The following is a 72,089-nucleotide window of genomic DNA, read 5'->3' on the forward strand; positions in this document are numbered from 1 at the left end:
TTCAAAAGTTCATGAACATCTTCAACTAATTTGTCATAGTTGGCCTCCAGTTTATTTTTTTCTTCTGTCAAATTATGAATAGTGAGTGAACTCTCCAGGTTATCCTTCCTCCTATCACTCTTGCTGTCTTGATACATTTCCCATAGCTTCAACAGTGCATTTTGCATTGTAGGAGACCACTCCGGGTCAACCCATTGAACAGAACCACAGTTCTGACCTTCCCGCAATATATCCAGCACCTATGTTTGTTAAAGAATAGAGTAATATGATCTTAAATAAAGAACTAAAGAACAACAGAGCTAACTAATTGTATTTCAATAATATACTACAATAATCAATGACCTAAAGAACAACACAACATGTGCACTGCAATAATCAATGACCTACAATAATCAACTATAAAGCACTCATAAAGCACTAAACTAACAGGATCAAAGCTTAAACAATGCTGTGCACTCGAAACTAAGCTCCTGGCCACATAAAAAATTAACAGATGCCTACTCCAATGATCAGCATCAGTGCATAAGTACTACTAATTGGATAAAGAATGGCAATCACAAGAACAGAATCTTACTTGGGGGGCTACTACTAACTGTGGGGCTACTACTAACTCATTTTAATACAAAGACATAGAAAGTGTAGAATCTTACTTTAAGAGGACAAGCTAAAAACCTCTTGCCCGTCTCAAATCCCTCAAAGGCTACACGCCTCTCACATGGCAGCCCATGCTGCTCGCAGGGAACAATGGTTCCAGTCCAATGCCCATGTAGTCTTGGTCTTCAATGCTGGCAGGGATCTGCGGGAGCAAAATGAACCAAAACCCCCCAAATCAAAGTCAAATCCCCAAAGCAGGAACCCTAACCCTAACCCTAACCCTAACTACACCACTCACCCGGTACAACATGCTGTCGTCATCGGAGGAGTTCATGTACTGCAGGCTGGGGTAGTCGTCGCTGCTCTCATCCTCGTGAACCATGGCGCGGTGGCGGCGGGGGAATGCGCGGCGGTCGGTGGCGAATCGGCGGGTGAGAGCTCGAGCGGGGCTAGGGTTCGTGGGGAGTGAGTGAGTTGGGTTCGAGGGAGTTGGGTTCGACCAGATAGACCGGCCGAGCCGGTTCGGCAGCTTGTGAACTGACTGGTGGGGCCGGGTTGTCAGATACAGCGTCAATACAGAATTATACGCAGTTTAGCCCGTATTGCAACGACCAGCCTCAAACGTGGTACTGACTTGCAAAAAATCTGAATAGTGGTACTGATACGTTACAACTGCCCCAAGTGTGGTACTTCCCTACAATTAACTCATTTTTAACATAGGATTATGTCCTGGTCTCCAATATATTGATAACCAGTCCTGTGCAATGGTGCATTTTTTTGCCAAATGTCAACACATAGATAGATCAACGCTTCATTGCCAAACTTTTTTTTAATGCGTCCCAATCTCACAAAATAGTGGAATGAAAGAATAGACCCCTTCGTTGTAGAAAGAATTGGAGATCAGACACTCAACCTTAACAGTTCTTTTAACCTTAGCGTACATGATATCCATCATTCATTTTCTGTGTGCCACTGATATATGTCTTTACCTTTTAACAGTTCAGTTTTATGGCCATGAGAAAAATGTGGATAACAGTCTGCCCATCAAAACTGATAAGGATACATTGAGAGAAGGATACAGGTCTGAACCACCTCCTATTAACATATGCCTGTGGTTTTAGGAAACTCATAATTTCATAAATGCCTCACTTTTCTTCTTCTATCATTTGATAGGTTCATTCTTTCTGAGGAAGATGACATGGATTCAACTTGGGAGAAGAGGCTGGTCAAGCGTTACTATGACAAGCTTTTTAAAGAGTATCCATTTTTAGTATATTTTATATTGCATTGTTCTTTCTATGAGGACATGTCAGTACATGGCATATTTTTCAGATAATTTTGTGAAATAACTAGTTCATGTATGCTGATGCTAATGTCATTACATATACTTATTTAATAGCTTGGTAATGTAAATAGGCATAAGGCATGTGAATGTATCTTAAACCTATCAAGGGCATATATCTCTTGCTGTCCTCTGTATTGCTATGCTCTTCTGCATAAAGACTTAAGCGCTTCATGGTTTCACCTCAATGCCTCATGAACTTGTGCTTTCTCTCAGCCAGTATTGATCATTGCTTGTATAAATGGGTGTGTGCTGTTATTTGTAATTTTGTAAGACTTAACTATAATGTGCTTAGGGTCCTTAACTCGAGGCAGGTATTGCATTGCTGACATGACCCAGTATAAAAAATGCAAGGTATGGTGCTTTAACCCTATGTCAATGAATACTGTTTCTTGATGTAAACATATAGTTTCTCCTTTAGTATTGAATGATATACAAAAGGAAGAATGCATGGCATGACTTTTGGAGGGACATCTAAAGGCAACAATAGTGTCCTTCCAATTGTGACTCTTGTGACCTTGATGAATTCATATTTCATAAAATTAATGCACAGGCAGGAATAACTAGAAAATTGTTTTTTTGGTTGTGGATTTACATCAATGTGCATATTGCAAGAACCATGTTTGCCAACCTGCCCATTTTTCATATTATGTTCTGGCAGGCACGCACAAACACTGATTATCCTTGTAACACAGAAGTGAACAACTATTAATGATATGGCAGTCGTGCATTTTCAGTGGCAGGATGATGAATGGATGCCCAACCAGTAGTTTTTTTTCCCTTCTAAAATCATCTGTAGTTTTGGATATGAATCCCATCTTACAAGGGTATATTCTCCTGCAGATTGGATTGAGATGGAGAACAGAAAAGGAAGTGATATCTGGCAAAGGTATTCTTAAGCAATCATGTCTATTAATTCCCATCTAAAATCATTTCTCTGAAAAGTATGACTGAACTTAAATTGTACAAGTATTCTGTTGCTAGTAACAGACCATTCAAATGGATGTCTAGAACTTAAAAGGGTATTTAAAGAAATTGTAATTAAAAATTACTGAGCTTAAAACTTTATTTCTTTACACTATTAGGCATACTTTTCTTTTATTTAGCTGTATGTCTGAGTGCAGTTGGGGTGCTTGCACCAAATTACCACCAAACTCAAAAACAAATCATTAACTGAATCTCTAGAATTTGGAAGCCATCATTGTAGTTTTCTTTTCTAATTATACCAAGGTGTTAGACAATACAGAATTTGTTTTTTTTCTTCTGAAAATTGTCTATTCGCTTAAACAGGATCAGATATTTCTTGTTCAGAATCAATACAAAATCTTTAGCAATGGTCAGAATATGCTCTTTTGCAGGGCAATTTATCTGTGGTAATAGGCGTTGTGATGAAAAACATGGGCTAGGCAGTTATGAGGTATGTTCTTGACTAAATCCTATTGCTCATGCTAAAATGTGTAAAACACAAAACACATTTTATAAAGAACTGTTTCAGCTGTATTTGTAGCACTTACATTTCTCTCTTATCATTTTCAGGTGAATTTTTCTTATGTTGAAGCAGGGGAGCAGAAACAAGCACTAGTGCAGCTGGTAGCTTGCAAGAGGTTAGTGAATCCACTGTTCCATAATAGGATTTGTTTGAACCAGATTTGGCACTGCTCTTTCTTACCATGATAGTTATATTTCTTTTGCTTTTCCTTGGACCACTGAATCTTGCTTCGTCTTTTGTGCTTTCATTTTGTTCAAGCAAGTGCCCAATTGATTATTTAGCCTGATTGTAGTACATTATGAAAGATGTGCAGAAAAGCTTGCTTATAAGAGGCTGAAGGAGAAAGAGAAAGAGAAGGAGGGGGATCCCTACGGTGAAAAGGAAATTGAGTTGAAAGACAGGGACAAGAGAAAGAGGTATCTTAAGTTCTTGTTCTTGTCCAACCCCATTATTTTGTTATACACTAGATTCTTTGACTGTTCAAACTGCAGAGAACACGAAGGAAGTGATGATACCTCTGAGGATGAGGCCAAGAAAGATAGAAGAAAGAAAAAAGGTACAGCTGATTGGATACGCCTTTTATATTGGTCATGTACTTTGTTGGGTTGGGGGTCAGGGGTCTAATGCTTAGTTAACGGCTTGCTTGGCTACTGTACTCTTCAGGCGGCCAAATCTCAAACAGGGTTTTTATAACATCCCCATGGCCTATTGGCACCATCCTTTTTCCTGAAATCTGAACAGCACTTTTCAAGATATTTGGCACCTAAATGTTGAGTTCACTTGGTAACTGTGTGTGTGGTTTCCACCTGGGAATGGCCCAGGTCACGGCTGATCTCGGGCCTTGTAAATAAGGTCTATCTAGAACACATATCTTGTGTTTATTCATGTACGGAAATGTCATGGCTCTGCGCTCAGTAGAACGTATGCCTTTATTGGGCTCACCAGAACCTGCGACAGCCTTGGGCTTTGTCGATTATTCTGTGCTCATGCATGCATCTTGTGTTTGTTTATTGGGGATTTAGGGATGCCATAGATTCCAGCGGCATGAAACTTACTCTTGCAAAAATGGTGCAGATCGGAAGGGAGCTTCTTCAAGGAGTTCAGGAAACAACGATGAAGGTTTCGAAGAGTTCCTCGAAGGCATGTTCCCAAGATCTGGTTTTCTTAGGGGCTACAAAAAGTTGTTCCATGCTCTTTCGGGGAAAAAAACGAGCACGGATCTTGTAACAAAGCCATCAGTAGTGGAGTAGCAAATCGTTGCAAATCCGACCCTTGATGTGCTTTGACTACAAGTCAATGTAGGTGCGCTATCTGTAATTATGTGTGCCCGTGCTGTTTCATTTTCGTAGCTGTGAGAGATGCCCGTTACTCTGTTAGTCAAAGAAAAAATAAATGTAACTACTCGTGGGTCTACTTTAGTGTTACACTGAAGGAGTGAAGGACAATTTCAGTAACATTGACTTGTGTATCTATGTCAGTGTTCTGGCTGGAGAGGTTCGGTGATGAACTTGTGTATCTATGTCAGCTAGCCTGCCTAGCTTCAACCCAAAAAACAGTGATGAACTTGATATTACATTTGCATTGTACCTCGACAGTTGAAAATAATCAAATTGCAGCTTCCAGTTACTTATTTCTTCTTAAGCAAAAAAAAAAAAACTGCTTATCTGCACAGAATGTTACAAGCCCAACTCTGTAGAAACAGATGGATGCAAGCGTTGGAGATTGTGGCATATGAAGGGAAGAAGCTTCTTTCCATCTTGGGTAATAAGAACTGAACCATATCTCGAGATGAAGCTAATTGATTTTAGATCATCTGAAAGAGGATTGCCTCCGCTGCCAGTGCAGTCTCATTGCTAATTTCTATGGCCACAGAGGTAAATCTCGTTCATTGGATAAACTGACTCTCAAGTACGCATAACCCTTATTCTGGGAACAGGCGCAGCGGTCACGGATGTTTACACGTCTTGCAGAATTGGAATCATCCAATGCCCAACCAAAACTGAGAGCATTGCACATGTTGCCTACATATGTAGCTCCCATCACTTGACAAATTGATACCATGGACTGGATGAATAACAAGATGCTGGAAGACCAACCTCAAAGGAGTGAAGACCTTGCAGCACATATCGATTTGCTTGAGTGAAGAGCTGCCAGCTTGTTGGGAATGTGAGGGACTGCAGGGTCTTGGTTAGCTCACCAAGCTGGAGATATGCGGGTGCCACTGCAGGGTCTTGGTTAGCTCACCAAGTCATGATGCATGTAAAGTAATCGACCATGCATACAAGCCTAGAGTTGCAGCGCCGCCTACCGGTCAACATCTAGACGCAGCCCGCTCGAACTTGAGAGCTAACCAGGCGAGCTTGTTGTGCTTAGGCAAAGAAATTTTCAAGCATCAGCGAACACGTATGTGGCTCAACACGGAACTTGTTTTTGCATTGTTAGCAAGGGGACGAGAGGAGAATTCAAATGCATGGCATGCATCAGCTGATCCTTCTCTTCCAAGCAATATCACGTCATGTTATGCTCTTTGCTATACCTTGTTGCACTTTTGCTCTTTTTAGTACGTAGGAACTGTTTTCAGCTATATGGGAACGCTGCATGAGATGCTTTTTCTCGGATTAAATTCCCTTTCATTTTGCTCAAGCAGGGGACGAGCCGAGGAGACCAGGAATGGGTTAGAGCTCAAGCTCACACATTAGGGATAACAAAATTCACGTCCTGAAACCGTGTAGCAGTAAAATTTAGCAAGATTGTATGTAGGGATTAAAGAAAGCCCATTACTGGTGGCCAAAATCAAAGAAACTTGTACAACCTTTTCGGTTTTGAAATATTCATCGCTGTTGACTAAGATATTTTTTCTATGTTTGCAATAAATTTCGAATAATATGAATGGTCAAACGTTGCAGGAAAAAGTTAACAGCGACAAATATTTCTATACGGAGTGAATATTAGACTAGCTGTGCTAAAAAAGTCAATGTATATACGTAAAAAGTTAGCAGTAAGAATATAAACTGATATTGATTAGGTATGGCACATGGTGGGATAAAAAAAGAATCTGTAAAAATATTGAGATGGCATGAACAAAAGGAAAGCAGCAGTATGTGAACACTTTGGACTTAGTGGTGAGAATTAAAGGATTGAAATAAAAAAATTTCTTAAAATACAGTTAATATCTTCTATGTCATTGCTTGGTTGGCTCTACAAGATAGAATCTGGACCCACCTATTGTAAAATACAGTTAATAGATAGAACAGTTGATGAATAAACATTGCCTCCTCGACAGTAGCAGAAACACTGGAGTGAACCCACCTATTAATACGATCCCAAAACCAGGCTACAGAGAGGATGATTTGGTTCCCAAGAGAAAGCTTCTTGCCATCTCTACTTCAGTCACATCGCTACATGAAAATAGATGGGGAAAATAAATGGTTCAAATACGAGATACTCCCTCCATTCCTAAATATTTATTTTTCTAGAGATTTCAACAAGTGACTACATACGTAGCAAAATGAGTGAATCTACACTCTAAAATATGATATATACATATGTGGTAGTCCATTTGAAATCTCTAAAAAGACAATTATTTAGGAACGGAGGGCGTATAAGATAATGTAAACCTAATTTTTGTAGTAGATGCACACGAGCTCACATACCAGTCAAACGCTTCTTCTTTGCTACCAAGGAAAACATTCTTGGATGAAATTAAGTTGAACAGCTTCCACTTTCTTCAATCTTTTGTAATACTTTTTTTGCGGGGAAATCTTTTGTAATACAAACGACATGTTACACACACACAACTTAGCAAACATATTTGAAATAACCATGCGGAAGTAGAATTACTCGTAATAAAACATGGGAGCTTCGCTACATCTCAGAACTATACGCCTGAAATAAAATAAAATAAAATAAAATAAAATAGGCATCGGATGTTCAGTTACGTGTAGTATGAAAAAAAAGAATAGCCAAATCAAACTATACCGAGATTGTGCAACAACAAAAGAAAACTTCTGGGCCAACTCAACTACTTCATCGGGATTGGTCTTTTAATAAGTAGGAAAAAGGGATCCGCTGGAGAGAGTCCAGCCCTCGTTCGTTCCCCACCGACCTTCTCTCTCAGAAGCCAAGCGTCGTTGGCCGCCGTCGTGGACCTAACCCAAGGTATGTACTGCTTTCTCGACTCATCACCGATTACTCTCTGCCTGCCAGATCGATGATTTCCTCTCGACTCATCACCCGACCTGATCCTGTCCCTGCATCATACGCTCTCCCGCTTCCGATCCATGGAGAAGGCGGAGACAGGGGAGAACTTCGAGAGGAACACCAAGTCTAGGCTGGAAACCCATCCGGGGTCAACGGCGGAGGCGGCCAGCCTTTTCACCGACGACCTCATCCTGGAGATCCTCTCCCGCCTCCCCGCCAGATCCCTCCACCGCTGCAAGTGCGTCTCCATGCATTGGCGCGACCTCATCGCTGATCCCGCCAACTGCAACATGCTGCTCCTGACCAAGTTCCCGCAGACCGGCTTCTCCCACCACGTGCCTCTAGCGCGCCACCCAACATCTCCATTGGACTAATCCTCCTTGGGGCCGTTTGGTGTACTCCGGGGACACAAATCTGAACTAGTAACAAACATCAAACAAGCTGTTTGGTATGCTAATGAGAAGCTCAGAGGATGATAAGCAAGGAATTTACCATGCCAGAATTCCTGCAGCTAGCATGCCAATTCGCACTCATACTAAAACTGAACAGTGGTGTGTAGACTTGGCAATCTCAGCCTGGTATGCTTGTAAGGGGGCGGTGGCCTTGCTAAATCTCCGGCCGTTAGAAATTCTAGTGCAAAGTGTTGAGTAAATATGCAATTGTCCGATTAATTTAATCCAGGAAATAATCATGAACATGGCATTGACAGAATTAACGATATGCTAATTACGATCTATATAAGAACGTAGTCGCAAGTAGTAGACAAATCTACACATAATGCTAGTACGGCTAACACATAAATAAACAGGAGCGGGATAAACGAGTTATACCTTCCGGTAGGCCAGGAAGAAGCCGTGGCGGCGGTGGCAGCAGCGGCGTCCTCAGCGGCCTTCTTTTCGGCTTCAAGCTTCTAGGCGACGGCACGTTCAGCGTCGGTGGACATGGTGATGACGAGGGCGAAGCGGATGTAGAGGAAGCAGACGAACGGAGGTGTGTAGTCGCCAAAAACCTAATCCCCTCTCTCCCGTACAGGATCCAAAGAAGCGGGCTTTCGGAGGCCTACTCTCCCGTCAACCGTGTACGCGGTGGGGTGGAGTTGCCGGTGGCAGCAGTAGCAAAGGGATGACAAGGGCGGTGCACGTGGAGCAGATGTGATTTGTTCGTGGGGCTAGGGTTTAGCAGACGGCTCACATATATAGGCGCAGCCACGTGGAGAGACGTGGGGTCAGCCCACGTCCGGTTCTGTAATAGCCCACGATCTGACGTCTCAGATCATGGTCCACCTATCAAAGACTCTCCGTTTTTGAGCGGCAAAAATAAGCACATAGATGTGAGCTCGGCTCGTTCAGGCAACCCGCATCATGGCGAGGAGGAGCGCGCGAGGGCCTCTTCCCTTCTCAAGGATGTCCAACTCCTCCCCGAACTAGCAAGATGAGATTAAACTTCCCACCACCCACTGTCTTGATACCTACATGGGCTCTTAGAGATTTTTCTGAAATTGTTGGATGGGCCTGAAGCCCACCACATATTTCGACACAAAGTTAGTCACTTAACTAGCGATAAAATTCACACAGTAAAATCTCTTAGAGCATCTCCAGCCGTTCGGCCCCCCAGGGCGCCGAAAAAGAGCGGCCTGGGGGCGAACCGGCGCTAGATCGGCCCCTGGGGTTCGTTTTTCCCCAGCCACGCCCCCAGGTGCCCCCCCGAGGCACCCCATATTCGAACCCCATCGTTCTCGCTAAAAAAAACCACAAACAGGCGATCATCGCAATAGTTCAGCGATTCGGTGCCACAGTTCGACGATCAAATGAAGGGACACGCAGTAGTTCCGCGTACGAAAAAGGAAGGACGCGGACGGAGTGCATCAAACGCCGAGCTCCACCATGGGCGTCGTCGTCGGCGTACGGGGGCTGGGAGGAGTCGGCGCAGCTTCCGGGCTGGTCGGCGCGGCGTCTGTGCTGCTGGGCGCGGCGGAGGCATCGTCGGTGGGGTTGGGCGTCGCGGAGGCATCATCATCCGTCGGGCGCGGCCGAGGCATCGTCGGTGGGGCTGGGCGTCGCGGAGGCATCATCATCCGTCGGGCTGGGCGGCGGCGGCGACGAAGGCGTCGGCGTCGCCGGTATCTTGTTCAGGATGAGGCCTCGCTCCGCCAAGAACCACGCCTTGAGCTTCTCATCGCCGCTCTGGAGCATGTCAGCGCCGCCCATCAAGACGGCGAGGTCGTTGTTCCTCTTCTTGGTGTCTTGTGCTTTGAGTTTCGCGGCGGCGTTGGTCGTCATCAAAACAGCCCACCTCGCCTCAGTTTTCGCTTCTCGCTGGGCGGCCCTGGCCTTGGCGTCGGTGAGGCAGTACTCGATAGACTCTTGCATGCGCGCGGCAGCCGACTCGGTGTGTTTCGCCTTCTTGGCACCTTTGTTGCTGTTCGGGCGCCCGTCGGACGCGCCCGCGGTCAGCACGTCCGGCTTGTACGTCTCTTTGGCCTTGGCGAGGGTGCGTCGGACGCCTGCCCATTTCTCGCACTTGTCGATCCGCTTGAAGACGTGGAGGTACTTGAACTCTACATCGCTGTTGTCATCGCGGAACATGGCGAACATGCGTAGCAACTGCGCCGAGGAAAAGAACATCAGTCGGCACCAGCGCGCGCCACACGGTGAGAGGGCACGCACACTGCGTGCTATACCTGATCCTCGACACTAGTGCCGCTCTCCGGGCGAGCCGCGACCTCCTCGACGATCCCATGCCATTTGTTGCACGCCGTTTGGATGAGCCCCCAATGGTTCGCCATCGCCTTCGACCCACGCTTCATGTGCACGCCTTTGAAGTAGGGGTCGACGAGTTTCCGCTTGTCGAACTCGGCCTTGATGCGGGCCCAATACGTCTCGATGCTCTGGTTCGTGCCGGTGACTGGGTCGAGGCAGATGACCTTCCACGCTTCGGCGAGGCACTCCTCTTCCTTTGACGCCCACTTGATGCGCGGCTCGTCGGTCTTGGCCGCCTTCTTCTTCTTCTTCTTAGCTTTCCTCGTCGGCACCGGATCCTCCTCCTCTTCTTCCTCCTCCTCCGGCTCTTCCTCGCCGTAGTCGAGCTCGTCGTCCATGTCGCCGATGTCAATCGAGCCATCTTGTGTAGTGAACCCGGGGGAAGCGGCGGCGGCAGCCAAGCCGGCTGTGATGATGTCTTCCATGTCGGCCTATGTCGCGTCGGCGTCGCCGAGATGCGACGAGGAGAAGGCTTGCGAGTAGAGGCCGCGGCGAAGTGGTAGCATCGGTGAGGCTGCGTAGTCGGGCGGCGAGTACGTGTACGGCGGGTACTGCACGCCGGCGAACGCCGGCGAGGGCGTGCGCTGGACTGGGCGCCCATGGGGGGAAGTTGATGTTGGGGTTGAAGCCACCATGGGGGTCGCCATCGGCATAGCCCGGCGACCGCGTGCTCCATGGGTGCGGCGACGACGAGAACCCGACCAGAGAGCCGACGCTTTGCTGGCTCCAAGCCGCGTACGGGTGCCCACCGGGTGGATTCATCATCGCCGCGCGCGCCGCGTTAGCTTGTTCAGCCGCATGCACCGCCGCCGCCGCAGCCGCAGCGTGCGCTGCTCTCTCCCTGGCCTTCTTGGCCCTGTTGCGCCTGTCGGCGGTGACGGCCTCACGGCGCTCCACATCCGCCTTCCACTCGGCGTTGCTCATGCCGGGGGGCTTGGACAGCGGCACCCTCGGCTTCCTTTGCTTCGGCTGGGCGACGGCGGCTGCTGCGGGATCCGTGGCGGCGCGGGGCATCACGTACTTCTTCGGCGGCATGGCTGGCGGAAGGGGGAGGAGGCGGGGATTTGGCGGGAGAAATGGAGAAGAGAGGGAAGAGGAGGGGGAACCGGGAGGAAACGGCGGGAAAAGGGCTTCCTGGCGCCGACAGAGCGGCCCCACGCCGCTTTTCGCTTCTGCTGGCGTGCCCCGGCGACACCCGGCCGCTTGGGTTCGGGGCGGGAGCGCCCGCTCTAGATTTCGCCCAAACCGGCGCTAAACGAGATTCTGAGGACGCGACTGGTCCGATTTTCGGCCACCGGCGCTAAAAATTTGTCTGGGAGGGCGGGGACGCGGCTAGAGATGCTCTTAATCGTAGAGGACACGAACCGGTCGTCGCAGCAGATGATGAAGACCTCCAGCAGCTTGCGAAGACTGGCCTGCTCCTGGAAAAGTTGAGCTGCGTTGTAGTAGCAAGCTGAGGAGATTTCGAAGGCGTAGACATTTCCTGAGGAATCTGTCGCCGACATTGCAGGGTGCGGCCTGCGCATGCGACGGCGAAGGCGGTGCTGGTGGCTATTGCGCCCGCGACCTCCTTAGAAGGAGCGAGCCGAGACCAGCAGGGATGCGCTCCCGTTGCCAGCGCGAAGCCCCGGATGTGTGGCAAGAAGGTGGCCGGCCATCTTTAGGCTAGTCTTTATCCTCCCTTTTTAGAAAAGATTTCGTTAGACTGATGATATTTCATTTTCATCGCTGCTTCAGAGAAGCAAATAAGTGGCACATCAGTTGGCAAAATATTCTTATGGGTCTCATGCTGAATTTAGTTGGGATGGGGATGCACCCAGTTTTCTCTCCTTATGTAAACCATGATGTAACTCTGCACAATAAAGCGCCATAAGGCAATTTTTTTTATTAAAAAAGGAGTCATCCTATTTAGCGACCTGCGCGTGGGAGAGCGCACAAACGCGCAGCCCTCCCACCACCCGCGCGTTGGGCCAGCCTATGTGTGGGGCTGCTTTTTTCCTTTTTTTATATTTTTTGCTTCATATTTTTTAGGATTTCAAAAAACCGAATTTAAAAAATTCAAGAAACTGAAAATGCTCTCAGATTCAAAAGATGTTCATGAGTTCAAAAATGTTCTCAAAATTGAAAAATATCCGTGCAATCAAAAAATGTTTGTGATTTTGTAAAATATCGGTGAATTCAAAAAACTCTTGAAGGCAAAAGAAAATGTTCGCATATATGGAAAATATTCATATATTTTTATATAATGGAAATTTAAAAAATGTTTGTCTATTTAACAACATGAATTCCAAAAATTCTTATGAATTTCGAAAAAAGGTCTTCACATTTAAAAAACTGTTCATGATTTTAACAAATATGCTTATGAATTCCGGAACAATTCACGGTATTCAAAAAATGTTCACTAACATCAAACAATGTTTGCATGTTTAAAAAGTGTTCACGAATTTCAAAAAAAAAGTTTGCTAATTCCAGAAAATGTACAAGAACTAAAAAATCATTAATTTGAAAAATGTTGTCAGTTTCAAAAAATGTCATGAGTTTGGTTTTTTTATTTAATTTAAAATTATTCTCAAAGTCGAAAATTTTCACAACTTTTTAAGAAAGTTCACGAATTTTAAATTGTTTGCGATTTTCATAAAAATACATGAACTGAAAAAATGTTCGGCATTTAAAAAAATAGTGAATGTGAAAATAAAAAAGGAAAAAACAGGAAAATATGTAAAAACAAAGGAATAAAAAAAAGGAAAAAACAAAACAAAAACGAAAAACCGGTTGAGGGAAGGTTCAAGATCGATTGGGGGGAGGGGAGCTGTAGAGAAGGCTTGGAGAAGGTGTTCTTGGCGGTTGACCCAGTTGGCCCCAGGTTGCAAATGGTGCACGCCGTCGTCGGCGGGCCCGCATCACCACCACCTCTTGATGGAGGACGTGTGAAAGCACTTCTGCCTCTCGATTGTGGAGGAGCACCTCGAGGAGGAGGTGTAGCTCGAGGCGGTCGGTGGGACGTTGTTGCCCTCGTCGAGCTATATGCCGACTCGTCCCTCATTGGTGAAGCATGCGCCATCCTTGAGTCCATCAAGGATGAGTGGTTGGTGTCGACGAACCGCCGTAGGATCTTCATTCACTTAGAGTAAATCCCAGAACACACACACACGCGCGAGGGTGGACTCAGACTCTTCTCAGAAGAACACTGACGAACAGGGGAAAGAGAGAGGCGACAGTCTTTTCTGGCTTTCCTTTTATCTTCCTAACAGAATTGCTGGTCACGATCCGATCATCCCGCGCCATCCCACGGACAGATCGTGGCCTGCTACTACACGATTACACAACAACAGAAGTAAAACTAGGACCTATTCAGCCGCAACGCAAACAAGGTGCGCTTCTGGCGTTATTTTCACTTCGTTCAGAAACTAGACTAACTGAAAGTGTTTCCTACTGAATCAAGTTTTACACAACATTTCACCTCCTTAAACTTGGTGCACTGAGTTCAGGTCCAACATACCAATTTTCTTCTTCAGTTCCTGAAACCTGAACTTTGGCAAAGCCTTCGTCAGAATGTCTGCATGTTGATCATCTGTTCTAACATGCTCAACCACAATCTTTCTTTCTTCGACACAGTCTCTCACATAGTGATAACGAATGTCGATGTGTTTGCTTCTCTCATGGAATACAGGATTCTTGCACAGTGATATAGCTGATTGATTATCCACCTTCAGTACCCACTTGCTTGGTTCATGATCAAGCAATTCACCTAAGAGCCGTGCTAGCGAGACTCCTTGGCTAGCAGCTGATGCAGCTACCACGTACTCCGCTGCACAGGAGGATTGGGCCACGATTTTTTGTTTCTGTGAGACCCATGTCACTGGATTGTTCCCATAGTAGAACAACACTCCCGTGGTACTCTTCCGATCATCAATATCACTAGCCAAGTCACTGTCGCAGAAACCTAACAGTTGTGGTTTTTCAGATTTTCTGTATCTGCATCCCAGGTTTAGAGTTCCTCTTATGTACCTTAGAATATGCTTGACGGCTGCCATATGCTCCACTGTGGGCTCCTCCATGGACGGACTCACATATCCTACGGCAAATGACAAGTCAGGTAAAGTATGCACCAAGTATCTAAGGCTGTTGGAAATATGTCCTAGAGGCAATAATAAAATGGTTATTATTATATTTCCTTGTTCATGATAATTGTCTATTGTTCATGCTATAATTGTGTTATCCGGAAATCGTAATACATGTGTGAATACATAGACCACAACACGTCCCTAGTGAGCCTCTAGTTGACTAGCTCGTTGATCAACAGATAGTCATGATTTCCTGACTATGGACATTAGATGTCATTGATAACGGGATCACATCATTAGGAGAATGATGTGATGGACAAGACCCAATCCTAAGCATAGCGCAAGATCGTGTAGTTCGTTTGCTAGTGCTTTTCCAAATGTCAAGTATCATTTCCTTAGACCATGAGATTGTGCAACTCCCGGATACCATAGGAGTGCTTTGGGTGTGCCAAACGTCACAACGTAACTGGGTGACTATAAAGGTGCACTACAGGTATCTCCGAAAGTGTCTGTTGGGTTGACACGAATCGAGACTCGGATTTGTCACTCCGTATGACGGAGAGGTATCTCTGGGCCCACTCGGTAAAGCATCATCATAATGAGCTCAATGTGACCAAGTGTCTGGTCACGGGATCATGCATTACGGTGCGAGTAAAGTGACTTGCCGGTAACGAGATTAAACGAGGTATTGGGATACCGACGATCGAGTCTCGGGCAAGTAACGTACCGATTGACAAAGGGAATTGAATACGGGATTGACTGAATCATCGACATCATGGTTCATCCGATGAGATCATCGAGGAGCATGTGGGAGCCAACATGGGTATCCAGATCCCGCTGTTGGTTATTGACCGGAGAGGCGTCTCGGTCATGTCTGCATGTCTCCCGAACCTGTAGGGTCTACACACTTAAGGTTCGGTGACGCTAGGGTTGTAGAGATATAAGTATGCGGTAACCCGAAAGTTGTTCGGAGTCCCGGATGAGATCCCTGACATCACGAGGAGTTCCGGAATGGTCCGGAGGTGAAGAATTATATATAGGAAGTCCAGTTTCAGCCATCGGGAAAGTTTTGGGGGCCACCGGTATTGTACCGGGACCACCGGAAGGGTCCCGGGGGTCCACCGGGTGGGGCCACCTATCTCGGAGGGCCCCCACTTGGCTTGGGGGGCAAGCCACCCCCTTGGCCGCCGCCCCCCCTTGGAGATTGGATCTCCTAGGGCCGGCGCCCCCCCTAGGGGCCCTATATAAAGAGGGGGGGAGGGAGGGCAGCCGCACCCTAGCCCCTGGCGCCTCCCTCTCCCTCCCGTGACACCTCTCCCTCTCGCTGTGCTTGGCGAAGCCCTGCCGAGATCGCTGCTGCATCCACCACCACGCCGTCGTGCTGCTGGATCTCCATCAACCTCTCCCTCCCCCTTGCTGGATCAAGAAGGAGGAGACGTCTTCCCAACCGTACGTGTGTTGAACGCGGAGGTGCCGTCCGTTTGGCGCTAGGATCATCGATGATTTGGATCACGACGAGTACGACTCCCTCAACCCCGTTCACTTGAACGCTTCCGCTCGCGATCTACAAGGGTATGTAGATGCACTCCTCTCTCTCGTTGCTAGATGACTCCATAGATTCATCTTGGTGAAGCGTAGAAATTTTTTATTTTCTGCAACGTTCCCCAACAGTGGCATCATGAGCTAGGTCTATGCGTAGTTTCTATGCACGAGTAGAACACAAACTTGTTGTGGGCGTAGATGTTGTCAATTTTCTTGCCACTACTAGTCTTATCTTGCTTCGGCGGCATCGTGGGATGAAGCGGCCCAGACCGACCTTACACGTACGCTTACGTGAGACAGGTTCCACCGACTGACATGCACTAGTTGCATAAGGTGGCTAGCGGGTGTCTGTCTCTCCCACTTTAGTTGGAGCGGATTCGATGAAAAGGGTCCTTATGAAGGGTAAATAGAAATTGGCATATCACGTTGTGGTTTTACGTAGGTAAGAAACGTTCTTGCTAGAAACCTATAGAAACCACGTAAAAACATGCAACAACAATTAGAGGACGTCTAACTTGTTTTTGCAGCATATGCCTTGTGATGTGATATGGCCAAAAGGATGTGATGAATGAAATATATGTGATGTATGAGATTGATCATGTTCTTGTAATAGGAATCACGACTTGCATGTCGATGAGTATGACAACCGGCAGGAGCCATAGGAGTTGTCTTTATTTTTTGTATGACCTGCGTGTCATTGAATAACGCCATGTAAATTACTTTACTTTATTGCTAAACACGTTAGCCATAGAAGTAGAAGTAATCGTTGGCGTGACAACTTCATGAAGACACAATGATGGAGATCATGATGATGGAGATCATGGTGTCATGCCGGTGACGAAGATGATCATGGCGCCCCGAAGATGGAGATCAAAAGGAGCAATATGATATTGTCCATATCATGTCACTATTTGATTGCATGTGATGTTTATCATGTTTTACATCTTATTTTCTTAGAATGACGGTAGCTTAAATAAGATGATCCCTCGCAATAATTTCAAGAAAGTGTTCCCCCTAACTATGCACCGTTGCGAAGGTTCGTTGTTTCGAAGCACCACGTGATGATCGGGTGTGATAGATCCTAACGTTCGAATACAACGGGTGTAAGCCAGATTTACACACGCAATACACTTAGGTTGACTTGACGAGACTAGCATGTACAGACATGGCCTCGGAACACGGAAGACCGAAAGGTCGAGCATGAGTCGTATAGAAGATACGATCAACATGAAGATGTTCACCGATGTTAACTAGTCCGTCTCACGTGATGATCGGACACGGCCTAGTTGACTCGGATCATGTTTCACTTAGATGACTAGAGGGATGTCTAATCTGAGTGGGAGTTCATTAAATAATTTGATTAGATGAACTTAATTATCATGAACTTAGTCTAAAAACCTTTGCAAAATGTCTTGTAGATCAAATGGCCAACGCTCATGTCATGCTCAACTTCAATGCGTTCCTAGAGAAAACCAAGCTGAAAGATGATGGCAGCAACTATACGGACTGGGTCCGGAACCTGAGGATCATCCTCATAGCTGCCAAGAAAGATTATGTCCTAGAAGCACCGCTAGGTGAAGCACCCATCCCAGAGAACCAAGACGTTATGAACGCTTGGCAGTCTCGTGCTGATGATTACTCCCTCGTTTAGTGCGGCATGCTTTACAGTTTAGAACCGGGGCTCCAAAAGCGTTTTGAGAGACACGGAGCATATGAGATGTTCGAAGAGCTGAAAATGGTTTTCCAAGCTCATGCCCGGGTCGAGAGATATGAAGTCTCCGACAAGTTCTTCAGTTGTAAGATGGAGGAAAATAGCTCTGTAAGTGAGCACACACTCAAAATGTCTGGGTTGCACAACTGCTTGACTCAGCTGGGAGTTAATCTCCCGGATGACGCGGTTATTAACAGAATCCTTCAGTCGCTTCCACCGAGCTACAAGAGCTTTGTGATGAACTTCAATATGCAGGGGATGGAAAAGACCATTCCTGAGGCATATTCAATGCTGAAATCAGCAGAGGTAGAGGTCAAAAAGGAACATCAAGTGTTGATGGTGAATAAAACCACTAAGTTCAAGAAAGGCAAGGGTAAGAAGAACTTCAAGAAGGACGGCAAGGGAGTTGCCGCGCCCGGTAAGCCAGTTGCCGGGAAGAAGCCAAAGAATGGACCCAAGCTTGAGACTGAGTGCTTTTATTGCAAGGGAAGTGGTCACTGGAAGCGGAACTGCCCCAAATACTTAGCGGACAAGAAGGCCAGCAACACTAAAGGTATATATGATATACATGTAATTGATGTGTACCTTACCAGTACTCGTAGTAGCTCCTGGGTATTTGATACCGGTGCGGTTGCTCATATTTGTAACTCAAAGCAGGAGCTGCGGAATAAGCGGAGACTGGCAAAGGACGAGGTGACGATGAGCGTCGGGAATGGTTCCAAGGTCGATGTGATCGCCGTCGGCACGCTACCTCTGCATTTACCTACGGGATTAGTTTTAAACCTTAATAATTGTTATTTAGTGCCAGCTTTGAGCATGAGCATTGTATCTGGATCTCGTTTAATACGAGATATCTACTCATTTAAATCCGAGAATAATGGTTGTTCTATTTACATGAGAGATATGTTTTATGGTCATGCCCCGCTGGTCAATGGTTTATTCTTAATGAATCTCGAACGTGATGTTACACATATTCATAGTGTGAATACCAAAAGATGTAAGGTTGATAACGATAGTCCCACATACTTGTGGCACTGCCGCCTTGGTCACATTGGTGTCAAGCACATGAAGAAGCTCCATGCTCATGGACTTTTAGAGTCTCTCGATTATGAATCATTTGACACATGCGAACCATGCCTCATGGGCAAAATGACCAAGACTCCGTTCTTCGGAACAATGGAGCGAGCAACCAACTTATTGGAAATCATACATACTGATGTGTGCGGTCCAATGAATGTTGAGGCTCGCGGAGGCTATCGCTATGTTCTCACTCTCACTGATAACTTGAGTAGATATGGGTATGTCTACTTGATGAAACACAAGTCTGAGACCTTTGAAAAGTTCAAGGAATTTCAGAATGAGGTAGAGAATCAACGTGACCGAAAGATAAACTTCTTACGATCAGATCGTTGGGGAGAATATTTAAGTCACGAATTTAGTACACACTTAAGGAAATGTGGAATCGTTTCACAACTCACGCCGCCTGGAACACCTCAGCGTAACGGTGTGTCCGAACGTCGTAATCGTACTCTATTGGATATGGTGCGATCTATGATGTCACTCACCGATTTACCGCTATCTTTTTGGGGATACGCTCTAGAGACAGCTACATTCACTTTAAATAGGGCACCGTCTAAATCCGTTGAGACGACACCGTATGAATTATGGTTTGGAAAAAAACCTAAGCTGTCGTTTCTAAAAGTTTGGGGATGCGATGCTTATGTCAAGAAACTTCAACCTGAAAAGCTCGAACCCAAGTTGGAAAAGTGCGTCTTCATAGGATACCCTAAGGAAACCATTGGGTATACCTTCTACCTCAGATCCGAAGGCAAGATCTTCGTTGCCAAGAACGGGTCCTTTCTGGAGAAAGAGTTTCTCTCGAAAGAAGTAAGTGGGAGGAAAGTGGAACTTGATGAAGTACTGCCTCTTGAAAGTGGCGCAGCTCAGGAAGATGTTCCTGTGGTGCCTGCACCGACTAGAGAGGAAATTAATGATGTTGATCAAGGTACTTCGGATCAAGTTACTACTGAACTTCGTAGGTCCATGAGGACACGTTCCACATCAGAGTGGTATGGCAACCCTGTCCTGGAAATCATGTTGTTAGACAACGGTGAACCTTCGAACTATGAAGAAGCAATGTTGGGCCCATATTCCAACAAATGGCTTGAAGCCATGCAATCCGAGATAGGATCCATGTACGAAAACAAAGTATGGACTTTGACAGACTTGCCAGATGATCGGCGAGCGATAGAAAACAAATGGATCTTTAAGAAGAAGACGGACGCGGATGGTAATGTTACCATCTATAAAGCTCGACTTGTCGCTAAGGGTTATCGACAAGTTCAAGGAGTTGACTACGATGAGACCTTTTCTCCCGTAGCGAAGCTGAAGTCCGTCTGAATCATGTTAGCAATTGCCGCATACTGTGATTATGAGATATGGCAAATGGACGTCAAAACAACATTCCTTAATGGCCATCTTAAGGAAGAACTGTATATGATGCAGCCGGAAGGTTTTCTCGATCCTAAGAATGCTAACAAGGTATGCAAGCTCCAGCGCTCAATCTATGGGCTGGTGCAAGCATCTCGGAGTTGGAACATTCGCTTTAATGAAATGATCAAAGCGTTTGGGTTTATGCAGACTTATGGAGAAGCCTGCGTTTACAAGAAAGTGAGTGGGAGCTCTGTAGCATTTCTCATACTATATGTGGATGACATACTTTTGATGGGAAATGATATAGAACTTTTGGACAGCATTAAGGCCTACTTGAATAAGTGTTTTTCAATGAAGGACCTTGGAGAAGCTGCTTACATATTAGGCATCAAGATCTATAGAGATAGATCGAGATGTCTCATAGGTCTTTCACAAAGCACATACCTTGATAAGATATTGAAGAAGATCAATATGGATCAGTCCAAGAAGGGGTTCTTGCCTGTGTTGCAAGGTGTGAAATTGAGCTCGGCTCAATGTCCGATCACGGCAGAAGATAGAGAAAAGATGAGTGTCGTCCCCTATGCATCGGCCATAGGGTCTATCATGTATGCCCTGCTGTGTACCAGACCTGATGTAAACCTTGCCGTAAGTTTGGTAGGAAGGTACCAAAGTAATCCTGGCATGAAACACTGGACAACGGTCAAGAACATCCTGAAGTACCTAAAAAGGACTAAGGATATGTTTCTCGTATATGGAGGTGACGAAGAGCTCGTCGTAAAGGGTTACGTCGACGCTAGCTTCGACACAGATCTGGATGACTCTAAGTCACAAACCGGATACGTGTTTATTTTGAATGGTGGGGCAGTAAGCTGGTGCAGTTGCAAGCAGAGCGTCGTGGCGGGATCTACATGTGAAGCGGAGTACATGGCAGCCTCGGAGGCAGCGCATGAAGCAATCTCGCATGAAGCAATCTGGATGAAGGAGTTCATCACCGACCTAGGAGTCATACCCAATGCGACCTAGGAGTCATACCCAATGCGTCGGGGCCAATCACCCTCTTTTGTGACAACACTGGAGCTATTGCCCTTGCCAAGGAGCCCAGGTTTCACAAGAAGACCAGGCACATCAAGCGTCGCTTCAACTCCATTCGTGAAAATTTTCAAGATGGAGACATAGATATTTGTAAAGTACATACGGACCTAAATGTAGCAGATCCGTTGACTAAACCTCTCCCTAGAGCAAAACATGATCAACACCAGAACTCTATGGGTGTTCGATTCATCATAATGTAACTAGGTTATTGACTCTAGTGCAAGTGGGAGACTATTGGAAATATGCCCTAGAGGCAATAATAAAATGGTTATTATTATATTTCCTTGTTCATGATAATTGTCTATTGTTCATGCTATAATTGTGTTATCCGGAAATCGTAATACATGTGTGAATACATAGACCACAACACGTCCCTAGTGAGCCTCTAGTTGACTAGCTCGTTGATCAACAGATAGTCATGATTTCCTGACTATGGACATTAGATGTCATTGATAACGGGATCACATCATTAGGAGAATGATGTGATGGACAAGACCCAATCCTAAGCATAGCGCAAGATCGTGTAGTTCGTTTGCTAGTGCTTTTCCAAATGTCAAGTATCATTTCCTTAGACCATGAGATTGTGCAACTCCCGGATACCGTAGGAGTGCTTTGGGTGTGCCAAACGTCACAACGTAACTGGTTGACTATAAAGATGCACTACGGGTATCTCCGAAAGTGTCTGTTGGGTTGACACGAATCGAGACTCGGATTTGTCACTCCGTATGACGGAGAGGTATCTCTGGGCCCACTCGGTAAAGCATCATCATAATGAGCTCAATGTGACCAAGTGTCTGGTCACGGGATCATGCATTACGGTGCGAGTAAAGTGACTTGCCGGTAACGAGATTAAACGAGGTATTGGGATACCGACGATCGAGTCTCGGGCAAGTAACGTACCGATTGACAAAGGGAATTGAATACGGGATTGATTGAATCGTCGACATCGTGGTTCATCCGATGAGATCATCGAGGAGCATGTGGGAGCTAACATGGGTATCCAGATCCCGCTGTTGGTTATTGACCGGAGAGGCGTCTCGGTCATGTGTGCATGTCTCCCGAACCCGTAGGGTCTACACACTTAAGGTTCGGTGACGCTAGGGTTGTAGAGATATAAGTATGCGGTAACCCGAAAGTTGTTCGGAGTCCCGGATGATATCCCGGACGTCACGAGGAGTTCCGGAATGGTCCGGAGGTGAAGAATTATATATAGAAAGTCCAGTTTCGGCCATCGGGAAAGTTTCGGGGGTCACCGGTATTGTACCGGGACCACCGGAAGGGTCCCGGGGGTCCACCGGGTGGGGCCACCTATCCCGGAGGGCCCCATGGGCTGAAGTGGGAGGGGAACCAGCCCCTCGTGGGCTGGTGCGCCCCCCCTTGGGCCCCCCCTGCGCCTAGGGTTGGAAACCCTAGGGGTGGGGGGCGCTCCACTTGGCTTGGGGGGCAAGCCACCCCCTTGGCCGCCGCCCCCCTTGGAGATTGGATCTCCTAGGGCCGGCGCCCTCCTAGGGGCCCTATATAAAGAGGGGGGAGGGAGGGCAGCCGCACCCTAGCCCCTGGCGCCTCCCTCTCCCTCCCGTGACACCTCTCCCTCTCGCTTTGCTTGGCGAAGCCCTGCCGAGATCGCTGTTGCATCCACCACCACGCTGTCGTGCTGCTGGATCTCCATCAACCTCTCCCTCCCCCTTGATGGATCAAGAAGGAGGAGACGTCATCCCAACCGTACGTGTGTTGAACGCGGAGGTGCCGTCCATTCGGCGCTAGGATCACCGGTGATTTGGATCACGACGAGTACGACTCCCTCAACCCCGTTCACTTGAACGCTTCCGCTCGCGATCTACAAGGGTATTTAGATGCACTCCTCTCTCTCGTTGCTAGATGACTCCATAGATTGATCTTGGTGAAGCGTAGAAATTTTTTATTTTCTGTAACGTTCCCCCAACAAAGGCTTCCCACAATGCTTCTGTATTGTGTTGCATCGATTGCCTCTGCCTGACTTGACTTACTTAGTTTCAGTCTAGCCTCCAGTGGTATATGAGTTGGGTTGCAATCTGCCATCCCAATCTTCTCTAGTATCCGGGCTGCATATGTCGACTGACATAAATTGATGCCTTGCTTTGTTTGCTTCACTTCGATTCCCAGGTAATAAGTCAGCAAGCCCAAATCGCTCATGCTAAACTTGGATCTCATCTGCCTCTTGAAGTCTGCAATTACCCGATCACTTCCTCCAGTTATGATGTGATCACCCACATACACACCCACAATGAGGGCTGTGTTCTCTACCTCCTTCCTGTACAAGCCAAATTCAGAGGGGCATCTCTCGAAACCGAGGTCACACAGAGTTGAGTCCAGTTTTGAATTCCAGGCCGTTGGAGCCTGATGGAGACCATATAGTGCTTTGCTCAGTTTGTACACCTTACTCTCGCTGCCAGTACGCTCAAAACCAGGCGGTTGACATACGTAAACCTCCTCTGCCAGATCTCCATTGAGGAAAGCTGACTTCACATTCATATGATGCATCTTCCGGTCAAACTGTGCAACAAGAGCAACTAATAATCTTACTGATTCCATGCGGGCTACAGGAGCGAAAACTTCCTCAAAATCAATTCCTGGTCGTTGCACATACCCTTTGGCAACGAGTCTCGCCTTGTACTTCACTACTGCACCATTTGGGTCTTTCTTAATTTTATAGACCCATTTCAGACCAATTGGCTTGTGCCCCTTTGGAAGTTCACACAACTCCCAAGTTCTGTTGGACTCTATTGAGCTCAATTCTTCTTTCATGGCTTTCTCCCAACAGGTTTCTTTCAACGCTTCACGATGGTCTGCTGGCTCCTGCATTGCATACAGACACAAGCCTGCATGAGCAGTTTTGATCAGCTCAGTTTCATCATAAATTTCTTCCAGAAAACGCTTGCCCTGTGGTCCCTGGGAGGGTCCTGACCATGGCGTCCCTGGTGTCGCTGGTGCAGGTCCAGGTGTCACTTGAGTGGCGCTGAGATCACACGGGATAGCCACTCCAGCTCCCACACAACGAGTATTGGGATGTTGTTGTGGTGCTGCCACGGAAACTGAACTCACCGTCATGTCAGCGGTTTTTGCTGCCATGGCAGGGGTTTTTGGCCCGTCTGCTGGAGTGGAATTTGGTCCATGGCAGCCCTTTCGGCTGGACACTCTTCACACTCTGCTTTGTCTGCATCCGTCTGATCGGGATAACTGACCACGAAAGACTCTTGAGGGTTGTCGGCCACTGATCCCAGTGTACCCCAATCCCAACATCTATGCTCCTCGAACACGACATCTCGGGTTACGACTAATTTCCGGCCAACTGGATCAAACATTCGATATGACTTTGAACATGTCTCATATCCAATGAATATCATCTTCCGGCTTCTGTCAGAGAGCTTACTTTGCCCTGGTCCAACTAATTTCACATGCGCTACACACCCAAAGGTGCGGAGATGCTGAACCGAGGGCTTCTTGTCATGCCAGGCCTGATAAGGGGTCATGCCGCGGACGCTCTTCGTAGGCGATCTGTTGAGCAGGTATACTGCTGTGGTCACTGCTTCTCCCCAGAACCTTGCGGGCACCTCCATGCTCTTTAAGAGGCTTCTAGCCATACCAACCACCGTCTGGTTTCTCCTTTCCACCACCCAGTTCTGTTGTGGAGTGTAGGGTGCAGTGAGGAAATGCTTGACCCCATGATCATTGCAGTGCTTTGCAAATTCATTTGACGTAAACTCGCCACCCCTGTCTGTCCGTATGGCCTTCAGTTTCAGACTTACCTCATTTTTAGCGGCACTCTGAAACATCTGAACCGCCTCAAATGCTTCGTCTTTGCTCCTCAAGAGAACAATCCACATGTACCTTGAGAAATCATCAACTAACAGCAGAAAATACCTTTTCCCGCCTGGTGTTTCTGGTGATATCGGGCCACAAAGATCTCCATGGACCAGCTGCAGCTTCTGTTTTGCACGATACGTTGCTTGTGCTGGGAATGGTAACCGGCGCTTCTTTGCTATCATGCACCCATCACAAATCTGCTCAATATGCTCAATGTGTGGCATACCTTCAACCATACTTTCTGCAGCCAAGGCCCTCAGCGAGCGAAAGTTTATGTGTCCGAACCTCATATGCCAAAGCCACGCATCCTCCTTTGCGTGCGCGAGCAGACACACCGGTTTTGATGGCTGGATGTTCAGGATATACATCCTGTTCTTGGTGCGATTCACTCGTGCGAGTACATTCCTTTGCTTGTCCCACACTGTCATGACACCATCTTCACTAGCATATTTGCATCCATTTTCATCCAATTGACCCAAACTTATGATGTTGTTTTTGAGCTGAGGAATGTAGTACACGTCAGTCAAGACTTGGTGCTCACCCGTGTGACATTCTATGAGAATTGAACCTCGTCCGCAGACCTCCACTGCTGAGCCATCGCCAAATCTCACCCTGCCTTTCACTACCTCATTAAGCTCTGCAAATTTCTCGCGGCAGCCGGTCATATGATTGCTAGCCCCAGTGTCCATGTACCAGGTGATGTCCTGACTACCACTGAGCTTGGGCAGCACCTTCTCTTTGTTCAGAAACACATGCTCTGTGGGGGTGGGCTCAGCTGACATCAGTTCACATGCCTCGAGCATCAACAGTCCCGGTTCATCCACATCCTCCGCTTGCGCAAGATTTGCTCGCTCACGCTTAGGCTCTGGACAGTCAGACTTGAAATGCCCCATCTCATTGCAGTTAAAACAATGGACCTTTGAGATATCAAACTTACGGTGCTTCTTTTGCTTGGATCCGTCCATGCCGTCGCCGCTCGCGGCCTGAGCACGATCACCGCGTCCACCACGGCCACCGCCACGCCCTTGACCGCCTTCGCGACCACGGCCAGCGCCGCTGCTCCCGGCACCTGAAGATCCCTTGTTGCCCTTCATGAGCTGCTCCAACGCCTGAGTAACAAGCATGAGCTGCTCGCTACCGCCACCGCCCGATTGACGACGCCGGCCGCGCTGGTTTTCCTCAAATGCTGCAAGACGCCTGACAGCCTCTGCCACAGTCATGGTAGACAGATCGCCCCATTGTTCTATCGTGTTGACGATGTCACTGAATCGGCTCGGGACGGCGTTGAAGAGGATCTCAATGACGGCCTCGTCCTTCACTGGCGCTTGAGCTGCTTCACACGCGCCTTCTGGATGCGATCCTCACCGACGCGCATGCGCCGGATGGCCTCCCAGGCCTCATGGGCTGTCTCACAGTTGGCCACTGCCATCATCACCGCGTCTGGGACGGACTGGGAGAGAGCGGCGAACGCCTCAGCGTCCTTGCCCTGGTCGAACTCCGCAGTTCCCTCCAACGCGGACCAGACACTGAACGGGCAGAGAAGCACTCTCATCTTCACGGCCCACAGGCCGTAGTTGGAGTCGTTGAGCAACGGATATTGGATCGGGACGCCGCCGGTCCTCGTCGGTGCGCGCTGCACGATCACGGCGCCCTCATCTTTGGACCTCTTTGCTGGCGGCGTGTACTTTCCGCCGCCGCCGCTGTTTTGATCCCTCCTCGGCGAAGTGTCGCCCATCACCGATCACCGCCGCCGTACCTCCTCCTCTTCTCTCCGCCGCCGGATCACCTCCAAACCGAGGCTCTGATGCCAAATGTTAGAGTAAATCCTAGAACACACACACACGCGAGGGTGGATTCAGACTCTTCTATGAAGAACACTGACGAACAGGGAAAAGAGAGAGGCGACACTATTTTGCAACGCTGCGCCTTTTCTGGCTTTCCTTTTATTCCCTCCTAACAGAATTGCTGGCCATGATCGGATCATCCCGCGCCATCCCACCGACAGATCGTGGCCTGCCACTACACGATTACACAACAACAAAATAAGTAAAACTAGGACCTATTCAGCCGCAACGCAAACGCAGTGCGCTTCTGGCATTATTTTCACTTCGTTCAGAAACTAGACTAACTGAAAGTGTTTCCTACTGAACCAAGTTTTACACAACACATTCGTGACTGACAGTCGGAGCAGACCTTTGTAGACGAGGACAAGGACGGCGAGATGCCTCATGCCACCAATGACCGCGAGGCCGGTGGTTCCGACGAGGTGGGTGATCCCAATCCCCACAGACAAGGGGTAGGTAGATTAGTATATGCACTCCTTTATCCGGAAATATTAGTCGGAGAAATGGATGTGCTCGTGTGTAGTTCTATGTTGTATTGTTGCATGCTTTCGCATAATTTTAAAGGATAAAAAATAGTGGGCAAGGACAAAATAAGCCCAAACGGACTGGTTTTACACGTCCAACCGGACTGGGCTTTTTTTCTCAGTCCGGCTGGAGTACGACTCTATCCATCAAACTGCTACCTTTGGAAAAGAAAAGCTTGAGCGTCCCAGAAGCACGTCGCCGCCATAAACCTTTCCCGACTCAGCACGGCGGGGTCACCACCCCCGGCTACTACCCGGGACTCGAGATTTTTCTCGGCCTAATCCACGATTCCCTCTCTCCGTCTGCAGATCTGACCTGACCCTGCCCTCCCTCTTCCGCTCCATGGAGGAGGCAGAGAAGTACACCAAGCCGAGGCTGGACGACCATCCGGACGCGATGGTGGAGGCGGCCGGCCTGTTCACCGACGACCTCATCCTGGAGATCCTCTCCCGCCTCCCCGCCAGATCCCTCCACTGCTTCAAGTGCGTCTCCGTGTCATGGCGCAACCTCATAGCCGACCCCGCCAACCGCAAGAAGTTCCCCCAGACCCTCTCCGGCTTCCTCTACATGACCAACGACAAGAGCGGGCAACGCCACCACTTCGCCAGCGTCTCCGGGGACGGCGCAGCTCCGTTCGACCCTGCCCTCCCTTTCCTGCAGCCTAACAAGTTCAAGGACATGGCCCAGGTGGACGCCTGCAATGGCCTCCTTCTCTACCTATGCTCCAGCAAGAACATGGTCAACCCTTGGGCTAGGGCAGAGGACGACTGCCGTTTTGTTGTGTGCAACCCTTGGGCTGCCCCCTCAACCGCAATCGCCAGCATACAGATATAGATACAGCTGTACGGCCGGCCTGGCTTTTGATCCGGCAGTTTCATCCCATTTCCACGCTTTTTGTTTCGAAACTTACATGACAGGAGTGAACATCTACTCGTCACAAACAGGAGCCTGGAGTCGCAGAGATGGTGGGATTGTTGAGAAAGTGGCGCTCTTCTTCTATACTAAGGGTGTCTTTGTCAACGGTATGATGTATGTACATGTGATTGGCAACGTGAACGGCATCAGCAACGAGTATGTGCTCCTGGGGATGGACATGCAGGGGAACGTGCGGAAGACTATCCCTATGCCGTATGGTCGAAGATTTGGTACGATTGGATCATCGCAGGGGTGCTTACTCTATGTTGTAGCTTCTGTCGATGATAACAATAAAATAATTGAATCTGAGATAGAACTCTGGTGCCTAAAGGATTGTGACAGTTTGGTTCTGAAGCATACTGCCAGCATCGATGAGCTTATGAGCATCACTGGGGAGATGTACAGGGTGGTTGGGATTCATCCAGATTGCGACACCATTTACCTGGTTTCATGTGGAGGTGATGCCTTGGTAGCTTATGATATGCAACAGCAGAAAGTTGGCTGTATTCTTAATCTTGAGAAAGGCAATATACAACGATTTCTACCCTATGTTCCTCTGTTCTCAGAGTCATTAGCAGATGGAGATGGGTGGTAGTGTTTACCTTCAAACCATGCTTGTGCTTCCTCCAAGAATTGCCTCTTCTGTCGGCTGAAGTACTTGTTTGTGTACCTCTGAATCTGCTTGAATCATACCGCTCAATTTGCTGGTGCTTACCCTCCTGCTTGGTTGATTTCCAGTTCAGAGCAAAGCCTGGAAAACCTACAGATTAATCGAAATGTCATTTCCAAAGAACATCGTATTAGTTCCATATAGCAAAATTATACTGTAATTGGTCTTCCTTTCCATAACAATTAGTTATTATGTTATCCTAAATCCTGTTGCAGATTGTGAACCTGGTAGTGTAGTAAAAAGGTCAATCAGACTGATTACTGGTGTGCTGTTTAGTTGACCTTATTCATTCAGTATTTTGGTAATACACTGCTTTAGACCAAGTTATTTTTATGTATGTTTCTTGTAGCTAGTGAATGCAGTAGAACTTTGAATCTGTTAATCATAGAGAAATTGCATCAATGTCGATAAAGCAAAATTGGAATACGTACTCTTGTACAAATAGCAGCGTGCAAGTGAAAGAAAATCAGTACACCAAAGTTTTACTGACAGTGGTAAAACAAATTTCTAGAGATGCAGCTACGTGGACATGCATGGTATTTGTCTGTCAACACGGCTGAATGACCACCAAAAATAAGGCCTCTTGGTGTCCGCTGTGTTGATTGATTCGGCTGTGTTGCTACCCTGTTTCAGTTGTCTCAACTAGCGTCGTTTCTGTATATTCCTGATTCTTGAATGATTTAGTTTCAAGACTATGTAATGGGAATATGCAATATGAACTGAAAACAGTCAAGATGAATCATTCAGGGATGCCATTTAATTCCAAGAAAATATCTGAGCTGCTTGAGAACTGACGATATATTTATTTTAAACTTGCATGGACTGAACCAGACACACGAAACAGTTGATCACTCATAAAGATTTTCGGCAGTGTGAACATTTTCTACAGTGAGCTGAGGATTGAATCCCAGCTAGTATCATACATAATGTTGGTCATCATATATATGTCAAACTTCTCGCAGGCGGCAACGAGGCAGGCAAGCCGGCGGACCACCTCTGTTCTGGTGCCTGGGAAGAAAATGGCACACTCCAGGTACCACCCAGCCGCCTTGAGAAATATCTTGACAGAAGAAGATCAACTGTGGCATGGTTACATCTTAGGCCAAGTCCACCGCGCGACCCCAAACGGACGTCCGTTTTGTCCGGATTCTGTCCGTTTGGGTAAGGATTTGGGGTCGTGTCCGGGCGTGTCCTGAGATGCGGTGGCCGTGCGCCCAGCGCGCGGCCACATCCATTTGCCCCATCCTGTCCGCGTCTACTTAAAAAACTAAAAGCAACGTTTCAAATGCCAAGCCCTAGTTCAGGCCAGCGGCCCCGTTCATCACGCCGGCAACAGAGCCAGCGGCCTACACGTCCATCGTCGGCATCAGCCAGCGGCCGGCAACACAGCCAGCCTCCAAAATGAATAGTTCTCCTCGCCGGCAACACAGCCAGCGGCCAGCAACACAGCCGGCCTCCAAAATGAATGTTTTCTCGCCGGCACACTGCCCGCGGCCCGACGGGCGGGCGGCACCCATGCCAGCCTCAAAAAGGTTGGCGTTTCTCCATCCAAGCTTGGCAAATCAACTTGTCCTCATCTTGTGTATATGAACCCGTGCAAATTCTCTTCCTCTTCTTTTGTGCCTCTGCTCTTTAGGTGAGCTCGTCGATGAACAATGGCGCACCACTAATATCAACGTCATTGCTTTCTTCTTCTTCTTCATCACCTTCGACATAGATGTCATCGTCTTCATGCCACGAGTCACCATGGTCGTAGTCAGCACGGTCGTCGGCCTCTTCATCGGGGATGTACTCGGCGCGGCCATCCTGACTTTGGGTCTCATCGGGGTCGTAGGTACGGCCATGTCCACCGTCGAAGATCACGTCCTCCATGTAGCGGTTGTAGAAGGGGTCGTCGACCGCTGACGTTGGGGTTGGCATTCCGTCAAACAAGACGCGGGGGGCCGGCATGGTGCCCGTGCCTGCTTTCTTAGCATCTCGACGGACGGCCGCCCGCCGCTGCTGGACCCAGGCGTGACGTTGAGGTCGATGACGGCCGCGGGGCGCGGTGTGGACGGCGCGAACAAGCCCACGTCCGGCGACCCCGAGAAACGGGTCTGGCCGTCGTGCCTTGGCGGAGGGAAGCCGGGCGACATGGGCGCGGTGCGCGACGTCGGCGACTGGCAGTGCGTAGGCCGGTTGACCGACGAGCCTGTGCTCGCCGGGCCGACGGCCGCTGCAGGGAACCCGGCAGGACGGCCCATGCCAAGCATGAGGATGGCGTGCGCTTTGTTGACGAGGTCCTCCTTCTCGTCGGCAGCGGCCTTGCGCCGCGCGGCCTCCAGCTCCTCGCGCTGGGCGGCGAACTTGGCCGCGGCGGCATTGACCTTGACGACCACTCTCCGTTCCCTCCTCTTCGCCGATTCCGCATCCAACTTGGCGATCTCCTCCGGCGTGCACTCCGACCGCGGCTTCCTTGGCGCCTTCTTCTTCACCTTTGCGGGCGGGTCGACGGCCAGGCCGCCGGAACTCGGCGGGGCGTCGGCCATGGACGGGGGAGAGAAGGGGCGGCAGGAGGGACGTGGGAGGGTTTGGGGCAAATGGCGCCAAATGGGCGTGGGGGGGGGGGGGTTTGGTTTCTCCCACCGAGAGGCGGGCCAGGGGAGGACAAGCGCGCGCGTCCCGCCCGTCCGCGCGCTGTCCGTTTCACCCCAAAACCGGCGCAAACTTGGGCCGGGGATGGGTCGAAAGCGGACACAAAGCGGACAAAAGTCCGTTTGCGCCCGCGCACTGGGCCGTCTCGTTTGTCCCTTTTACCCCAAACGGACGGGGCGGACAGGATAGGGTCGCGCGGTGGAGTTGGCCTTATATCTTATATCTTATATTTACTAATTGGAGGCACCAAATGAGCCTCCATATTAATCCACATCATTAAAAATATCTTAACCATTCAATCTATATTATAATCAGTCTTAACCCTACGATTTACGTTGCACTGCTGGAAGAAATAAGGACAGCCTGACACGACCCCTAGACCACAATTTGTACCATCAGGAAAGTGTCCACGTCGGTTCCAACAAAACAATAAAGGTAAAGAGTGTGAACCAACCTATGGTTGGATGGTTAGAGGGACTGTGGTATCCCCAGCCCACCAGGGTTCAAATCCGGGTGCTCGCATTTATTTCTGGATTTATTTTAGGATTTCCGGCGATGCGCTTTCAGTGGGAGGAGACGTTCCCGTCGACGATGAAGCGCCTATGGTGACTTCGTAAATCTTAAGATGATATGCCGGCTCAGTCTTTCGGAGATGCTCATAGGGGTAAGATGTGCGTGTGTGTGTTCATAGGGGTGAGTGTATGCGCAGGCCCGGTCCTGATGGGGGGCGGGGGGGGGGCGGCCGCCCCGGGCCCCCGGAGCATAGGGGCCCCCACCCAGGACGTATGTGTATGTAGGCCGCTGCTGGGTTTCTATGGACTGAAAAAACGTACTAATCTGGCCCAAGTTACTACGTGGCTGGCTACTAATTAGGTACGACCGCAGATCTTGGATGGAGTCAACCATCTCGGAGAGGCGCACCAGTTATGACTTCACGCACGCACGGTGTCGGCGGCTGCCGCCGGATGGATTTTCGCCTCTTCGCCTCGCGACCATCGGAACCAATTGAACAACGGCGGATAAGCGATGGTCACCGAGCATGCGCCATGCTGTCACTACTACTTCAGCCGGACACTCCAATCAACGAGACGAGAAGCTGATTCCAGACAAGGTATTGTGCCCTAACGATTTTAATTTTCCCATAATAATTAATAAAAATTTATAAAGGATAATCAATATTCGTTCTTCATTATTGTCATGGGGCATTGTTAATTGATTGATTGGCCGTGGTTGCCGTAGGTATTATCAAGTTAATAAAAAGCAGTGCACTAAATTTCAAATACTAAGGGTATGTCCGATATAGAGACCTTGATGTGATGCTTAGGCAAAACATATATAGAAATAATAATAATTACATGGGATCTGTCTAGGAGTCACTACGTCCGGTGCTAATTGCAGTGTATATGTAGATGCTTTCCCATTAAATTGATTGGATTTTGTATGTTCTTAGCAATATTCTATGGGACACACATATGCAAAGCCGTAATCCAGGAAAAGAAACTAGTCCATGATTATGATTAATCTATTTTCCTCTAAAGGCACTGGATTTGGTAGTACTTTCAATTTCACCTCCTAGTGAGTAAAACATTTCATCGGGTGTTGGGCGCAAGATTGAATTTTGGGATCGAACAAGAAGCAAGAAAGACGGCTAGGAAATTCGGTCCCGAAGGCAATCCTCTAAGGGGCCCCTAGCTCTAATCTCGCCCCGGGCCCCTAAAATCCTAAGACCGGCCCTGTGTATGCGCGTGTATATGAGCGCTTGTGTCTGTACTGATGTTCAAAAAAAAAGATAAAGAGTCCACGTCCATTTCAACAACAAAAAAGGTAAAGAGTCCACGTCCATTTCAACAAAAAAAAGGGAAAGAGTCCACGTCACAGAAACAATTTGTACCATCAAGAAAGAGTCCACGTGAATAAAAAAAAGAGTCCACGTCCGTTTAAAAAAAGGTGAAAGAGTCCACGTCCTAATTTCCCACCATAAAAAAGGGTCCACGTCCCTATTCCAAAAAAATCATTGACGTACATGTTCTTAGAAAAAAAGACATGTCCAATTAATTATTGTTCGAGCATCATGTTGCAAAAAAAGAGACGATGCCTGCTCAGAAAAACAATTGTGTGTAAATGCTCAGCAAAAATCAATCCTACCTTATGAAATAAATCCGCAGTCGATTCTTTTAATTAAAACTAGACCGAATCTATTTGTTTAATATGTGAAATCACGTAATTGTAATATTACTAGAAAAATGTGCATCAAATGTTGGACCGGAAAATCATACATGAACATAAAACTACAACGTCCCATCAAAAAAATGTACAGTGCCGTATCATGTTCTCCCACAAACACATTTCGTTTCTTTTAAAAAGTCACACACGCATGTGTCAAAAGAAAAGATGAACAACGTCCCTTTGAAAGAAGTACAGCGGAGTTAAAAAAAAGCTACAGCATCGAGTCAAAAAAAAGTACAACTTCCTATCATATTCTCCCACAAGCACGTTTTCTTTCTTGAAAGCCACACTTATGTCTCCTCAATTCTCCCGGTTGATTTCCTTTCCAAAAAACTCTCCTGATTGATTTCAAATCCAAAGAAAGAAATACATCAGCGTGTTGCTGCAAAAATCCTTCTTCAGCCCGCCGCCCATCCCGATGGTGCATCATCTGGAGTCGCTACCATCACTCTTACTAACCCCTGCCTTGCCGCGTCGTCTATTCTTCGGGCCGTTGGCGCAACCTTTGGTGTTCCATCACCGCTGCAATCAATCTAAAACGAGGTATAGTCCAATCCGTCATCTTCTACTGTGATCATGTTTCTATCAACCTTGGAAAACATGATTGTCATCATCCATTGAACATATAGATGATAGTCTCTGTAAAAGTTTAGATTTTGCACCGCCCAGAGTGTTGCCTACTACTCCTGATAAGTGGCCCTCTAGGGAAGTAGGAAATAACCTAAGTTCATGCATACATAGTTCTCTAACATCATGGAGACAAGCCGATTGCAAACTTGATTGATATGTGCCTTAGTTATGTCTCGGAGCATGAAAGCCGAAGCCTGGAGAATCAAGGCACATGAGATGTTTCTTAGAGATAATCGTAAATTCTACTGAGTTACAGTTAAATAGTTTTCTGGACTAAAATTTGGGATATAAAACTTAGAATTGTCAGAATTTTCATGACGAGACTTTAAATAAATTGTAATATACATTAATTATTTATTCTATAAAGTAATATAGCGCCACAAATAGGTCTTTATCTTATGCTGGACTTATAACTAGCAGAAAGGTGTCTTTTAAAACATCATCAAGTATAGGAATTCCATGAGAATATTACGCTGAGTATTATGTGTCACAAGGATCTCATGCACATGTACAATATATATATGTGCCATATACAAATGTGTCATAGATATATAAAAAACTTTTTTTATCTCAATTCTTTTATAAAAACATATCTACAATACAATTTCTAAACATCCTGCATATAATCAATTAGTAACTAAGTGATGTCCAATATTATTGATCTTAGTAAACACATTATTATTTTTCATGTGCTGAGTTTACTTATGAACCGCATGCTCCTTTAAGATTAAGTAACACATAAAGACATGGGAATCATATTTCTGCAAACTGTTTGGAGAAATGTTATTCGTATTCGTTCAAACACTGCAGGCTATTACATCTCCCCAAATACTTGAAATGGGTATCCCGAAAAAAATTCAAATGTATATCAGAAAATAAAATAGTTGTATCATTACAAAAAAAATTAGGTTGTCACATATTTATTCCAATATGAAATGCATATGAATTAGCTAGGCCGTGCGGATGCACGGGTTGACGACCAGTAGTCTAAATCAAGATGCGAGTTTTATTATGTGTTTTTTCTTACTTGCTTGGTTCTAGACAGTCTAGCCAAATTTGCCTCCCCTGTAATTTAGTGTACATTAGCCACTAGCGGTGAACATCTTTGTTGAGAAAGTTGGCACATATATTTGGTGGTGGAACACATGCAGCATGTAAATGGTGATGCGGTGCAGGTTCATCCTAGAGCTGCCATGGCAATCACCGTGCAAATTTCACCAAGTTGTGCACAAAAAGAAGAGTGGCATCAAAAGATATCGCTTGACACGGCCAGCTCCAGGTATATGGTTCAAAGCGCCCTTTATGCTTTCTATCCACACGATTCTACATTTTGAGTTAATAAAAGCACCCTTTATCAGAAAAATAAAAAAAATCCGGGCATATGGTTAAGCTTAACATTGACTCTGTCAGTCTTCGGCGGAGATCACCTTGTGTGGGCAACCAGTGTCATTATCAAATGACAAGGAGGGAACGCCTGACTATTTCGGTAGGGATGCGATAGGAATGATGGTCAATTCTAATGGCGCCGAGGTCATCCCAACTATGCAGGACAGATCGCACGACTGGCACTGCAGCTATATACGAGGAATGTTACTAGATGGGTAGGGATTTTGTGAAGATGACCAAGGGAGGGTAATGCAGCAGATGATTATCCTGTTTGGTTGGGCTGTCCTCCTGGTTTCATTTTATCATCAACATTAATAGACCATGTAACAACATATAGTGGAACAAAAACTTGTTTTCTTATTGTTCTTCTGTTGTATATATATTTTTCTCTAGAAAGCAGAGCAGATCTATTTGAGTCAAATCCATTTCATGAGCTAATCCCCTTGGGTGCGAACAAGAACATTCAGTTTTTCTATTCAAGGTGTGGTGGGCTTACAACCAGTACAAACATAACAAGAAGTCAATGCACCAGAGTTAGGAAGATTTTCTTCAGGTGCAACCAGCTTTCCTCAAGTTGTTGTGAACATTGGCCAGAGTGAGTAGAGTATTGAATCCCAGCTAGTATCATACATAATCTTGGTTTCCTTACATGTATAGTTTTTTTAGTTGCTTGGATCCAAAATGGAATCCTCCAAACAAGACATTTCCTTTACGAAATGGCAGCAAAGCTTTGACAACAGTAAGGGCTACAGAACGCATGCTGAGGGCACTGCTCGTCAGATATGTCAAACTTGTCGCAGGCAGCTATGCATGTAGTTGTTGGGGCTGTGGAAAGTGGTGGCGACATCACAACTTATGTCAAGTGATGGTTGATGCAGATATGGTTGATGTTGTAGATTGTGATCACTAGCTTGATGGCTTCGGAGTTTTTGTTTTTCTTTTTGCTCCACCAAGGCATAGCTTCGGTCATGTTTGACTTTGCTAGTTGTCGGTGTGTGGTTTTTTTGCGTCGGTTGGGGTTGGTTGTGTCCATCCTAGCTATGCAGAGGCCGGGTGTGTGCTCGCTATCTTTGTATCACTTGATGCTCCATTTTGAGCTAATAAAATCCATCCTTTGTACAGAAAACGCAGCAACAAGGCAGACAAATGGACCAACTCTTTTCATAATATTACAAATGAAACCATTAGGAACATATGGAAATACTCCCTCTGTAAAGAAATATAAGAGTGTTTAGATCACTACGGAGGGAGTAACAACGAAAATCATTCAAACATACACTAACAACTTAGAACATTTGAGTTATGTGCTCATCATCCATATTATTACAAACCATAAGAAGAAGAAAATACAGTGGCCTTGGTTCCACAATATTACAAACCATAGGAGGCATAGGAATGCAGTCACCACTATTCCCCAATATTACAAGACACGGGAAGACGCAAATAAATCCAGTTTCATAATTCCACGTTATTACAAACCATATGGAACATATAAATTCAGTGCTCATTAGTTGCAGGCAGGCATGTCAAGTTGCACCATATGCGGGGTATCATAGGACGAGTATATAACTCGTAGTGACGGGTGATACGTCTCCAACGTATCTATAATTTCTAAAGTATTCATGCCGTGTTTACGACAATTTTATATGGTTTGGGTGCAATTTTATACGATTTAAATGAAACTAACCCGGACTGGCGCTGTTTTCAACAGAACTACTGTGGTTTTGGTTTTTATGTGGAACAAAGAAGGACCTAAGACACACCGCTCCCGGGTCACGAAGGACCTAAGACAGAAGAAGAAGAACCAATGGCCCAAAATCGAGAATCAGCCCACAGATGCCGGCTCTCGCGTGAGCCTCGTGGGCCGGATTGCAACAGATCCTGAAAGAAAGCCCCTAACTTGGAAGGCACACAAGACCTAGAGACTTAGAGTAGGACTCGAAATACGAGTAGAACCCGGAAACCAATTGTAAACTCCACGGACCCAGCTATTATATAAAGTGAGTTCCTGGGGCGTCTAAAGGAGAGGTCACTGGAGATAGACAAGTTAGTAGTTCTCGAGATAGAGGCAGCGAAACACCGCCCTTGTAATCGAGATGATCATCATCGTCAATAGCAATCAAGCAAGATGTAGGCATTTACCTCCACCGCGAGGGCCCGAACCTGGTTATAACTCGCGTATCTTGATTCCAACCAATCCCGTTCAAGCCACCACCTAGTTGCGATGGCATCACAACTTAGTTCTCTCGCAAGGATATCTATCATGTACAAAAACAACGAGGCATCCGAGCGAGTGGAGCGAAACCCGAGCTGATAAGGAAAGGTCGTGATATGCGGGTACCAGGCACGCGGTGCATGCTTGAGTCCATGCTACTTGTGAGCTGCGTTGGAATTTTCTCCAATGAGTAAAGGTGAAGCAATATAGGAGCTGATAAGTATGTCCCTCAGTGAGAACCAAGGTTATCGAACCAATAGGAGAACCACACAAATCCTAGTGAGGAGCACCTGCACACACAAGAGCGAATACTTGCACCCAACGCGTCCAAGAGGGTTGTTAATCTCCTTGAACTCGTTACTTGCAAGGATTAAATCTGGTAGATAGATAAAAATAAAAGTAAAATAAAAGTAAATAAATTGCAGCAAGGTATTTCTTGCTTTAGTAATATGATTATAGTAGACCCGGGGGGGCATAGTTTTCACTAGAGTTTTCTCTCTTGAAACATAGCATACGATGGGTAGAAAAATTACTGTTGGGCATTTGATAGAAACGCACATAGTTATGATGTTATTCATGGCAATGATCACATATATAGGTATCACCTCCATGACAAGTAGACCGACTCCTGCCTGCATCTACTACTAGTAATCCACTTCGAGAGCACTTCGATGCTTACCTCTCTACGTATTAAGTTCATAACAAATAGAGTAATGCATGAAGTATGATGCCACGATGTAGACAGAATAAAAGCAAGCAATATGATTAAACCCCGTCGTTTTACCCTTAGCAACAATACAAATACGTGCCTCTCTACCCTTTCTGTCACTGAGTGAGGACCAAAGTAGTGGATAACTATTGGCTGAAGAACTGAACTCCTTTTATTTCTATTTGCATCTATGAGTGGTGACCAATTCCTGGCATGTGACGTAGCCTTTAAAAAATGGTGAGAAACCTCAATAAGCACCAAGTCGTTGCTCTTTTAGCTGAATCCAATTTATAGTTTCTACTGATGGCAAGTGTAAATGTATAAAAACATGTTGTATTTGATCGAGTTGTACCAGAAACACAACGTCAGCGCCAATGTCAGACACCCAGTCGACAACCACAGTAATACCTATGGCAAAAGGTTGAAACCCACAATTTTAACCACATTTGCTCGTTCAAACGGGGCTGACAAACTGGCTAACAATATATCCATGAGTACGTATTATTCATCATGTCAGTTGGTTGTCAATTGGTTAGATGACTTTCTATTTGTCTCCATCATGTGTGGTGCATATGTGTGCCGGGTAGTGCAGCATATGACCCATGCATGTATGATTAGTTAGGTGCTACTAGCTTATGCGCATCATTGCACCTATTAATACTAAACATTATTACTTTTTTACATCTCATTTTTTAAAATTGTAATTATTATTTGTATTACATATAACAATGTTTATCACATAATAACACTACTAATATTTGAAAACTGGAACATTACTTGTATACAACACAAATCCCCATCATTATAAATGCAACAAGGAAAGAAAAATTCCAGTGGTCTACTTGTATCCGTTGAAAACTCAGACATTACTTGTGTCGTTGAAATTATGTTCTTTTTGTAAAAATTTAGTATGGGGAATTTGTTGTAATAAATTCCAATGGTCTATTTTTTTTAAACAAATTAAAAAATGACAGTATCACAAGCATCCATCTGTGGATTAAGTTGTTAAATTTATTTAAAGATAACAAAACCGAGCCATATGTTGTGTCTACTTTGGATGGCTTGGACATGCATTGTGCTTGACGTTCTGTATGTATTATAACGTGTTTATATATGTTTGTGTGTTTCATATATAAATATCTTGATTGAGGATTCTACGATGCACGAGTCTAAGAAATATATTTTATTTATTTCATCTCCATTTTCACTATTAGCCTATTATTAGTTCAGACATCCTCTCTACTACTATTGGTCCACTATGTTCAGTGATGTTTGATTGATGTTTTGTCAAATTGTATTTATGCGTCATCTAAATAATGTAGTAGCAGATTCTTCGATGCATTGCCATGTAAAAAAGTTTATTTTTTGTATTAATATATAATTTAACAAATATATGATGGGATAAACACTATCTCCCTCCAAAATGAAGAATCTCTCAAAGCGGATATTCATGCATGAGTTGTTTTATTTACAAGAACAAACTTCTCTCAAAGCAGCATGCCTTGGTAGGTATGCAGCAACTGTATCATCGGAGTTTAGGCTCTAGAGCTGGTATATGAGACAAATGAAAGTAATGCAGTTGAATCGAATGCATTTCCAATAGAGCATGTCATAACGAAAGAGATAAACACAACATTAGTCATTCAACTCAGAGAAGATGAGTAGTTCAGTAACACATCTCTCAAAATGTTGTAAAGTGGGTACATAGCTTCATTTTATGGGCAAACTGCTCCGATCTTAGCAAAACAAAAAGAAAACTCCCGAATTCCTCTGCATATATTCAGATTGACCCCTCTATATAATACTCTTCCTGTGGGAAAATTTTATGATATATCTTTAAAGGCAGGGCCGATGCGAAAATATTTTAACATCTCTCCGCAGTGGCCTCATTTTGCAGGTCTTGTAAGAACAAAGGTTGGCATGTCTTGATAGGTATGCTACAGCCGTTTCATTAGAGTTCAGACATCAGAACTGGTGTGTGCGAAAAATGAAGGTAATGCAGTAGAATTGCCCAAAAAGGATTTCATCCCGCTTTATAGATAAAGCCACAACGAAGCACCATACAAAAACATCAGTTAAGTAATATTTAGGACACACGCATACCAACCCTGCTGGGGATGCCAGCTTTACAAGAAAGCTCAAAACCATCTAAAGAGGGGACCAAAAACATTGAATAAGCAAGGTAAGTAATTAAGCACCAGAACTAAATGAGCTAGCTTGATCCTAGCAACCGCATGCCTAACCACAGAGCCAAGGCTCTCTTTGCAGATATCCAAATTCACCAAGCTTGCACCCGAATATACTCAGGTATATATATAGATCCTCCTCTTATTCGTGGTTTATGGATTTTACTATGAAGACCAAATCCATTTGCGTGAAAATCCGGATTAACCCAAGCCTGAACAAGGAAGTCAAGGAAGTAACCCTCTTCCCTGGGGATCGTTTTCGTGATATTCTCCGCAAAGGAGGGGCCGGTCAGAAAAAATTTCAACACCTATCTGCCATGGCCTCCTTGGCCCATGGGGTTGTTTGGTTTGATTCCACAAAAACCAGGCAGCTGGTAGCAAATTTGGAACCTTCTCCTCAGTATTCGTCAGCTGCGGTTATCAAATTACGCAAACAACACCCCGCGGGATTCACGACTTCACGAGCGGCAGGGGCAGGAGGAATGGCGGGAGGAACAGCGCCCGATAGAGCGGGCAGGTTCGGTGGCCGTGTGCTACACGCGCGGCGCCCTGGAAGCCGCCCAAGCACACCACGCAGCCTTGCAGGTGGACCGGCGTCTTGGCATTGGTGCCGGCATTGGATGTGGAGAGCTCGTGGAAGTGCTCCTCCAACTCCTCGAGGATGTGGTCTTCGTGGTACTGCCGCTGGTGGTGGTTGTCATCGGGGAAGTCGGAGGTGTTTGTGTGGTAGTGGAAGCCGAGGTGCGCGTGGAGGAGAGGCGGCGAGGTACATGTTTAGTCGACTGTTGAGGCGTTGACTAGGTATAATGTGTCCACGATCGAGATTAATGCGTGGTTAATCGTCGGTCTTCGTGCATGTGTTGGCGCCACTGTGTCGGTACGGTACGGGCATGTCCAACCACTGAGGCCGGCCGGCTCAGCTCAGCTCCACTTGCAAGCAACTAAACAGTAATCACCGACTAATCAGGTAGTACGTACCTCTTTGTTGTAATCAATTCTCCTGTCTCGCCTGTCAGATCCATGATCGCCACTGGGGGCAGCGCCGCCCGTACCTACGGTTTGTCCACCGGTCGTGTTGATCGGCTGCCCTAGAAAGTGTTTTTTCAGTTCCTTCATCCGGGTTTTCTTTCTCACGTCGGTCATCTTGATCGATGTTTTTTTTCGGATTTGCTATTTTACAGTCGATTGTTTTTGAGTAAATGGCACCGGCGGTCCGAGAACTTGCGCTGCGGGTGCACTTAAATCACGGTAGTTGCAAACCGGAAAAACCCGTCATAGAACTTGCATTGTGGGTGCAGATAGGTCACACAGGTCATCTGAACCGGCCAGCTGCCCGGTTTTCTCCCTCTAACGGTCAAGCGCGATAAATTTGTTCAGGACTTAAAAAATATATGTGATTCGTGACTTTAAAAAAATGTTCCTGAACGATAAATTTGAAAACTATTTGTTCACGACTTTAAAAAAATGTTCGTGAATGTTTAAAAAAAGAATTTGTGATCCGTGACTTTAAAAATGGTTCGAGAACGATAAATTAGAAATATTTATTAAAAATATTAGTGAATCGGGACTTTAAAAATATGTCCTGGAACGAAAAATTTGAAAATGTTTTCGAATGATAAATTAAAAAATGTTCGTGAATGATTAATTTGAAAACTATTTGTTTACGACATTAAAAAAATGTTTGCGAACGATAATTTGCAAAATATTTTTGATTCGCGAACATTTTTTTAAAGTTGTGAGCATTAAAAAAATTGTGATTCACGACTTTAAAAAAATTCGCGAACGATAAATTAAAAATACTTATTAAAAATATTTGTGATTCGTGACTTTAAAAAAATGTTCACGAACAAAAATTTGAAAATGCTTGCGAATGATAAATTTGAAAATGTTCATGAATGATTAATTTGAAAACTATTTGTTCACGACTTAAAAAAATCAAGAACGATAAATTTGAAAAATATTTTTGATTCACGAACATGTTTTTTAAGTTGTGAACATTTTAAAAAATATTTGTGATTCGCGACTTTGAGAATAGTTCGCGAACGATAAATTAAAAAATATTTATTAAAAATATTTATGATTCGTGACTTTTAATAAATGTCCACGAACGAAAAAATTGAAATTTTTTGCGAACAATAAATTTGAAAATGTTCATGAACAATTAATTTGAAAAATGTTTGCTCACTACTTTAAAAAATGTTCGTGAATGATAAATTTGAAAAATATTTGTGATTCGCGAACATTTTTTTTAAGTTGTGAACATTTAAAAAAAAAATTTGTGATTCGCGACTTTAAAAAAATGTCCTCGAACGATGAATTAAAAAATACTTATTAAAAATATTTGTGATTCGTGACTTTAAAGAAATGTCCAGGGACGAAAACTTTGATATGTGACCTATCTGCACCCACAACGCAAGTTCTATGATAGTTTTTTCTTGAAAATAGGACAGCTGGGTGGTTCAGATGGCATATGTCACCTATCTGCACCCGCAATGCAAGTTCTATGACCGGTTTTTCCTGTTTACAAGTACCGTGACTAAGTGCACCCGCAGTGCAAGTTCTCGGACCGCCAGTGCCATTTACTCATTGTTTTTCAATTTGCTATTGCTCTTTTTGTGTCCGTCTGATCTCACGCTAAGATTCACGCTAAGAACTCTGGTTTTCGGGCGTGGGTTTCTTTGTCGGGTGCGGGTTTCTTTATCAGGTCTTGGGCCAGCCCGTTACCGCACCCGTACTAGTAGAAAAAGGGCCTAATGTGAAGCACATTAGTCCTGGTTTGTAACTGAACCGGCACTAATGTGACCATTGGTGCCTGTTCCAACGGCTAGGCGGGCGGCGCTCATTAGTACCGGTTCGTGGCTAACCTTTAGTACCGGTTCGTGGCACGAACCGGTACTACAAAGGTGGTGGCAGACTGTTGTCAGGTTAGGGCCCCACCAACACCTTTATTACCGGTTCATGCCACTAATCGATACTAGAGATGAACCTTTAGTTGATTCTTTTTGCTATTGAAGAATATTATAGCTATGTTTAAGTGGATCATAACAACTCCAGACTTTTTGTGTGTTCAGTATGCACCGTTTAAAGGCACATCATCAATTTGCAACCCTTTTCTAACTTCATTTGCTAATTTTTAGCTCATTTACTGAATTTTTTTTGAGCTAAATGACCCTGAAATTGAAAAGCACTACAAATGAATTCTGAAAAAGTTGAAACTTGGCATGGTATATAATTTCACCCACATAGCACTGAATAGATGCTGCATAGACCAATTCATAGTTGCCGAATTGGCTAGTGGGCTTATACTTTGTTTGGACATGATTTGGCTTATGCATCTTTGAGATCTATAAAAGGCAAAATCATAGCTGATTCTATTACTGAACATCGGATTAATGACATGCATAATATTGATATTAGCTTTGTCTCTCTAGTACTATGGAGATTATGTGTTTGATGGTTCAATTCGTAGCAATGGCCAACGTGTTGGTGTTATATATCTCCTTATGGTGCTATTCTGTGAAGCCTCATACCGCTTAAAATATATATGCACAAATGATCAAAGCCGAATATGCATTGTTATTCGGATTGGAGCTTTTCCTTGCTATAGGTGATTTACATAGTAAGGCTTTCGGTGATTCGTTATTAGTATAGTGCAACAAATATCCAAGGGTTATCAATGTTTTAACGAATCACTTTTAAAATATCTTGAGGTATGTCTAGATGTAAATATTACCTTGGGTTGCTTTAATACTGCTCATATATCTAGACATGACAATTGAAGAGCAAATTATTTGGCACAACAAGCATCTAGCTACTATGTTGATTATGGTGTATTGCATATATCCACCAATACCCCATGCTTACTCTTGCCAACGTAGGTAAGGCCGAACCAAAACCCACTGCTTTGGCTGGTGAAAGTAAGGATTCGAGAAAGTTCATTGTTGCTTATCTGCAAGATCCTAGCAGAACGGTGGACAATATGGTTGATGGATGGTTTTGACCTGCATATATATGGAACTTTATAGTCTGATTAATAAGTATACAAAGTTTCACCCAAGCTTGCATCAAAATATTCACACAAGCAATGGCCGATATGAACTTATCGTCCTAAGAACATGCAGAATGGCAGATGGAGTGTTGAGATCGACCTTAGAGCAAGCTATGTGCAAGTTATTTTTCGGCATACAAGCTTTGCCAAAAACAGGGGGGCATGTGTTGACACCAGATTTTGGCACGGTCAAGAACTTATTTAAGATGGCCTCAAATAAATTTGGGCCATTGCCATCCAATATCATCTCAAGGGCCGAAACTGTGCTCAAATTACTAGGACTTGGGTAATCAAAGTACAGTTCGGCCATTTACGCCTTTAAAACGGCCTCAAATGGAAAAACTTTCAGCACGAATTGTCTTCGTCTTGTCGAAACGATTGATTTCGATATAAAAATTGTTTCAATCCAAGTTCGTATACAAAAGTTAGAGCCATCGGAATGCAGCTCTGTCACAGGCAAAAAATGGCACGCCCCACCGGACACCCTGTCTGATGGGTAGCGCGAATAATATTCTGTTTTGCGCGAGAAATTTGACCCTCAAGATGACCTCTGATAAAAAAAACGTTCAACATGAAAGTTGTTTGTCTCGTCGAAACGGTCAAGATTGCTTTTGGACTCGTTTCCATTCGAGACCGTTTACCACCACAAAAAAACACGCAAGGTGCAGCCAGTTTAAACCTAACAGTTTTAGAAAGTTCGGACAAAATCAATCCGAATTTGACTAGGGTTTTGGACGTGAATCCAAGTCTTTTCCTTGTACGGGAAGTCCAGCTGCCTCTTATATACCTAAGGGGTGACGGCCGATTAAACAACACACAATCGATCAAATCATCTACCACTTTTTATCTTTTATCTTTTCTCCTTAGCCCTAGTTCTTCTTCTTTCTCGTTCTTCGTTTCTTCTTCTTGTTGCAGGGCGGCGAACCTCGAGGCCCTAGGGGCAATCAGATCGACCTAGGGCAGCCCATAGTCGATGCGCGCCCTGACGGGGTCCCTCCCGGGCATGCGGGGTTTCGGGTCTACAAAAGCATCCGCCGGCTGTCCTGCGTATCGCGCTGCCGGTCGGGTCTCCTTCGACGCGAGCTGCGGTGTATCACCCCCAGCGTCGAGGGTACACGGTGACGTGTTCTTGTGCGAACACCTCGGCCATGGGAGACCTACCCGACATAGTGCTTCTCATGACGATGTGCATGTCCTCGCTTCGGTGGTCGCAGCGAGGCCCTGATCACCCGCTTCTTCTTCACGTTGGTCACCATCCTGCTGCAGGCACTCCTCGCCATCGCGCAATAGGAGTAGCCGTCGCCGCCAGTGCTTCCGCGCTGGCGGCTCCTCATGGAAAACCTAGCATCCAGTGTTTGTATCGAGGAGGGATTATGTGGGTTATGCGGGCTAGATTCGGGCCTCACGGGATAGTCCGCAAATCCACGTATTTACTTTCTCAACCGTGGGCGTCCACGAACGACATTGTGCGGGATTGATTAAGCGGCGCCGCGGACGGCCCGTTCCAACTTGTAGCCTGAGGTCAGGTTAGTCGAGTTTTAAAAAATTCATGTTTCCAAAACTAATACCCAAAGAAAAAGAAACCCGAAAATTTGGGTACCCGAAATTTCGGGCTCGGCTTTGAGTAATCCCAAATTAGAGGTTTAGAACCATCTTTATTTTTTTTATTTGTCGAAGATCGCGACAAAGACAACATTCAAATTCTATCATTTGCAAATTCAGTGGTTAATTAGATACTCTGACTGAATATTTCTTGCATTTTTTCAGCAGAACTAGTTTTGCTAAACATGAGGTCTATATTGTTTTTCTTGGAAATGTTTCCTTCTCCCTTTTGTTGTTGTTAAAATATTAGCCCCCCCCCCCCCCCCCCTCCCGCCCCTACACCTCTTTGTGGCTGTAAAGGGCTTACTAAGACGCACTCTAATGGAACTGATTGGACCACCTTGAATTACATGTTCTAACATGTCAATTCTTCATCTCCAATGATCTTGGACTTGTCATTAATTCTTATACATAGAAGATCTCGGTCGTTTGATAGTATCTGATTCTCTCAAAGGAACTCGGAAAATTCTCCATTAGTAGTCTATCTAATGGGGACATAATCTTTATTCCATCATATTCACAGGTGATAGCCGATCATCCTGCGCTATGCCTGCTCTGGATGAACTGGAGCCGGTTGCAGCAATGGGCCATTGCACGCATAATGCGCCCTCAACAGCAACCCTGCCTCAAGAGCTTATTAACGGATATGAATCTTTGTTTCAGATCGCTCGATAGTAATCCTGAAAATATGGTGAGCCATCGAATGCCTGCAAAATAACACAGTACATTTTAGTAATTCCAATTGAGTCAACACAAGGAAACAGCAACCATGTTTGATAGTACAACGTACAAAACACACAGTAACAAAACTGCAGAAAGGCCAGTGAACATCCCGCAGTCAAGGTTGCAAAAATAACATCACATAGCAGAGAGATGATGATTCAGAAAATCATGGTTGCAAAAGCATCAGGGGAAATACCCATGACCATTCAGCAAGCAGAGTTGCAAAAAACTATTTTAAAACATTGTACATAGCTTAATATATCAATCTGCCGAGCCTTCAAACTTGTTGTATCAGCATATTTGTTTTGTCCCCTAGAGCCCACTTAGCCAGCTTGGAGCAAGGAAATTAACAGTTTGGTAGGTCCGAGTAATACTCGCATGCAGGTAAAGAACAACTTTGTTTACTTAAAAGTACAGCATGTACATTGGTTTTGTCTCTAACATTTTACTAGTAAGCGCATAGTCGTAATAATATGAAATGCCTGTTATCATGAATGATGAATGTGCCCTCGTGTAACAGAATATCACAACAAATATACACATTGCATCAATTATATAACCTCCTATCCAATACGCAGTTTCCCAGTATAAGAAGTGAGCCAAGCGATTACAATCTCTTCTGACACTGTGAATGTTTATTCTGTCAAGATGTACCAGCACATTCCAGCCCGAAATTCCCCTTCAATAAAATAACAATGTCTGAGAAAAAAACACTACATAAACAGGAGTATACGTACCATATTTCCTCTTTTGTAGAGTCACATCTTAAGAGGTAAGACCACAAAACTTGTCGCCCCGAACACTTTCCTACTCGAGTTCCACTTTGCAATCCTAGGATTCATGTGCTCACACAACTTTTCGTCTCCACTGTCAATACGTATTTCTTCAAGAACCATCGCATTCTCGGCAAAAGTTTTTATCAGCTTGACACCAAGACAGTCCTTCTTCTCTAGCTGGAACTGTAAGTCCACTCTCCTCAGAGAGCTCTGCAAGCATTGGAATAAGTAGCGCGGACCTACCATCGCAGCCATCAAAATTTCATTCCGAGTAGTTCGTTTATGTTTCTGTGCCCCTTGTTTATTCGATGCATCCTCCTCCTCGTACTTTGCGGTAGTGAGCACAGGACAGCAGTGGAGCAGGTTCAAGATGGTCGTCACTGCTGCAGTCTTGTCATTGGTCCAATGTGCTCCTTGAAACTCGAGACGCTGGAGGCGGCGGAATGCCGGCAGGAGCTCGACCTGCCTTGCCTCACTGAGGACGGTGATATCCTCAAGGTGGTTCACCTTCAGCCTCATCTCCTTGGTGCTAGTGAAGTTCCGAGTGAATCGCCAGAAAGTTTCTAAGTCCCATTTTGGATCCTTTACCCTGTAGTAGCCTTGCTCGAAAAATTCCAGATCCACTTGTTCAAACTCGAGAGGCTGTGGACTGAATGAGTAGGAGCGGAGTGGCCCCTTGTAGCTAAAGCGGCGCAGCCTCATCGCGTCGATCTTCAATCGATCGACGGTCTTCTCAAAGAACCAGCCGTGCCTATGGGGCCCTATCGTCACCTCCCACTCACAAGTGTCAAGCACAAGCACGGTGGTGGCGGGGCATCGGAGGTGGCGCCATGTGGCTTCTATGGCTTCCTCGTGTGTTATGAAGACAGACTCGAGTCGGACGGCAGTGAGCGACGGCGCCGCGTCAATAACGCGTTGGAGGGATCCTAGTTGCTGGGTGCAATGGCTCAGCCTTAGGGAGGAGAGCCGTGGGAGCACGGCCTCCGTGTGGTTGACTAGTACTCCGCTGCAGTTGGTGAGTTCTAGGATCCGCAGTGTCCCCATCTGAAGGGAGTCAAGGGTGACTGTGCAGTTGAATACCTTCCGATTATAGGGGTTGCCGTAAGGATCTTTGGCGACGAGCAGGAGCTCCTCGACGCGGTGCGCCGCCGGGTGGGAGAGCACGACCTCCACCAAGTCTTTGTAGCACGATGCGACCTCGGCATAGTCTGGGAACCAGGTGATTAAAGTGAGCCTCGTGACGGGGACGTCGGCCGCGTTGAGCGCCCCCGTGGCCGCAGAGACCAAGTCGTCGCTCCCGGAGAAGAAGCGGGCGTGCGCGTTGTTGTGCTCGTGCCCTTGTCGTTGGCGGTGTTTCTTTTTCTCGGCGACGCCCGTCTCGAGGTTTATGGCGGCCGAGGAGAGCCAGAGCGGCTCTCGCCAACGCCGGGAGAGCGCGGTTGTGGAGGCAGCCTCCTTGAGTGGGGTGAAGTGGAGGATGCGGCGGAGGAGGTCGTTGGACAGCGAGGACAGCCGGTCCACGCCACCGCCGGCCATCGCCTACGATCGTTGGGGATGCGATGCGATCTTGATCTCGACTGGAGGATTCACGCGTGGTGGATGTATATATATGAGTCAGTTTGGGTCCTCAACGTATTGGGCGGATCGAGCTGAATACAAATCGGACGTAAGTTACTTTCCTTTTTGCACAACAATCTTTTTATTGAGATTCCGTTCGGCCCTCAACAAGTTAATAGAATGTATTTTTTCTTTCAGTGTTACTAACACAAATGTCCGTGCGTTGCAACGGGTGTAAAAAGACACTTCCCTGACCCAATGGTTCAGGCCCCCCCCCCCCCCAACACACACACACAACAATCAAGCACCTATTTTTAACAGGTACTCTCTTTTTCATTATAATTCTCAAAAAAATATTGTACATGAACAACAATAAATAAACATTTTTTATTATGATTTATACATAGTATTATTTTGCAGGTGTTAAACAATTATAACATAATTTTCTCTCGAGTTATGGACGGGGTAAGACTACGCGTTCATGGGACTATAGCGAGTGGTGGAGGACTAAAAAAATTTGAGGGCGGCGAACTCTAAAGCATAAAAGAAACTCTTTCGACACAAATTACTAAAATGCACACAAATACTTTTATCGGAAATATACTAAATTCTTTGAAAATCACTCCATTGTCAGGTCATTTTCTCAAAGTGATACTAAAATTTGAAAACAATTATTATCTCTCTCATGTGTCTTATGTTTACCCTTCACATTCATTTTCCTCTTTTTTCGCCGAAAAACCAGAAACACGGCTCGTGCCACCGCCGGCCTCACACGCTAGTACTATGATGCTAGGGTTTATGCTCGTGCGTGTTGAACAAAGAGCAAAGCAATGCGAACTTTTGATCGATGATAATGGTTGTGGCTCAGTTCATCTGATCGTGCCGATGGCCTAATAAGGTCCACGGCCCAATAACACATGACACGTTGATTTCTAGCTAGTTTACTTTGTTTCCACGATCTTTTTAGCGATCAATCAACTCTATATACATATTTGTCTCAAAAGAAAACTCTATGACTTACGGGATTTATTAGGACACTTTCCTTCATTACCAATTTATTATTACGGGACGGCTTTGCACTTCCCCCCTATCAATCACGGAAATTCCTCCTTTCCTTTCCTATTTTTCTCTGTCAATCCCCGAATTCCTCGTTTACTTCTTTACTTCTAATATTGCAGGAAAGCTTTCCTCCTTTCCTTCTTATTACCGGACAACCCTTCTTTCCTTCTTTATTTTCAGGAAACATGAGACCCACACTTCACCATGTTCTCTAGATGGCTTCCTGATACCCAAGGAAATTGGAAGCGTATATAAATTGAGTAGATTGGATGTGAGAGAGCGAGGTGTGACTATTTAACAAGTTAATCAACCTCTGCTTCTCTACTATCTAAAAGAAACGTAGTGTTCTGTTTCCCCTCTTACGTTCGTCAAGCCTTTCGTACGACCCCCTCGCTCCCGATTTTCTTTCCTCCCGTCCCGACCCACCTCTCGTCCCACTGATTTTCTTTCCCCCTCCCGGTTTTCTCCCTCACGGTTTTCTCCCTCTGGCTTGCATCTCACGCCGGCGTCCAGCGCCACCGCTACCGACCTCCAGCCTTCGTCCCGTAACTCCTCCCGCGCGCCCTATCTCTCTTCTTCTCCCTTCTCCCTTCCCGACCTCTCTCTCACAAATCTTGTCTCTGGCCCATGGATCCCGATGGAGCACCATGGATCCCGATGTGGAGCTCCACTGCGGCCAGATCTGACCTGGGAGCGGCCAGATCCGTGCGTCTCGAGCGACGCCACACCACATCCTTCGTCCTCGCAGCCGCCGCCGATCCCCTCCCTCAAACGCCGCCGCCCGTCGCGGCCGCCCCCGCCACCCCCCGTCGCGGGCAGGCGGGAGGAGCCCTGCCCGGCCATGGCGACACCGCCGGCGGCTTCCTCCTCCCCCTCACCTTCTCTCCCTCTCCCAAGGGAGGGAAGGGAATGGAGGGGATCCGGCGGCAAGGGGGGGCAGCGCCCAGATCCGCAGCCGCACCGGCGGGCCGCCGTCCCTCGAGATCGTCCATGGAGGTCTGACCCGGCTGCAGCCATGGACTGAGACGCCCGAAACCCTAGCTAACCGTGGAGGTCCGACGCCTCAACCTCCAAGGAAAGGACGCGCGCCGACTGCAGGCCATCTCCGGCGACCTCCGACCATGGTGCGCGCCTCCTTCCCTTGTCTTGTTGGTTTCTTCATGCCCCTCCTTGTGATTCCTTTCCTTTCCTTTGTTTTCTGTGCAGGTTGCTCGGATCTGGACCAGCTGCTGCTCCTACTGCTTCAGGTGGACAAGGACGAGCCCTCCCTCATGGCTGCTGCGGCTGCCTACTCCCTCCTCCTACCCCCTGGCCTGGTGTGGTGAGCTCCACCCCCTTCCCTGCACATCTCATCTTTTGATTGCAAATGGTCTGGACACAACTTGGTGGTGTTTGCTAATGTGCTCCTTTTGTGAATTAAGATCATTCAGAGATGAACATGACTGTAGCTTGCATTGCATGTACGGTGGTGTACCTCTTGAGTCGGAGAATATCTTAGAATTCATTGACTTGCAGCTATGGCAATGACTAACACAGTTTTTCTTTCTGTTTCGTTCCAACATTCTGGTTGGTACTGGTGAAGATTTTCTTCTTCAATAAAATACATAGAAGCAAATCAGATTGGTCGCAAATATCATGCTACTTCAGCAGAAATTATGTTTTCCAACTGAAATCATTTTTTGCTTACTAGGCGCTAGCTATCCCTGACAACAAGGTAAGAGACATGTTTCCAACTCACCCTTAGTTACAGTTGAGATACTTGCACAAAAGACGTCTGCAAATGATTTATTTTCTTAACATTGTTTTATCATACGCTTTCATGATTTCATCAGGAAAGAGATGCAGGCAAGAGGAAGAAAGCCTCTCCCAAGCTCTGTCTATGCGATGCACGGGCAATCCGGAAACTGTCAAGGAGGTGTCGAATGATGAATATATTCAGATACCGAGACATGTTCTAAAACGTGTTTTGGCAGGTTGATCCTGATCGTCCTTATTTCTAATTTTAAACCCGATACATTCTTTATTATTGGCGGGTTCTCTATAATCCCATGTTTGTGAAGTCAATTGCTTAATTTGATTGCGAGTCATTATGATTCGGAAGTGCCTGGTAGCTTGTGACATAATTGATGTAGTTTATCAGTCATGCAATTTGTTGTTAGCAACATGTACCAGATTTCTGGTAATTCTCATTTCAACATTGTTTTTGTTTTCAGGCATTCTGGATCATACTAAGATACTTCGGAGAGATGTCCCAGATTTATTCTTTTGAATTTCACTAATTTCTTTCCATGACTTCAGATTCACCAGTGCGTTCGTTACTTCCCTTTCCAGTTACTATTGGTGCCTATGATTTGCATTATTAACGGTTCAATTTGATCAGGTGATGGGGCTGCCGCCAACTTGGGGCTGCTCAAGAACAGTGACTCTACAGGAGGGGGATGGAGTTTCGGAATCTCCTGTGCTATTGGGAGCGACAGTTCCACAATGAGATGGTCTTTCGTCACCTCTGAGTAGGAGGATGTCCAAGGCTGGGATCGTTCGTCACCACTGAGCTACGGTAAGTAAGGAATTTTCCAGAGAGTGGTGCATGTATGCATGTGTGTATTTTGGTGGTCTTTTTGTGCTTGATCCATCCATTTTACATTATAAATTGATTGTATCGGCTGCCACAACGACGATAGATTGTATTGTATCAACCCTTCTGGCTAACTAATGTCGGAGCCATGGAATAAATGCTAGCATCCAGTCAGGATTTAAAAGCGAAAGCAGGATCTCAGTTTAGTTATGTGCGTAAAAAAGCTCATGTACTAATCTGACTTAAATATGTAGCTGCAGTCTCACATAAAGGAAGAGAGAAGATAACTTGATGTCAATGAATTGTGAATGGAAATAAAAACACCCGACTGAATTATGTACTCCTTTTCCTAGCTTAAATTATTGATTGAGATGGTACTACACCCTGTTATTATAATTTTATACACTTCTTTCTTGCCCAAAAATATATTAATCGGGGTTCTTAGCTTCCTAAAACTTAGGAATATTTTATCTTTCTCATACATTTTAATTCATTTTACGCAGGCTGAGATAATACTATTGCTCAATCCAGATCTGGATATCTCATCCTGAACATTTGAAATGCCGAGTACTCCATGAAAGCTTGCCTAGCCGCTTTCGTGCAACATTATATCTTTGGACGTTTGCACTTCCGCGGCTCTAGACATGAGCTTCCTTATATGGTAAGAAAATGCTGGTCGAGAGCTCCATTCAGCTTCCGGTAATAAATAATCTCCCATATTTATTAAATTTGCTTGCTTTGGCATGTTACTTTATCTATATTTGAAATTGGATACTATTTGATATGTAATTTTAGGAAATAGTTGGTTTTCAATCTATTTGCTTTCTATCCCGAAACTATTAAAGTTGAGGAACTGAGATTCAGAAGATCCAAAACTGCCTGATACAATGGCTACTCTAATCAATAAAATGAGTTACATATATACTTACTAATTTTTCTCTCTCTCTATATCTATTCATAAACTATGTTGATTAGGCTACTTATATGGATTGGAAAACCATTAGATTTCTTGCTGCATTAACATTGACATCCACAGTTACTTCTCTGTATATATTTATAATGTAGATAAAATGTATATCCTCTAGCTCTCATGTGTTTTAGTCTCTCTTTTCTCTTTATGTTGTATCACCAATGATGAGGAAGAGAAAGAGAGGGAGCGATGGAGAGGGAGAGAGAGAGAGGTCTAAATGATTGTCTCAGTACCAGTTTCATGTTTCCATGTATGCCGTTATACTGGATAGAAAACAGTAATTTCGTGTGGGTTGTTTATACTAAATACTTATATAGCAATAACATAATAATCTACATGTATCAATTGTTGACACCCAGTTCTTCTTCACAAAGGACCAATCCTCTTACTTTATCCATTCATGTTGTCCTAATTTTGTTCCTTCATAGAAAAACATTTTCTCATTTCAATCTTTCTCCATTTGGTATGAGTATGACACATGCTCTGATTTTTTTTACTATTCTTGGTTGATTAATGGTTGGTGTATTGCCTTCGACTTTGGATTATTCTCAATCTTCTTGCTTAGGCTATGTGTACCATTCTGTCATGTGCCGCCATCGATCTGAGCAAAAATTAGTGTAGATGAACCGAGCTATTTTATTGTAAGCTGTGTACAAAACTTCCTGGGCAGATAATCATGTGTTTTATGCCATATATATCCAGATAGGTGAATTCTCGCAAGTTGGTCCCGGTATGTAAATAGGATTGTGCCAACCTAGAGCCTTTTCAGATTGTGGCACCTCCGTTTGGGGTTTCCTTCTACCTAATCCAGGCTCATTCCAGTTTGTTTTGTCCTTATCTCCTTTTCTGTCATAAATTCTTCACCTATTCAAGTAGCTCTTTTCTGTATGTTGGAACAACTGAAAAAAGCATATCATTCTTGTTGTGACTGATCAATAGAAAGAAAGGTCCGCGAAGAGTGCACTAGAAAAGCCATGTACTATAGGCCATGTGTCAATACCTTGAAAGTTTTTTCATCGAGGCCATAGTTTCAAATTATACCATCCTTTAAGAAACATTCGATCAGAATGGGAGGAAATGCAATCCATTGGGGGTCTGAAGTTCTGAACTTTGATCTCTCTATTTTAATCGTTGTTATTATTTTGTCTGTAGGCCATGAGCAAAGAATCTGGAGAATGCCTAATGTTCCTCAACATTTCTTATGTTCCAAATTCAGTATTAGTGTTGATCATCTTCAAAGAACAGAAAGCAGTATGGCAGGAAGATATTAATTTCATTTTTAGAAGCTTGAGAGAAAAAGAGAGTAAATACATAGGCATTGTATATTGATTTAAGAGTTCTATCAACGCACCTGCTTCTAACTATATATAAATATCTCTATATATTCGATAGCAATACATGTTAGTGGTAGTAATAATGGAGACAACGTACTATACTATCCATCAACGAGCGAGCGTTTGAATTGTTGTTGATGTGCATTGTACATGGGCTTGGCCACTTGGATTATGAGATGAGATCGACCGACTAGATGCTTGTTCATTCGTGTTGTTCCTAATTTAACTTTGTGGCAGGTTGCGAACCGGATGTGCCGTCGACGACGATGGCGAGTTTGGATTGGGAATGCGAAGATGAGAAGATAGTTGGGGACGAAGAAGGTATAAAATCGAAAATATCATCTGATGTGCGTGAGGATCCTAATGGTACATGCTTGATGCGATCGGTGCTAACCTAATAAGATATATGCGGTGGCGCGAGGTAGGGGCGGCAATGAGGCGGTTGTGCTGCATGAGGCAGCCAAGACCGAGGCTGCATCGGGGAGGCTCCCGTTGGGGCAACGCATGGGCGGCAGCCACCCCCAAGACCCTGTTAGCACAATGTCATAACAATATATTTATACTGATTGTTGTGCAAAGGAGAAGGCTATTGTTTGTAGTTATATTAGTTTATTTCCTCAGTATACAATGACCTGGCTTATTCTATGTCAAAGAGGAAGGAAACATATATTTCTAGGTGTTATGTGACTCATGCTATTGTAACCATAAAAAGAAAGGCCATCATGGAGTATATATAACATCGTCTTGCTATTATTCTGCAACTCTATGTACCCCTAATAAGAAGTCATATTTTAGATGTTGAGTTGATGAAATTTGTTCCATAAGATATATGCGGTAATTTGGGATGAACCCAAATATCTCCTTTTCCTTCAAATAAATTATCCCTGTAAATATCTGTTTTGAGTAAACATTTCTTTATTGTAGGTATGTTTCAACCACTAACCAAGCCCGGTCACAATCACATGTTTAGTGCGTTGATTCTGCCAGTGTCACAATATTGGCATAATCGACATGTGTGAGTCATCTATAATTTACGAGATCGCCAAATGGACAAGATTGTTTGGAGTTGAACAAGATTCTCAGCATAATTGTGCAAGGTAGGGGAAGAAAACACATAGATTGGTGGACAGTGGGAGGAAGGAAGCAAATTGTCACGTGGTGGCCGAGAAGATGGAGGAGAGGAAGGCGATAATGAGACACATTTGTCTAGAAAATAAAACAACCACATGACGACCATGAAGTATGGTCCCATGTGGATAGTCAATGACTCCAATGTGACACAACAATTTTCTTTGTAGATTTCGTTAGCTTGTGGCAATGCATGGGCATTGAACTCAGATTCATTTACTTTTGCAGTTACCCATGGTTTGATGGATCAGAAATTTAGTGGCATTAATTGCAATGAGGAATAGTATCATATGTCCAGAAACCTCAGATGTTGTTCTCCAGTAGAACATGATCATGATGAACCGGACAGATTTTTAAAATGCTCGTGGCAACGCACGGGCATTCTACTAGTTTATAGAAAACACAGCTAGCTTGGTTAGCCTGGCTTGGACGGACGAAACGAACGTCGACGGTGAAACTAATAACGGACGAAAATTATGAGGGAAGAAGCGATCCGTGCTTTATTATTAGGGAAGGATATATTCAGCCATATTAAGATTTTTTTAAAGATCAGATCCATTATAAAGATTCACCAAAATTACAAAACACCACAAACATAATAAAAATTACATGAAGGTCTATGGATCACCGAACGACTATTGTTGCCGCCAGAACGAGCCGCCGACATGCCGTTGTCGCCGCTCCCATACCGAAGCCCCTAGCCCCGACCTTGTCGATGCCAGCTGGAAAGTCTTTGTACACGTGTCCCTAAGGACCAGCGTCTGGGAGCCACAGTCGTTGTTGTTGAATCCATGAATCGATCTGAAAATTTGAACTTCAAATATCGTTGTTGCATATGCACGGCGAGAAAACCTAACCTCGCCGCTCCGAAGAGCTGGCAGGAATCTACGCCAGAGCTACGTCAAATCCGTCCCGATGGACGAACTTGAGGAGGACCATAGCCTGGAAGACTGGCTCGAAGAAGAAGCACCGCCATCCGTCCAAACGTCAACTCTGCGAGAACTAAATCCCTACCTATCTACTACCCGGAGACGAGGCACCAGAAATCCCCACCCCGTCGGCGGCGGAGATCGAAGGGAGGAAGGCTTTCCCTAGTCTCCTTGCGAGTGAGGAAATAAAAGCAGTTGTACATCATATTAAGATTTATTTATGACCTCTTCGTGTCATTTGAGGCAATATACTTGGGAAATATGTTTTTTTTTCTTCGACCACCACCGAGGGTCCCCCGGATCACCCGTCTCCTCCATTCAGCACGAGTTCAACTCCCTTCTCAATCTACCAAATGATGCATTGAAGAAGAAGAAAATCGCTTTTGCTTCACCAAAGCAAAAACTGGTTACCACAACAAAAGGAAAAGAACCCGCCGTACAAGAGTTTTGAATGGATGATGTAGGAGAATTTCCTTTTGAACACTTTGTTTTGTAGAAACGGATTCCCATTGCTATGTATGATTTGTTTCTATCCTTCACATGTCAAAGAATTTTCTTAGCTCAAACTTAATAAAAAAATCCAAAAATTAGCTCAGACTTAAGGGGAAAAAAACCCTATCATGTGAACCAAATGACATCTCTTTTTCTATAGAAATTGAGTTACATGCCATCTCATTTTCAATAACTTTCCTATTCATATGATATTTCTATCCTATGAACCAAAAACCTAAAATTCCTATAGAATATAGTACAAAGGAATTCTTAGTGGAAAATTTATATAGGATTTAATCCTACTCCCTCCATTCCTAAAAGTAAGGTGTATTCTGCTTCGTTAAGACATGCATTTGACCACCAATTACTCCATAAGTATGAGGTTATACGGCATGCAATTTGTGTCACTAGATTCATATTCAAAAGTACTTTATTTTATAGTGATTTTGTATCACATAAACCAAATATTTAAAAAGTAATTGTTGGTCAAAAACTTGTTAACAAAATGAGATACACCTTATTTGTCGAAACAGAGGAAGTATGAATCGAACATCCAATATATAAAAAATTCCTAAGGGTTCTAATCCTTCAAAAAAAAAATAAGGGAATTCTTCAAAATTCCTACAAAAATCTTTTGAATTAAAGAGCAACCAAGGTGAGTGCTAGAGGCCCAGTTAAGATGGGTTGTCCTGAAGTGAAAGCAAGGCCCACGATCTGTCTTGAGGACTTTTTAGCGGAAGAAAAGGCCCATTCGTACTAGCCTGCCACCTTGGAGGATCCGTGTCGCCGTACAGCCGCGCACCATGTGCTGCTTCCTCCTTCGCCTGCGCAGGTCGCGCGCCACGCACAGCCGGCGGCAGCGCTCTGTCCCAGGAATGTCTCCTCTGTCGGAATCAAGCTCGCCCCTTGAGCCTGCTCTTACCCCGCTCAACCTCCGGCCTCTCTCCTCCGGCCACCGGGAGCAGCACATGGTTGCCAACATTTGTTGAAAATTTCCCAGATTCACTATGATGGTTGTGTGGATTTTTTAGAATTTTTTCATTTTTTTCTGGAAACTTTTTCTTGGCCAAAATTTGAGCCAAAGTGACTGGGCGCTGACTGGACGTTGACTGGATGGTCAACTGTCAAAAACCGGTTTAAAATCAGTCAAAACCACCCCAGGGTTGCCTTTTGTCCGGTTTTAAAAGTTCAGCATTGTAAATTAGACGGTTTCGTAGTTCAGGGTTGTGTTTTAGACTTTGATGGTAGTCCAAGGTTGTAATATGGACTTCTCTCTTTCAGATTTGTCATTCCTCTGTACAACGTGGGTTAGTTCTCTTGACAACATGGCCTAATTCTCTGGGCTATATATATACTATGCACCTATAAACAGCCACGGAAGGTACCATTCCAAGGTGGTCTGTTATAAACGTCGTTGGAACGTCCATTTTGGACAAAGTTTTTAGATGAATAATTTATATTATAATTATAATTTATTTGTAAAATAATACTTGGCATCTGTTTAGAGGAATGCGTCAAATCCTAAAATTGATATGTCTAGGTGGATCCTGACCTTTCATCAATGAATCTGAGCTGTTCACATCAGTCCAGTCACCTAGAAAAATCTAAGATCCAGCTGGTCCTTAGTAGTGCCCATGAGAGATAGGGGGGTGGGGGGTGGGGGGTGGGGGGGGGGGGGGGTTCAGCCAGAAACCTCGTAAAAATCTCGACTTGGTCCAACCTTGACAAGGCTTTACATGATTATTAGTACTAGTTAGCTCGTGGTTTTGATTTCGTCCAACCCTGTTACTTTGGAAAAGAACTTAAAGGACCAATCCTGCCACAACAACTGATCCCATACTCGCGACCACAAAGCTAGAGTTCTGGCATCTCCCATGCAAACTCATTGGTGACTTCGTCTCTGATACTGCTCGGAACTCTGGCGATTTCATCTGCCTTCCTGTAAGAAACTTCGCCCATCTCCGGCGACTGGCGTGTAGGTTCCGACAGGTCAGTACAAACTAGCACCAAGCTTCTTTTTTCTATGGAACCTTGAAACTGCGCCGCCGGAGACACTGGCGAAGTGGTGGTGGTGCACGCTGCGGAAGGACATGTAGAGGAAGCCGGCGAGGGCCTGGGGCAGCTTCTTGCGGTTGGCTGTATTAGAGGGAGAGAGGGATTTGGTGTAATCGATGTTTATTGCTTGAGCCTCGTGGGCATATATATAGGAGTACATGGTTAACTTGGAGTACAAGACAAGCCGGAACATATCCAAGTCTATCTCGTATTTTCTAATTAAATATAATACTCAACATCCCCCCGCAGTCACAACGGTAGCGACGCAGACGGTGAGACTGGAGAAGAATCCGAAGGCAAGCCGACGGACCCCCCCCCCACCCCAGTCGTAACGGTCGATGCTTCGCGGAGTTGTGGCTGGAGTGGAAACCGGCGAGGTTTCTCAAGCAAGACGGTAGCCCTTTGTGCCGATGTCGGCGTAGGGTGGTGTAGCCGTGGCCGAGGTAGCCGTGCAAGGGACGCCGTGGTCGATGTCGAGTCGGGGTGGCCGGTGTCGAGGTAGTCGCCGTGGACCGGGAAAAAGAGCGGCGGCGGCGGCTAGGGAGGTGCTCGAAGTAGACGAGGAAGAACCCGACAGCGTGACGAGGACCGGCGCGGACGGTGGCGTTCCCGCGCATAGGGAGGAGGCGCGACGCATACCACGTAAAAGTCGACGTGCGGGGACGGCGGAGTGAATCGCGCGCCGCGACGCTACGGGCCGAAGGGACGACGCAGCGGGAGCACACGGGTCGGGGCGACGGCGGGGAAGACCTCAGAGCGGTTGCAGGGACCGCGTGCCACACTCGCTACGGCCCGACGGGGCGACGCAGCAGCAGCGCGAGGGTCGGTGCAGCCTCGGGGACGGCCTAGAGCGGACGGCCTCGGGGCGGCAATTGACCGCGGGCCGCGGCACTACGGCCCGAAGAAGCTACGCAGCGGCAGCACGCGGATCAATGCAGCCGGGAAAAAACCATGGGACGGCGACGCTGTAGTCCAATGGGACGACGCAGCTGCAACCCGTGGCTCGATCGGTAATATCTGCGGGCACTCGATGACGATCTGCATCTTGTGAAGACAAGATCGAAGACGCAAACATCGACGAGGTATCCGCGACGTGGGTCACGCGGCTCATACGTGACAGTCTGGCAGGAGCACGAACAGGCAAGGACGCATCGTACAGGCCGCAGGCATGCAAGCGGCACGCGCAAGCAGCCGGGCCTGCACACAACCCATGTAGATTGAATCCTGCTTGTGACGTCCAAAACGTCCTCATCCAGGACATTGCATCGATGCATGCAACTAGCTATGCACGTGAGCATGTCACATATGCTAGCCTGGACGCGGACGGAGACGAAGAGTCTAGCCAACCGAGTCGTGGTCGCACAAATCGCGGAGGCGCGCGGGACGACGAGGCGGTGGCTGGTGTAGTCTCAGCCGAGGATGAAGTAGAGGTGCGCGAAGATGTCTGACGGAGAGGGCGACGCAAACCGATCTATAGATCGAAAAACCAAAAAGAACACCGATCAAGTGATCGGCAAAACAGAAAAACCACAAGACTCTCCAGGGCAGCCGACCAACAGGTCGGCGGACGAATCCTAGGTACGGGCGGCGCGGCCCCCGGCGGCGGTCATGGAGGCCGACCGCCCCGGGGACGGCACGGAGTGGAAGCGGCGGGCGACGGCTAGGGTTTGGATCGGTTAGGCTGATACCATATTAGAGAAGAAAGGGATTTGGTGTAATCGATGTTTATTGCTTGAGCCTCGTGGGCATATATATAGGAGTACATAGTCAATTTGGAATACAAGACAAGCCGGAACATATCCAAGTCTATCTCGTATTTCCTAACTAAATATAATACTCAACAGGCTGGGTCGGTGATGAGGTCGCACCAGGGTACGGAGACGCACTTGAAGCGGTGGACGGATCTAGCCGGGAGGCGGGAGAGGATCTCCAGGATGAGGTCGTCGATGAACAGGCCGGCCGCCTCCAGTTTCGCCCCCGGATGGCTGTCCAGACTCGAGTTGGTCTTCTTCTCGAGGCTCCTCTCCTTCTCCGGCTGCGCGTCCATGGAGGTGAATCTGGAGGGCGTAGGCAGGGGATCTGCAAAAGGAGAGAGGGAATCATTCATCTGGTTGGGAAAAATCTCCCCTGGTAGTCGGTGAGTCGGGATGGGATGGGTACCTTGGATTGGTTTACGGCGGCGACGGGCGGCGGCGGTTAGCGGGGACGCCGGCGGCGGCGCTTCCCTTCCATGTCGGAGGAGAGTGGGTAAGGTAACACAGGGACGGCCGCTGAACCTTTTTTTCCAGAGGAGAGGAGACGAGGAAATGTGGACGCTTCACGCTTTTTTTCTTTGTTTTGATTGATTGAGTGCAGGGAGGAAATGTGTGCGTTGTTTGTCTGTAAAATTTCACAAATTTCAGGATTTATTGTTTTCCAAATACTATGATATTTTTACAGCGACGACACACAATCTGAGACGTGGTTTCCAACAAACAGTATCTGATGAGGATGTACCCAATCGGAATCAACACTCAAAGAGATATTTGTGCATCTCGGCATGGAAGAGGATCGGTGGCGAAGTCACGTGACCCATCCATCCCCCCAAAATGATTTGGATGTCTGCTTTTGTATTTTACTAATATAAATGCCCGTGCGTTGCACCGGGAGACAAAAAATTATGACAACCAAATAAATATGACTCAGTATCCTGATATATAAGCGTACTCTATTTTAACACAGTGGCTCACCATGTTTCCATTTTTTTTTCTCACCCTAGCCGATGATGGTCGCGATGTCCACGTGATCACAATGCATTCGACGTGGTAAATCCCAAGGCTATGATTTTGCCAGTGCATGCCACACTTGTCATTATGTTGTGCAAGGGACTGTTTAAAACTTTAAAAACAAATCTCATTGACCACGAACTACTCCCAATGCCAAGACATATATAGACTTTGGAAAAACTAATCAAATCCTAGAAATAAAATACTTTTGTATCAGTGAACAGTTTTTTGAATCGACAAACATTTTTTTTCATTTTTGATTTTCTCAAAAAACAATCATGAACATTTGTTTTGTTTACAAAAAAATAAATATATGAACCGGTTTTGAATTCATTAAAAAAATTTGGCTCAACAAACATTTTTTGAGTTGATGAATTTTTTTACAAAAAATGGGGAACAAATTTTAAAAAACAAATATTTTATTTTATTTTTGTTAACATTTTCTAAAATGTCATGGACATTTCTTTTCAGATTCCCGAATATGTTTTGAATACGCGGTCATTTTTTCAAAATCATGAACATCATTTTATTTCCCGGCCATTTTTTCCAAATTGTGTTTTTTTATAATTTTGCGAACAGTTTTGCAAAACCACCAACATTTTTTGAATCTGCAAAATTTTTATGATTTTCTAAACATTTTTGAATTCACATATATTTTATGATTGCTCATACATTTTTTTGAAAAGTTGCAACTTTAGAATAAAAGGAGAATGTGAAAAGAAAAGACAAAATAGTAAAATGAAAAAAAAGTAGAGTGAAGCACCACACATTGTGAAAGCTGGGGATCGAAACCTGGTCTCATCGCTAGAGGCCCGGTCCGCCAACGACTCTGCTATCCGTCGTTCTGTGAATTGAACTCGTCGCGCGCCTATAAAACAGCAAAGCAAGCGGCGATTTTTGTCCCAAAAATTGAATCGTTTTCACTTACGGGTGGCATTGGTGGGTAATTTTTACCAACTTAGAGGATAATTTTAATGACGGACGACCAGAAGCGATAGCCGCTTTATTAGTAGGTAAAGATAAAGATTTGTCGCATTTTTTTTGCCTGCATTTGTAAAAGGAATAAGATAAAAGAAAGTGGTGTTTATGGTCTATGCATAAACTATGGTGACAAAATGACTCGTCCCAAACATTAAAAACATCAAATCGTGGGTAAGAAAGGCAAAGTCCTATTTCAACTATGCCATGGTGTTTAAGTTCATCAGCTCCATTATGTTGTCGGTGGTAATGTAGAGGGAGCCCACGAGGGTCTGCCCCAACTTCTTACGGTTGGCGGGGTCGGCAATGAGGTCGCACCAGAGGATGGAGACACATTTGAGGCGGTGGACGGACCTGGCGGGGAGGCGGGAGAGGATCTCTAGGATGAGGTCGTCGGTGAACAGGCCGTCTGCCTCCACCGTCGCCCCTGATGGTTGTTCCTCTCGAGGCTTCCCATACTTAAATTGGACAAAATCTACCCATAATAATAGAAGGGCTATTTCTTCTGGTCGCCCGTCATAAAAATTGCCCCCGAAGTTGCCCTAAATCACCCAATATGCCACCTATAAGTGAAGAAAACGATTCTTTTTTTTTCAAAAACGCCGGCAGATTTGATTATTCGTAAAACCACCAGGCTACGCTACAATTGTTGAACTATTGTACTCTTTTTCACTTCTTCTTTAGTTCCATCCGTTTTTTCTCTTTTACTATTTTTTTATCCTTTTCTGTTAATTCTTTTTGTTTTCTTTAATGCATGCTTTCTAAAAATTTGTGAACCTTTTTCCTAAATTGACAAACTTTTTTTCAAATTCTATAAAGTTTTTCAAATCCGATAATTTTAAAAAAAACCGATGAACTTATTTTCAAATTTGATGAACTATTTTTCAAATTCGATGAACTTTTTTTAAAAGTTGATGAACTTTTTCGAAATTCGATGAACTATTTTTCAAATCCGATGAATTTTTTTGAAAAGTTGATGAACTTTTTGAAATTTGATGAACTTTTTCCAAATTTAGTGAACTATTTTTCAAATTCGATGAACTTTTTCAAATCCGTGAATTCTTTCCAAACTCATGGTCGTTTTTTATTGTTGTGAACTGTTTTCTCAAAATTAGTGCACTTTTTTTCCATTTCATGAACTTTTATTTTTGAATTCGTGAACTTTTTTGAATATAAGAACCTTTTTTACATTGGCCAACTTTTTTATGCATGTTCATCAACTTTCCAAATTTCTTCACATTTTTTCATACATTGACGTTTTTTATTAATGTTTTCTAGCGCTGCTAGGTTGGTTCTTAAACCAAGACACGCTGAAATGAATGACCAACAGCCGGTAGGCGTACTGGTTGGCCAACATCGAAGACCAGTGTGTGGTCCTGATTTCGAATCTCAGGTAACCGTATTTTTGGATGTCTTTTCGCGTAATAATATAATTTTTTTCTGTGTGCGCGTTTGTGTGCCGGCCCAGCAGGCGCTGGATGTCTTTTCGCGTAATAATATATTTTTTCTGTGTGCGCGTTTGTGGGCCGGCCCAGCAGGCACTGCCGCAGGCGCCAGCTGCCTTCGGCGGCGCTGAAGGCGCCGAATAGGCGCTCCCCTTTTTTCTCCCCTTTTATCTGTGAAGATCCTACTTCCCGCGCGTAGTAATGGGCCGGCCCATCTGCCGATCGTGACGCCCCTGCTTTTTATTAATTTATTATTTGCCGGTAGGCGTACTGGTTGGCCAACATCGAAGACCAGTGTGTGGTCCTGATTTCGAATCTCAGGTAACCGTATTTTTGGATGTCTTTTCGCGTAATAATATAATTTTTTTCTGTGTGCGCGTTTGTGTGCCGGCCCAGCAGGCGCTGGATGTCTTTTCGCGTAATAATATATTTTTTCTGTGTGCGCGTTTGTGGGCCGGCCCAGCAGGCACTGCCGCAGGCGCCAGCTGCCTTCGGCGGCGCTGAAGGCGCCGAATAGGCGCTCCCCTTTTTTCTCCCCTTTTATCTGTGAAGATCCTACTTCCCGCGCGTAGTAATGGGCCGGCCCATCTGCCGATCGTGACGCCCCTGCTTTTTATTAATTTATTATTTGCTTTTTTTATCATTTCTGTATTTATATTTCCTTCTTTAAATTAATTTAGATTTCCAAAAAATCCAAATTTCAAAAAGTTGTGATTTTTGAAATAATATATCAAGAAATTATAAAATGTTCATGAATTCACAACACTGTTTGCATATTATAAAAAGTGCAAAATTTACAAAAAGTGAAATAAAAATGTGCGTTATTTTTAGAAAATTATCTTGTATTTAAATTTTTTTTGTAATTTGAAAATAATATCCATGAAATTTTTAACAAATGTTCATAAAAATTAAAACATATCCGTAAATAACAAACAAAACAAACCGTGTTCCGTACATCGCGGAGCGTCCAAAAATTGACAAAACTTCATATGGGTTTGGTTTTGTAAGCTATATGAAAATGACTAAATGTTTACTTTGCCTCCATACACAACTATGTTTATTCTAGTTCCACAGTTTTTACTGGTTATGGAAAACACCGCTACGCTAGGTCAAGGCGAGACAAATCATTTATCGGTCTAGCTCAGGCATGGTCCATCAATGCAGTGTGCTCAGCCAAAAAATATTTCGTTGTGGCGCCTTACGAAATCTAGTCTTTATTAGACCATCACATTTTCAGCTTTTAAAATGATCTTTTAAAAGCCTAATCATTCAGACCTAGTTTGTGAAATGTCATCCTAACATTTGATTTAAACTTTTTTTATCTCTACCATATCTGCATAATCTAATTGTTTTTCACCCGTTGCAATGCACGGGCATATTTGCTAGTTATAATAAATTTCTTAGAAACGTGCATTGTAGAACCCTCTATACAGATATTTATAGATAAAACGGGCACAAACATGTATAGAGGGTGACAAAATACATATAAAATGTCAACCACACTGCATCTATAGGCAGTCCAAAATAGATTTGACATAACACTCGGCTTTGTTATCTCTAAACGAATGAACAAATTAAGCCATTGATTGATGCGTGCAATTTTCTCTTTTGTGTGCTTTGTTTAGATACTTAAATAGTGATAGAAGTTTTTGAACATCACATAATTTTCGAATTAATTTCCAAAAAAGATACTCCGAACTAAAATTTGTGAACTTAACATAATTTTCCATGATAAATGGTTTTCTAGTTTAATTGTTGCATGTTTAATGATAGAACTTTATATGATATGCTACCAATGTTTAAGTTTTATAAACATTACTAATGCTGTTATGTGGTACAAAATTGTTGAACATAATAAAGTACTAATAAATTTTGCGATAATAAGTTGTAAAGAAGTAAACATATTTAGTATAACTAGGTGATTTTGGAACCATATTTGAATTTTTTCCATTTAGGAAATTGCGGTTTCATGTTGGTCACCCGACGAATGTAGACTTCCATATGCGATAATATGAGGTCTATAAAGAGTTGAAATTCTTCATTAGTTAACAATGTTTATCAACCCGGACGTGAAAAATCTAAGACATCTGATGACACAAATACTAATGTCTTCCTAAAAAAAGATAGACATTATGAAATGTGATACTTATTTTTTTATAATAAGTTTTTGCGGTCCGAGCCAATTTTGCGACCTAGGCTATATAATATCCAATATCATGTCATTTTGTGTATATTAAGATAAGGCCATAAATCATGTTGAATCCTTGTGTCTATATGATTTATTTCCTTATTTTTCATTTTATAACTGAGACTCACCAACTATTGGGGACAACTTTTTATTGTAATTTATTATTTAGTGGGGACTTTACACCCATAAATTTTAGTTAGATTTTAAAGTGTGTATCATTTATATGTTTTGAACTATAGATCTCATTTATGGTCCATTTGGATATTAGTGTTCCTACTTTTAAATCTTTTGAACAAGATTAATCTTGAACATATTTTGAAAAGATTTGAATTCAAATTATGAAACCATAATGGAACTTATATGAAATCTGAAATGAAACAATATTGTGTTAAAAATGAAAAAGTAATGAAACAGATGTAATAAAAATAATAATTATGGCGTGTAAAATTATGATGAAACAGACATGAAACAACAACGAAATGCGGAATGAAGCAATAACAAGAATATTTAGAAGAGATATTTAACTGTAAAAAAAGAACAATTTGTAATATTTTCGATGACACACAAATGAAACTAAGTAATATGGAAACTATATTGTTTTTCAAAATACCCCTGTGAACGTGGTGGCAGATGAACCCTATAAAAAGAATCCTAGGTTGGCAACCAAAACTGTCGTAAAAAAATCAGAGAATAAAAAATTTGTCCCTCGCGATATAGAGTGAATAGTACACCTAATATAGTGTCGATTTTGACTTTGTCCTGGACAATACCATGAAAGTCATTTTGACCCCATTTGTTTCTATGAGTAGGACAATTAGTGAAGTTGTTGCCAACAAATTTATGATTTTCTGACAATTTTTAAATTACTGTTTAAAAAACATGATCATATTCCCCCATGTTCCAAATGTTCCCCTCCCACTACACTCTCAGTTGACCGGAGTACATCTTCCCATCTCCATCGCCATTCTGCAATCCCAATCATTGACGGACAACCCACATGGTGGGGCACTCCATGTACCCGATGACAAACAATGCACCGGCATGACAACAAGGCGGCCCCCACCGAGCCTCTCCCCGACGCGGATGAGAGAATGGCTGATAAACTCATGCACAAAGAAGAGAGTGTCCCGTAGAACCAAACCAAGGCCCAGTTGAAAGTGAGGGAGTCAACAAGACGAGCAAAGTAGCGACAGAGAATGTGCCAGCACGAAAAGCCATGGTGAGGACAAGTCAACATAGAGGATCAAATCGGACGCCTACCATTGCAAAGGCGCCGCATACCCCATTCCTCGCAAGAATCAAGAATTGGCGTATCTTTCTCTCTTTTCAGGTTTAAGGAACCTATTCGTATCTTTGTTTCGATAATTTAATTAATTTGATACAAATGGGATGTTACAAAAGTTATCCTTTAGAAAATATATCATTTAAACATTTTATTATTTCTCCTTTGCAGGGAAAATCAGTTTTTTTATCTTTATCCTTTTCCTTTTTTTCAAATGCATGAAACTTTTTTGAATTTGAAACTTCCTTTTGAATTTTTTTTCCCTTTTTACAAAAAGCGTGAAATTTTTTGAATCCACGACTTTCAAATTTACTAACTCTTTTAAATTTTTACGAACTTCCCCAAAATCCGTGAACGATTTTTTGAAGTAGTATTATCTCATGATATGTTTTCAAATTCATGAACTTTTTAAGAAAGATGTGGTGAACTTTTTAAACACCAAGGATTTGTTTGTTGAAATGTGTGAATTTTTTTACAAAATTGATAAACTTTTTTTCAAAATCAATGAACCTTTTCAGTTTCCTGTTTTTTTTTCTCAAAAATGATGAACTTTTTATAAAAGATGTTATTTCTTCAAATTTGTGTTTTTTCCAAAATCAATAAACTTTTTTTCAAAAGCAATGAACCTTTTCAATTTCACGATTTTTCTCAAAAATGATGAACTTTTTATAAATCAACGATATTTCTTCAAATTTGTGATTTTTTCCAAAATTTATGAACTTTTTTCAAATCCAAGCTTTTTCATCTTTTGACTTTTAGGTTTATTTTTACAAAAATGAAATGGTGGACTGGTCAACAACTGGCTAGTGAATGGTTGCCTGATCAACCATTGACTGAGCGATCGAAGAGACGAGCGACCCATGCGACCATCGGCCTTTGTTGGGCCAGGAGCTAACGAGCTTTGCTTGAGCTCCCGGGAGGTTAACCAATGCTAAAGGCGCCAAAGAGGAGCTCTCTCTCCTATTCGAAGCCCTTAGCTTTTGTTAAAGGGCATTTTACAAACCGGTGCACACCCCACCCTCCCTAACTCGGCCTCGGGCCATTTTTCTTTTTACCGTTCACGGCCCTACATTCCGCATAAACTTTCATATGTGAATGGGCCAAGCGACCTTGTGTTGTTTTTTGGGGACCGACACAACCAATTTTGGGAAGCTTCTAGAAGTTTTTGACCGGGTTTTTTGGTTCTATTTTTTTACCTATTTTTCCTTTTTATTTTTATGTTTCTTGAATATCTTTTTCAAATGTGTCCAAGGTTCATGAATCTTTTTTCTTGGGCAAATTCATGAACTTCTTCAAATGCATGTTTCTTTTTGAACTCATGAACTCTCTCAAATTCGTGAAATGCTTTCATGCCCATTAACTTTTTTCACATCCGCGGACTCCTTTTTCAAATCACGTGAAAATTATTTGATCTCGTGAACTTTTCGTAACGTACGCACATACGCACTCATGCAGGTGCAGCTGAGAGCGGAGCAAACACATGCCAGATCATCGATCGACCCACGCCACCACCCGATTAATCATCAACCATTAATCTCCATCGACCATCGTCCACACATAACCTTGTCACGCCTCAACAACTGTTGATTAGTTATGCACGTAGTACATGTACTCCTGTATCACCTGTCGACTGTGGTACAATCTCTGTCGGCCTGTCGCCATCCTGCAACCCACACCCCTGTAGCCGGCCACAGAAGGCCTTCTCCTTCCCCGTCCAGCTCCTCTAGCTCCGCTGCTCCTGCTTCCTCTTATAAATGCCGGACCTAGCTTTTTCTGCCATGTGAGACCCCTCCTCTTTCTCATCTTCATCATCGCTCGCTAGCTCTCCACCTTCTGTTTTTGTCTGTAAGGTTGCAAAACAATTCTTCTTCTTCTCAGTACGGATCTTAAAGCAATGTTGAAGGCCTGAAGATAAGAGGTTCCATGTACCTCGTCCTACAGAGGAACTTAGTGAGGCCGCCGTGGTCCGGGTGGGGGTGGGCCAGAGGTGGCCGGAGCTGGCTGAGGGTATGGGCTCAATCCTGTCGGGGGAGACATTTCTGGAGAAGGCTGTAGCCGGAGGTACATCGAGCGCGGCCCGCGGAGGCGTCGGCGGCCGTACTTGTGCCCATCGTGTGTGCGAAGTACGTCGACGGGGAGAGGCCGTGGTCAGCCGGGTGGCACCACCGCCAACGGAGGAGGCCACCGATGCGGCTTCCCTCGCCGGTTCGGGCGAGGGCGAAGGTTGAGCCGAGGGTCTTCTCGCTCTCCTCGATTGGCCGCATAGCAGCAAGGCGGGATCCGCCGGCGACTTGCTGCGTAGCCTCGTCTAAAGTGGGAGGTGACAGATGGGGAAGGGGATGACATGTGGGCCCATGTCGATCTGCCTGGTTGATGTGGCGCCACCAGGGCACAAAACCAAGGTCAAAATTGGAGAGAGCTGAGTCTGAGCTTCGGTCACAAGGACAACCGACTATACTTCTTGAAATATCCGTATGGGGGTTCCCAAGGGGGTGTCATTCCAAAATCTTAAATTTAGTCCTACCAAACATTAAGAGTTTAGTTTTCTATAATGTTGTGTTCTTCGTGTAGAGCCGACCTCCTCGCTTCGCAGCATCGTCAACTCACGGCTGGTATATTTGTCGACGTCATCGCCAAGTGCGCACCGGGCCTTGTCGTCGCCAAAGGTGTCCTTTTTAGTGTTGGAAGGCAAGACAGAGCGGGAGCGCGACGGCGAGCCAATATTACTCTTCCCCATGACTCTCCAGGGGCTCTAGTGCCAATCGTGCACCCGGGGTGTTTCTTCCCAGGAACACACACAAGAGAGAGGTAGCTCGAGGAAGAAGACATAAGTGTTCTATTCTGCTCAAACTTTCGCAACTTTCTGCTTCTTCCCATTGCTAATTTGTGACTAACAAACACAAATAGAAACAAGCAAAAGGTCAATGATCATGGGTCTCGTGTGAATCATGCCATCCTACGACTCGAGGATGAAAGTGCTAGTTATCGACTAGGGGGGGGATGAATAGGAAATTTTTATGAAAGTCTTCAAAACACATTGGCTTTGAAGACAAATAGGTAAACTGAACCTATATAGTAAGCAGCAGAATGAAGACTACACCAGGCAAGCATTAGTCAAGCATACAATACAGTGAAAGCACGAAGACTAACTGTAGCTAGGTAGACAGGATCAGT

The 72,089-nt window shown here is 44.9% G+C and overlaps 2 protein-coding genes, 1 long non-coding RNA gene and 1 pseudogene across 3 annotated transcripts in view; 3 read left to right on the plus strand and 1 right to left on the minus strand.

The window, feature by feature from the left end:
• LOC123170593 (protein FRA10AC1) overlaps window positions 1-4,675 on the plus strand; it is a 14,587-nt gene extending 9,912 nt beyond the window's left edge. The window contains exons 3-11 of the mRNA XM_044588439.1: window positions 1,531-1,675; window positions 1,768-1,851; window positions 2,251-2,290; window positions 2,780-2,825; window positions 3,295-3,353; window positions 3,473-3,540; window positions 3,731-3,841; window positions 3,917-3,981; window positions 4,500-4,675. Coding sequence (XP_044444374.1) covers window positions 1,531-1,675; window positions 1,768-1,851; window positions 2,251-2,290; window positions 2,780-2,825; window positions 3,295-3,353; window positions 3,473-3,540; window positions 3,731-3,841; window positions 3,917-3,981; window positions 4,500-4,675 — 794 coding nt within the window. The remainder of the gene's footprint in view (window positions 1-1,530; window positions 1,676-1,767; window positions 1,852-2,250; window positions 2,291-2,779; window positions 2,826-3,294; window positions 3,354-3,472; window positions 3,541-3,730; window positions 3,842-3,916; window positions 3,982-4,499) is intronic.
• A 22,958-nt stretch (window positions 4,676-27,633) lies between these two features.
• Window positions 27,634-28,948, plus strand: LOC123163827 (F-box protein At5g07610-like; annotated as a pseudogene).
• Window positions 28,949-46,959: 18,011 nt separating this feature from the next.
• On the minus strand, window positions 46,960-49,722 carry LOC123168660 (uncharacterized). The gene is made up of 2 exons (XM_044586531.1): window positions 48,120-49,722; window positions 46,960-47,366 (listed from the first exon to the last, which is right to left on the minus strand). Exon 1 carries the CDS (start codon window positions 49,692-49,694, stop codon window positions 48,141-48,143), a length of 1,554 nt encoding a protein of 517 aa, XP_044442466.1. The 5' UTR covers window positions 49,695-49,722; the 3' UTR covers window positions 46,960-47,366; window positions 48,120-48,140.
• Window positions 49,723-51,371: 1,649 nt separating this feature from the next.
• On the plus strand, window positions 51,372-56,099 carry LOC123170167 (uncharacterized). Its single transcript, XR_006485066.1, has 8 exons — window positions 51,372-51,898; window positions 51,981-52,095; window positions 52,357-52,488; window positions 52,607-52,747; window positions 52,988-53,080; window positions 53,155-53,331; window positions 53,853-54,010; window positions 55,891-56,099. It is a non-coding gene; the product is annotated as an uncharacterized lncRNA (long non-coding RNA).
• Window positions 56,100-72,089: the final 15,990 nt, after the last annotated feature.

This window comes from Triticum aestivum, chromosome 7D (assembly GCF_018294505.1).
Source record: "Triticum aestivum cultivar Chinese Spring chromosome 7D, IWGSC CS RefSeq v2.1, whole genome shotgun sequence".
In the NCBI taxonomy this organism is placed as follows: Eukaryota; Viridiplantae; Streptophyta; class Magnoliopsida; order Poales; family Poaceae; genus Triticum; species Triticum aestivum.

Excerpts from the sequence above, each read along its gene's own strand:
- LOC123168660 (XM_044586531.1), bottom strand. The coding sequence starts at position 49,694 with ATGGCCGGCGGTGGCGTGGACCGGCTGTCCTCGCTGTCCAACGACCTC.